Genomic DNA, 62,471 nt, shown 5'->3' on the forward strand with positions numbered 1-62,471 from the left:
ATAGATGAAGTTCTAGGTTTCAAGGCCTATGTTTTGTCATTGAATCATTGGCATTTGCAATTTAACTGTCATCAGTCATGCCTATCTTTTCATGAGTTAGGTTATCAAATTCTTGCCAAAGGTCATGGGGGAAAGCATGTTAAAAAAAAAAAAAAGAGGTCAGCATGCTAGATTAATGGATGTTTTGTGAACTTGCTAGAGAAATGCCAAAATGCACTTCCTGTCTAATTGAAATGTTATGTACCATATATGATATATATGTCATAAATACATGTGTCCCAGGCATTGCCCAGTATGATCCCACATGCTACACAGACCTGCTCCCCTGGACCAATATTAGGTCAGAGAAGGTAAGGTAGGGAAGACAGTAACCCGAATGGAGGGTGATGGAGGGTTCTCTTGGTTCTGCTCCCATTTCACATCATTTAGTGACCCATTCTGCCCCAAGACTGGGGAAATAACCAGGGCCTAATCTGCATATTTAATGGGCTCTTGACATCTGGTTCAATAATTCTGCTCTTTTCTTATTTGGTTTTCTGATAAGCAATTGCTTTACATCCTAAACCATGACTTCCCTATAGCTCAAATGCTAAAGAATCTGCCTGCAGTGCAGGAGACCAAGGTTGGATCCCTGGGTTGGGAAGATCCTCTGGAGAAGGGAATGGCAATCCACTCCAGTAAACTTGCCTGGAGAATCCCATGGACAGAGAAGCCTTGCAGCTATAGTCCTTGGGGTCGCAAAGAATCGGACATGGCTGAGCGACTAACACACACACTAAATCCTCTGCCTTAAGAGACAGAGGTCAGCCATACATCCGTTACTTTTCCAGGAATCCAGTTGCGCCCTGTGGTCAGGTTGCCACGCTGTTTCGACCCTTTCCGATGCTGCCTGCCTAGAGCTGGATCTCAGTATATTTCCGCATCTTTTACCCTCATCCATTCCAGACCATTCTGCCCTGATGCCTGCCCTGCCTCCCTGATCTGAATGACTCCTGGGGCCTCCCCAAGCCCTTCCCAGATACAGCACACCTTGACAATTCAAGTTCACTCGGGTTATGGGTTAGAAATCAATGTCCTTCAAATTCTAATTAAGTCTCTGACAACTTAGGGAAACACCCTCCTGCTGAAAAAATACCTTGTCTGTTTTTATTTTCAAACTTCCCAGTGAGTTTCTTAAAGAATATTTTCCTATGACATTCTGAGTATATTTTCAGTGTGAAGAAATTAATAACTTAGGTCTTAGAATTTACTTTGGAACCTTGGAGATGACTTTTAATTTATGAGCTAGCCCACAAAGCTTCTTTTTATTATCTTGGTTTTTGGAAAAATTTATAATGCTTAAAAGCTGTATATGGAACCACCAATTTTTCCTTTTCCTTTCTTCCACTCACAAATCAAATCCCTTCTCTTTTCTTTGTTGGATCTTAGTTTTAAAGACCTACAACTAACTGAATAATGATCAAGCAGGAAGAAACATTGGAGAACTTGTCAATTTATTTTATGAAGCTTTGGTGTTGCCATAAACACTAGGACTTTAAATCCCTATCTATAGTGCTGCCAGAAGTAACACTTAGTATAAGAGTTTCTGATTTTCTTGTTTTACTCTTACAACGACAAAAAAGGAATCAATGCAGAGAATGGTTAGATTGCTGTGAATATGTTCATCAGTAGCATTTTTCTTGAGTCCACATATATGCATTAATATATGATATTTGTTTTCTCTTTCTGACTTACTTCACTCTGTATAACAGGCTCTAGGTTCAGCTACCTCACTAAAACTAACTCAAACTCATTCTTTTTTATGACTGAGTAATATTCCATTGTAAATACTTACCACAACTTCTTAATCTGTTCATCTGTCAGTTGTCATCTAGGTTGCTTCCCTGTCCTGGCTTTGGTAAATAGTGATGCCTTGAACATTGGAGCACATGTGTTTTTTAGAATTATGGTTTTCTCAGGGTACATGCCCAGTAAGGGAACTATTGGATCATATGGTAGTTTTAATCTTAGTTTTTTAAGGAATCTATCTCCATACTGTTCTCCATACTGTTCTCCATAGTGGCTGTACAATTTACATTCCCACCAATAGGGCAAGAGTGTTCCCTGTCCTCCATACCCTCTTCAGAATTTATTGTTTGTAGATTTTTTGACAGTGGCCATCTTGACCAGTGTGAGGTGGTACCTCATTGTAATTTTGATTTGCATTTCTCTAATAATGAACTCTGTATATTTTATAAAACATGTTTGAATTCATGCCTTGATGGGAGCCTTTGATTGGTGATGAACTGATTTTTCATAAAAGAAAATTGAACTTTCCTTAACTAAACCAGCAGAATTTTACTCCCTAGTCTTTTGACTCCCCAAACCATTGCTCCTGTGAACCCCACACCACTTTCAGACCAGATATCATGAGGAGGGGATGGCTCTGTAAACATGAGGTCTGGCCAAAGGTTCGAAACTTTGGATTTGACTCGGAGTGATGGAGACACACTTTCTTGATCAACATGATGAAAAGTTAGTGGAATATGACATCCCTGGGACTTTGTCACCTCTCTGCTGTGTACTAGTTATAGTTATCTTGATCAAGTCACTGCTCTGGGCCTCAGTTTCCCCTTTGTAAAACGGGTATGGTAAAAAGTTGTGAAGATTCAGCGATTCTGCATGCAGTGTGCCTAGCATGGCATCTGGGATGTCAGACGTGCCAGTAAATGTTGGCTGTTGCTTTAATGTGCTCAGGCTGCCATGCTAGTATACTGTAGACCTGGTAACTTAAACAACAGAAATATGTTTTCCTGTGGTTCTGGAAGACAGAGATCCCAGATGAAGTCTGGCAGGGGCAGCTTCTGATGCGAATGCTCTTCTCGGCTCATAGAAGTGCATTTCTCAGTGCATCCTCAGAAGGCCTTTCCTCAGGGCAGAAAGAGAGAGAGAGCACGTGAGTGAGTGAGTGTGGCCCTCTCGTGTCTCTTCTTATAGGGACACTAATCCTATCAAATTAGGGCCACATCATTGCAGACTCGTTTCTTTCCTTATTCCAAATACTCCAGTATTCTGGCCTGGAGAATCCCATGGACAGAGGAGCCTGTAGGGCCACAGTCCATAGTATTGCAAAGAGTCAGACATGACTGAAGTGACTTCACATTCAGGCAGGTGGGCTTATAAGGTTTCCATATATGAATTTTGAGGAAGATACAAAGATCGAGCCCATAACAGCTAATATTATCAGTATTCTTTTCTTTATCAGTATTACTGAAATGTGGCTTCCCTGGTGGTCAGCGTTAAAGAACCCACTTGCCAATTCAGAAGATATGAGTTCAATCCCTGAATCAGAAACGCTGCAACCCACTCTAGTATTCATGCCTGGGAAATCCCGTGGACAGAAGGAACCTGGCAGGCTCCAGTCCATGGGGTTATGAAAGAGCTGGACACAACCGAGGGGCTAAAAACAACAACAAACATTGCTAAAGTGAGTGAGGTGGTAGTTGCACAGAAGGAGCAAGGTGTGAGAGATTCGGGTCAGGGCAAATGGCCATTGCAGAGAAGCAGGTAGGAAGGGAGAGGAGGGAGGAGTTCTAGAGGCAAGGGGCCCTTTAATTCCATTGACATGTATTGAGCACCCACGGGGTGCCAGCCGTTACTCTGGGGCCTAGGGATCCAAGATGTGCGTGCATGGAGTCAGACAAGCTAGAACTGTCTTAAACACTGTGATGAAAATCTGTGCAAGTCACGGTGGGCACCCAGGACATGTCTTAAAAGAGCAGCCACGTGAGTGACAGGAATTGTTTGGAGGGATAGCCAGTATGAAATGGAAGGAAACAGTCAACAGGGGTCACCATCTCCAGCTTTCGGTAGTCAAAACCACAAAGACCAAATTGGCAGACTAGTGGGACTTGGGAGTAGATTTGGGAAGGGAAGGGGGCTCTTTCAATAGCAAAAAGGAGTCGCAAAGTTCCTCCTCAGGGGGGAAATATCCCTGGTTGCGGCATCAAACTCTTAAGACCGGAAAAGAAATTAAGAATTGTGTTATTTCCTGCAATGAAATAATGCTCTAAGCCATATCGTCACATACCCTCCCGAGACTGGAAGTGAGAAGATGACTAACCCTTCTCAAGGCATTACTGGAACATGTTCTGTTCCTATGTTAGCTCAAGAAAATGATTGGATTTGTATGATAACATCACAAAGCCCGGGGCATTCCCCACCCTTTCAGAGAAGTTGGGCAGGAGGGGGAAGGAGCGGGGTGGGGAGGAGCCAAGGCTCCGGGAGGCGGGAACTCAGACTCAGCCCAACACCTGTGCCTAGAAAGGACTGGTTATATAAGGAGCTATCTCTGGCGGCTGAGTTCTATCTGCATTGGGATTAGAGCCTGTCCAGTTGCTTAAAGAAACAAGATCTTCTGTGCAGGTAAATTTCTGTGGCTTCAAAGGTGGGTCTAATTTAGCCTAGAGCTCCTCAGGTCCTCTGTGAGGTCTGGATTCAGAAAAGGAGAGGTAGTGGCTTTTCCTGATATGAACTTTGCAGGTCAGAGTGTCTATATAGGCAGAGCTCTGGCATCTGGAGATCTGAATTGTGTTCTCAGCTTTGCGTCTGCTCACCCATGTAACCAAGAACAGTAGACTTCAGCCCTTTGGGCTCTGTCTCCTCATTCAGATCAGGGGGTCTTTGGACCTGGGTGATTCCTGGGGTCCCTCCAGCTCTAATTTCCATCCATGGTGATTTGGTAGAGTTAGCAATGCTGCAAGTTGCTGTCCTTTCCCAGCGCTCAGGCCCTTCCAGGGATCTTCTGAACCTCCTCGATTTGAGGAGGGAGCTGGAAGGGGCCTCGGGCCTTGTGGGGTCTGATGTTCCGGAAGGCAGGCTGCTCTCTGGGTGCTAATAGGAAGCGAGGTTGGCTTGATATCCTTTGTGAAATCAGATGTGAAGAAACACTGATAATGATGCTCACCTTCTGCGAGAGTGAAATGGTCCCTCACGTGATAGGGGTCAGTGTGGTGCTAAAAGGTGGCCTTGGCTTAGACGAGAAATCTGGAAATTACAATGCTGAAGCATTTTGCTGGCCTCTAGGCATCGGAGGCTGGCGATGGCTGTGGAGGGAGGTGGTTAGCTCTCAGCTCAGCGTGTAAGTCTGTCCCGTGAAGGCAGAGGGAGATACTGCGAGACACAGACTGGATACTGGTTAAACATTTTTGTTCCAGACATGCCAGGTCCAGTCTATAGGAGCTCGGGGCTAGAACTGTGATTCTAACTTTGAGCTAGTGAAGTGGACCTAAGTGTCTCAGTCTGGGGTGATCGTCTGGATTGGCAGGGTGGGAGGGTATCTCTAACTTTTGAGAGTGAGGATTCTTGGGTGGACTGGGTACTGACCATTACATAGAGTGAGCTTCACAGGGAAGAGAAAACAGCCCTCTCTCTGGGCCTGTGATGTAGTTGAGAGCGGAAATTCTGATTCATCCTGCACCCCTGCCATCGAGGGCCCATGGAGAAGAGTCTAATAAAGACTTGGTTAACAAGTTGAATCTATCACTTTTTAATTTCCACTGTAAATCTCTCTACTGACCATCGCAACAATCAGTAGGAAGGAATAGAATTGGTATAACTATTAGCTGCACAACTGTTTGGGGGACAAATCTCTCCACCTTGAGGGTAACCGCCAAGCTGATTTCTGACATATAGATTGGTTTTGCCTTTTTTTTGAAGTTATGTAAATAGAATCATAGAGTTTCCGTGTCTGGTTGTTTTTGCTCTGTACTGAGTTTGTAACTTTCATCTGTAGGGTTGGGTGTAGTTCATGGCTGTTCACTCTCATGCTTTGTAGCATTCTATTGTGTGAATGTTCCCCAGTGTTATTTATCCATGTTCATGGCCTTGTGGGCAGTTCTCAGTTCAGGACTGTTTTGAATAATGCTGTTATGAATTTCCTTGTACATGTTTTGTGGTATACAAGTCCAAGAGTTTCTATTAGGTAATATCCAGGGATTGCTGTGTCAGAGGATGTATATATGTTTACTTTTAATACTGACTGCCAGATAGTTTTCCCCAAAAGATTTTTTTCCAAAAAGACTTTTTTCCAAAGGATTGTTATTTTAATTTTATTTTTGTTTGTTTATTTTTGGCTACACCGTGCAGCCTGTGGGATCTTAGTTCCCTAAACAGGGATTAAACTCGTGCCCCCTGCAATGGCAGTGCAGATTCTTAGCCGCTGGACAGCCAGGGAGTCCCCCCAAAGATGTTTTTGATTGGCTTCCTTTTTCCAAAGTATTGCCCGGGTGTCTTGACTGCATAGCTTGGTTTTCTGGAGTAGTGCTAATAATAGCCTGAGCCATCCATTTCTCGAGTCCAGGACCAAGGATTTTGGGGGCTGGAAGTGCTGTTACCCAGCACCATCCCCCCCCTCCCAGGTCATAACAGATTCAGGGTTCTTTCATGGCTGCTCCTTTTACGACAGTCTCCTTCTCATGCAGTCACACAAGCTCAGAGGCCCTGAGAGTACCTTTCCTGAGGTGTAAAAACTCTGTGCCTCTGTCAGGTAACTCAGCTGTGAGGAGAAGCAAAAATGTGCCCGAGGGCCAGAGAAGGCCTTTGTGGATGAGGGGAAATGAGCTGAGCTTTGAAGAATGGATGCAATTTGAACCAGAGAGGGCAAGACACATCTTGTGTTTGTGTGCGACTGAAAGGTGTGTTGGGATAGAGCAGAGGGTGTGTGCTGTGGGTTGTTTACCCAGAAAGAGGTCCAAACCCCTAGAGCCTCCGTGGGTTTGAGGCCACCCTCTGTATGGAGGAGGGGAAGGAAATCTATTTTTATTTAATCAAATAATGCAGTTCAAAGCCTGTGACTCTCTTCAGATGCAAATACTTCTGAAAATAAAAAGAACTCATTTACATCTGTTTTAAAACTCCTTCTTATTGAGATGTGTTTTGAAATGTCGAGAAGGGAGAAAGATCAAAAAAGTTGGTTCTTCAAAAGTATGGGAGATGGTGGAAGTGTGGGAGATGGTGGAGAAATCAGGCTCTAAGACCAGGGTGCTGCTGTTTCCTGGGGTGGGAACTCTAAGAGCAGAAGCAGGCGAGAGAGCAAGAGCGTGACCCAATGAGGCTCCAGTCTAAGAGCCTGTAAGAAAGTGAAAGAAGAAGATGTGTGAAAAAGATGCCCCAGGGCTCACCCTAGTGAGTCTGGGCAGCTACAGCCATTGGAACTGCTGCTCAGGACACCAAATTCCTTCTAGCCTGATGTTGAGTTCAGCTGCAAAGAGTGACTAATATCAGGGTCTGCCTTCTGCAGGGGCCAAGTGAAGATTCTTAAGCCCATGGAAAGTTACATGGAAACTTAGGGTGTACACTCCCTTTCTGGGGGTATCTGCACTTCTACAAAGATCTGCGGCAGTGTAGTGTCTCACGGAGTCAGATGGAAGACGAGGCAGCTGAGAGCGGGCAGGGAACTCCATCAGCCAAGTTCTTACATCTTCACATAGGCATGTAATCACCCCAGCATTACCAGTGAAGGCAGGGAGCATCCGGCCTTTTCTCCCCACCAACCCCAAACCCAGCATCCTCTCCAGGTGCCTGGTTGCTATGGAGACTCCTTTGCTTTTTGAAGCCGCTCTTGATTTTACTTTGTGCCTCAGGTCACTTTGCTTTAGATCCCACATACCACCCCCTACAGCCAACCTGTATGAGAAGGGGTGTTGTTCGGGAGGCCACTGAAACCAAGTCTCAGCCTAAACCAGTCCCAGGGATGTGATCAGAAAAACAAGAACAGTCACATGGTTGATGTCTCACAAAAAGTTTTCCTGTCCTTTTCTCCTTCAGCTTCATACTCAGAGGGGTGGGGAGGGCAGGTTTTATGATTCTTTACATTTTACAAATGAAACATTGATTCATTCATTCAGTCAGCTGGTCAGCAAACACATATCAGCCATTTCTTTGTTCATGACTGGGCTCTGCGAATCCAGGAAACAAATCTTATTCTTGCCTTCAAAATAGTTCATAGTTGGACTGTGTTCTTTATTGTTTCCTGAAAGACAAAGTCTTGGGATTTTCTATTAAAAATGCAATCTAAATTCAGACAGATGTCTAAAAAGGTAAAAACTTTCAAGATCCTTTTCAATCATTAATTTTGTAAAATCATTTCCTCTTTCATGAACCGATCATGATCTGTACATAGAGATATGGGTTTTCCTATTCGTCATCAGTACCCACAAAGCCACCTGAAATCTGCTCAGGAATGCCTGATGTCATCACCTGTAAAAAATGTATTAGAGACCAGACTTTAGCAGAGAGAAATGGCAAGCTATATCTTTAAGTCTTTTTGAGGCACAAATGTAACTCAAAATGTTAAGAGTCAGTTAAAAAAAAAAACCCAATGAATCAATTAGAGATAAAATTCTGTTGCGTTAAGATAAATTCTCAGTGATTAATTCAATTAACCACATTTTATTCTGTGAATTCCTCCTTGGAGCTTACCCCTGTGCCTAGAGCCATGTAGCAACAATCCATCTGGGTTAGACAGTGCTTTAAAGCAGACTTCTCTATAAAAGGCTGTGGTGGTTTATTCACTAAGTTGTGTCTGACTCTTGTGACCCCATGGACTGTAGCCTGGCAGGCTCCTCTGTCCATGGAATTCTCTAGGCAATAATACTGGAGTAGGTTGTCATTTCCTTCTCCAGGGGATCTTCCCGACCCAGGAATCAAACCCGGGTCTCCTGCATTGCAGGCAGATTATTTACCGACTGAACTACGAGGGAAAGGGCTAGGCCTTAAATATTTTTACTTGCAGGTCATATGATCTCTGTTCCAACTATTCAACTATGCTGTTGTATGTTGCAAAAGCAGCCATGAATACATAAATGGGTAAGCATGGCTGTGTTTCAATAAAGCTTTGTTTACAAAAACCAATGGTGGGCCAGATTTGACCCATGGATCACAGAATGCCATTCCCTGCTTTAGAGTTTTTTCAAGTTGCTTCACATCGTTGTCTCTTTGAGTCCTGAGAGTGGGCACAGGATATGTCATCTCCATTTTACAGGTAAGCCAGACAGCTGGGAGATGGTAAAGTGTCTGCCCATGGCCACACGGTAAGAGGTAGCAAACCCAGCCACCTCTGGGTTTTCTAATTCCAAATCTGGCACACCATGAACACTGTACAATGACCGTTACACAAAAGAAAGATAGCTTTGCCCAAGATAAATCAGGCAGGGCTGATTCTTAGTCTTGTTCTTTTGTTCCAACTGTCAAGAGAATGGAATTGATCATTTTTTCAATCCGACGCTTTTTATCATGTAGACAGGGCCATTGTGCAAGGAGCTTAGGTTTCTATTCCAGTTTTACTTCGGTAACTCAGCGGGCTGTGGCAAGATGCCAGAGTTCTCCGGGAATCAGTCATCCCATAGGAGGATTCTACAGGTCCACAGTGCCTGTGAGCAGGGATGTACTTATTTCATTTCCTTTCCAGAGCCCTGACTCTATCCTTACTGGTGGGTCAACAACCACATGTATGTATGTGACATGGTGCTGTGCCTGCACACAGTAGGTCCTCAGCAAACATCTGAATGAACATCAGGGCAGGGACCCGAGGCATGGAAGAAACCAGAGTCTCACTCAGTGCTGCTGCTCCAGTTACTGTTCTAAGCCCTCTTTGGGATCATGGGCACCAGGGATCCTCCTCCCCATCATAAAGCTCTCTCTTACCCCCAACATCTACTGAGAAGGCAGGTATAGCCAATAAGGCAAGGTGAAGGTTGAGGTTCTGACTATTGATTTGCTGAGTTCAAATGGATCCTGACCTGAAGAATGTGACAGAGAGGTCCAATTCCCTCTGGGGAGCCAAGGAAGCGCTCAGGCCAGACAGCATGTCTTTAGGTTTCGTTGGCTAATATCTGCACCCTGGTTAGCAAGCCTCTGTTCATCTGCATGATCTTGTTTAACTGGCCTGCTCCAACACTGCTCACTTACAGTGGTCAAAGTGCATTTCCAAATATGACCGAGACCCATTTGGCCCTTTGTGGAGAGCTGTGGCAATCTGGGAATAAGCCAGTTTCTTGAACAGCTTGTTATACATGGAAGACACACAAGAATTTCCAGCAAGCTGCATGTGGGTCTAGACTCTCCTGAAGGTGACTTAGGAATACTTCTTTAAAGATATATATGTATATTGCCTCATCCTGAAATTTAGAGCAGGAGTGTCTTGTGAAGGGCATGTTGTTCTCTGAGCCCTGCAAGACACCAAGGCTTGTGTTGAGATGCAGTGTTTTCAGGCCCAGAGAGGAAACTGAGTGTGAGGCAGCACTTGATGAGGAGGTCATGACCCTGGGCTGGGTTCTGAAGCCAAGGGACCCGCTACCATTTGTCATGTCACAATCAGTGAAGAATGGCTGTTTGTGCGTGAAGGACAAAAAAGTAAGAACTTGCCTTTAGGTGCCTGATGTTTACAAATGTAAATGGTGGAAGAAACTTGTTGGGAAGGAGGTGGGCTGGAGGAAGCTTTGCCTGATAGTCCATACCAGGAAGGAAAAAGCATGGGGGAACACAAAACCAGACTAACTGCTTTTGGATCCCTCTAACCCAGGTTCAGGAGAGGACTGAGTCTTCCCCCAGGAGGTGTGCCAGCAACTGTGACAAATGAGAATCTTCAGGAATCAGAGTGTCCTAACCTCAGAGGGAGGTGAGGGTGTGAGGCTAACAGAATTGCACCAGCATTAACCCCCTGGGGATAAAAGACTGGTATCAGGCAGGAGAGCTTTCAGTGCATGAATCACTCAGTACAGAGCCCATAGTGGGATCCAAGGACAAGGCCATTCTGCAAACAGGTCACTATTAACACATGATGAGCTAAGTGTAAAACAAAGGTCAGTGTTTAGAAACTTTTATAGCAATTGACCAAAAAAAAATTATTTCTTTTGAATCTGAATTTTCTTTTTAAAAGGAGGCCTTGCATTTTGTGTTATTCTTTAAAATTTTCTGTTTCTATTAATTTATTTTAATTAGATTTCTGTGACAAATTGGAAATAAAAGAATACAGGTCTTTCATGAATGATGATTTGAGAAGCACCAAGTAGAGGGCAGTAGGGGGTCAGAAGGTAGTCAGGATGAGGGAAGCTCAGTGATGGTTAGACATTCAAAGAAGGCTTCCTGGAGGAGGGATCAAGTTGGATTTTGGAGGATGGGTAAGATCTTGACAAATGAAGAGGGCCCTCAGGTCACTTCTATAGCTGTGAGGGAATACTCAAACTTCATTTGACTGTGTGTAGGTGGCTTTTACTGCAAATACATTCTGTCCCAAGGGCTATACTTCACACAAATGTGAGTTCCTGGCATCAAGGGCTGAGCACTGTAATGGGAATCAGAGTCCTGGGTCCTGAGTTCTGGGTTGGGCTTTGATTCAATTTCCTCATGCAACTGGAAAGGTCATTTAACCCCCGCTAGACTGTCAGAGCCATGAAGATGGGGACCATTTCTGGAGAATGGTGCCTGGCTCAAGCCTGGCAGATGACAAGTTTCCAACAAAATTTTTGATGAGTGAATGGGTGAACAGGTTTCAGTTTTAACACCTGGAAAATGAGGCAGACTAGAAAAGGCTGGTGATTTTCATGCCATACAATGAGAAACTTTGTAAATATGCACTGGGGTCCAAGCTGCAAACTCAAGTCTCCACCCTGGAGTTTCTGTGGGGTTTCTTTCATGTGAAGAAAGAACCCCACTGCTAACATAATTTTGGGAAATACTAGACAACATGTTTTCAAGGCATTTTATTCTGGTTTTGGCATTTTCTTTTTCTAAGTGGATAAGAGTGCAAATAATAGAGGCCATAAAATCACTGACTTAACCAATCACAACTGCACAAAAATAGATGCAGGAGATCCAAGGATATGCTAGAATATTTAGATGGGTAGGGCTATGGCTTGCAGAGCTCTTAATATGAAACTCATGGATTAGCTTCAAAGGAGGGACCCACTGATCCCCTAAAAATTACATGTAAAATTTAATATGCTATCGAGTACCAGTTGAGAATGCTATGGTTGAAGCATAGCATTCGAGCAAATGCATAGCAGGCATCTGGACAGTGGCTGACATAAAAAACCTTACAGAGTCTGGATACTACCATGGCTTAAGTAAGCCAAAGTTTTATCCTTCTCATGTAAGAGGACATCTAGAGGCAAACCACCCAAAGCTGGTGCTTTGTTCAAAGCAGTCACTGAGATCCAGACCCCTTCTAGTGTGCAGCTGTTCCCTAATAGTTTCAAGACAGCTGCTCCATCTCTAGGCATCACATCCAGTTTCCAGGAAAGGGGGTGGGAGGAAATAAAATTTAGCCCATTGAGGCTTAAATTTTTTTTTAAATTTATTTTTGGCTGCACTGGGTCTTAGTTGCAGCATGTGGAATCTTTCATTGTGGTGCCTGGGCTCCTCATTACCCATGGGCTCTAGAGATCCTGGGCTCAGTAGTTGCAGTGCATGAGTTCAGTAGTAGCATATGGGATCCTAGTTCCAGGACTAGAGATCAAACCCCGTATTGGAAGGCAGACTCTTAACCACTGGTCCATCAGGGAAGTCCCGAGACTATCTTTTTTCATTAGTGAAGTTACAGCTTTTTCAAAAGCTCCACCTAATAGACATCCACTGCCACCTTGTTCTCATTTGTTGCATTATTCATTATATGTTGACTCTTTTTTATTTCTTCTAGGTCCTTGTTAAATCTTTCTTGCATCTTCTCAATCCTTGTCTCCAGGCTATTTATCTATGATTCCATTTTGATTTCAGGATTTTGGATCATTTTCACTATCATTATTTGGAATTCTTTATCAGGTAGATTCCCTATCTCTTCCTCATTTGTCTGGTTTGGTGGGCATTTATCCTGTTCCTTTACCTGCTGGGTATTCTTCTGTCTCTTCATCTTGTTTATATTGCTGAGTTTGGGGTGTCCTTTCTGTATTCTGGCAGTTTGTGGAGTTCTCTTTATTGTGGAGTTTCCTCACTGTCGGTGGTGTTGTACAGGTGGCTTGTCAAGGTTACCTGGTTAGGGAAGCTTGTGTTGGTGTTCTGGTGGGTGGAGCTGGATTTCTTCTCTCTGGAGTGCAATGAAGTGTCCAGTAATGAGTTATGAGATGTCAATGGGTTTGGAGTAACTTCGAGCAGCCTGTTTGTTGGAGCTCAGGGCTGTGTTCCTGTGTTGCTGGAGAATTTGTGTGGTTTGTCTTGCTCTGGAACTTGTTGGCCCTTGGGTGGTGCTTGGTTTCAGTGTAGGTATGGAGGCGTTTGATGAGCTCCTGTCAATTAATGTTCCCTGGAGTCAGGAGTTCTCTGGTGTTCTCAGGGTTTGGACTTAAGCCTCCTGCTTCTGGTTTTCAGTCTTATTTTTACAGTAGTCTCAAGACTTCTCCTTCTATACAGCACCATTGATAAAACATCTAGGTTAAAGATGAAAAGTTTCTCCACAGTGAGGGACACCCAGAGAGGTTCACAGAGTTACACGGAGAAGAGAAGAGGGAGGAGGGAGTTAGAGGTGACCTGAATGAGATGAGGTGGAATCAATAGAGGAGAGAGCAAGCTAGCCGGTAATCACTTCCTTATGTGCACTCCACAACTGTACTGCTTAGAGATGTTCACGGAGTTATACAGAGAAGAGAAGAGGGAGCAAGGAGACAGAGGTGGCCAGGAGGATAAAGGGGGAGAATCAAAAGGAGAGAGACAGATCCTGCCAGTAATTGGTTCCCTAAGTATTCTCCACCATCTGGAACACACCGAAATTCACAGAGTTGGGTAGAGAAGAGAGGAGGTAGGGAGGAGACACAGGAGACCTGGTGGAGAAAAAGGAGAGTCCAAAGGGGGAGAGAGCAGTCAAGCCAGTAATCTCGCTCCCAAGTAAAAATGGGTACTGAAGATTGGGTTCTTAAAGGTACAAAATTGATAACAAATACCAAAAAGCAAAGATTAAAAATCTAGAGTAGAGTTTGAAATTTCAAAAATACAATATTAAAGGAAAGAAGAAAAAGAGAGAGAGAGAAAAAAAACAAAGTCACAACAATTACAAAAAATACATATATATATGAAGTTTGCTTTTAAAAAATAGGGTCTTTTTTTTTTGCAAAGTAATAGTAGGTTATAAAAGTGAAAATTAAAGGAGTAATAGAGGACTTAACAATTTTAAAAAATTAAAAAAATGAATGATCATAAAAATACTAAAAACATATCTAGGACTTCCTCTGGTGTTGTTCTGGGTATTGTGGGGTCAGTTCCTTCCTATGCAGTCAGTACTAACAACAGGGTTTTAATCTATTGCACCTGCCACTTCCAAGGCAGTTCCCTCTGTTTTAGCTTCTTCTGTTTGCTGGTCTCTTCAGTGTCTGATTTCCGCCCTGACACAAAGGGGGCGGTGGTGGACACTTTTTTTAGGCTTATTTGTTTAGTCGTGCTGTCGGGAGGGAGGGATGCTTCAACCAAATAACACTGGCGTGTGCTCGCAGTGTCTCAGCCACACTGGGCCTGCCCCCACTCACGGCGCGTGTGCCCTCCCTGCCCACACTGCTCAGGCTCTAGGTTGCTCCACCCGGAACCGTCCGAGGCCGGCCCTGGGCTGCAGGCACCTCCCAGGTCTAAGTGCTCAGGTTCAGGCACTCGGGTAGTCCTCAGAGGCGCAGACTCGGTTGGGCCTGAGTTTTGTGCCCTTCCCAGGTCCGAGCAGCTCAGATGATGAGGTGTCTGGCAAACGCGGTCGCTGCGACTTATCGCCTCCCCCGTCCCTGCCGCTTGGTTTTCTGGGTGTACAACCGGCGCACCTTCTCAGGCGGATATTGACTGTCCAGAACCCCAAGAAGTTTTAGTTAGCAAAGAAGCCTGCTTACAGTTTTGTAGATGATGTCTCTCTGGGGCTGCGATTGCCCCCTTCCAGCTCTGGCTGCCTGTCCCCGGAGGGATGGTCTGCAGCCGGCTATCTCTGTTCAGTCCTTTATTCTGTGCGCAGGCCTGGTGATGTCTTAGGTTAGGGCTGGCTTTTCGCATGGTAGTTATCCCACAATCTGGTTTGCTAGCCCAAGTTAGTTCGCTCAGATTGCCCTCGGGGCATTCAGGCCAGATCCTTACTCTAAGCACTGCAGCCCACGCCTCCCTGCCCAGCCCCAGCTTGCTAGTGGCGGGTGCAGGCGTCTGCGCTGCTTCTCCACGGGGGGAGTTACCGTTGGGCTCGTAATCTGTGGGTTTTGATTATTTATTTATTTTTCCTCCCTGTTATGTAGCCCTCTGTGCTTCCAAGGCTCGCCACAGACTCGGCAGTGAGAGTGTTTCCTGGTGTTTGGAAACTTCTCTCTTTTTAAGACTCCCTTCCCGGGACGGAGCTTGGTCCTTACCTCTTTGTCTCTTTTTTTGTCTTTTATATTTTTTCCTACCTCCTTTCGAAGACAATGGGCTGCTTTTCTGGGTGCCTGATGTCCTCTGCCAGCATTCAGAAGTTGTTTTGTGGAGTTTACTCAGCGTTTAAACATTCTTTTGATGAATTTGTGGGGGAGAAAGTGGTCTCCCCGTCCTACTCCTCCGCCATCTTGGGACCGCCTCCACTGCCACCTTGTGAACCAGGTGCCATGGTGGCCCCGTTGTCCGCCAAGAAGCTCAGGGAAATCAAATTTTGCAGCTGGGCAGCCCAAACTGGAATTCTACTGATAAGAAAACAGAGTGAAAAGCTAGGTTCAGGCAACTCTTGGTGCTTGCCCCTACATGTGTGACTTTTTTTTCACATTGCCAAAAATGTCTTCAAGGAAGTAGTTTTGAAGAGAGTATAAAGGGAGGAAAGCAAGAGATACGGTTTTTCAGGGAAGATGGAGGAGGACATGGGAGCAGGCAGAGGGCTGAGGGAGAGTCTCCGACTCCCTGGAGGGGCAGAGAAGGGGCAGCCACTGCCGCCTCCAGGTGTAGCACACGGACCCCCAAGTCCACGAGCGGACCTTCACTCCTGCTCCTCTCCTCCCTGTGTCCCCACTAAGCGGGAGTATCCCTGTGATGCCGGCACAGTCAGGGGCCCAGGACTTTGCCCTGAGACTGGGGAGGCCCTCCTTTCCCACAGGACTCCCTGTGGGAGCCTGGACCTCCCGCCAGGAGCCCCCACGCTTAAACAAGCAGTGCTCCAGGTCCCCCAGTACCTGGGATGAGGATAAACCAGGTGCTTCAGTCCTGTTCTCATAGCCTCCCCGCCTCCCCCCCCCTTGCCTGCACCACCAGCACATTCCCTCCATCTTCCTCTTCCTCCTGGGAAGCCTGGCAAAGCCTCAACAGAACGTGAGGACACTGGGCACCCTCTGCTCTCTGTTTCAGGTGCCGGAGACTGTTCAGAGGGCCCTGGGGTCTGTGTGGTCCCGGCCATGGCCATGTGGTTTCCTGTCTGCAGAAACTGGAAGCTGGGGTGCGAGGACTCAACGGGCGATTTTTCACAGCCCCCTAGACAGGACTATGAGGCCCTGAAGGAAAGGTGCCTGAGGGACGGCTGTCTCTTTGAAGACAAGAGCTTCCCGGCCACCCTGAGCTCCATCGGCAGCGGGCCCCTGCTGCGGAAGCTGCCAAGCCGCCTGCAGTGGAGGCGGCCTCCGGTAAGGGGCCTCTGGACCCCACGCGAGCAGTGTGAGCCCAGACCATCTTCCCAGGGCTCAGGGCTTACTTACTGTCATTGATCCCCATGTGAAGGGCTCCAGGGAAGTCCCCACATTCCCATTTTCCAGAGAAAATCCAGGGTGATCTTGAAAGGGGTCTAAGCACTCCCTTACCTCTGCCCTGAAGTACACAACAGTCACAGCCAGAAATATATCTCAATGTACTGCTTGGCTCTATCTGACTGACCAATACCATCTATCAGAGAGGAAGTTTAATACTACCCTCCCCAAATCTGGCTCATGAAACACTTAGGTGAAGAAGCTACTAATCACTTTACAAAAGTCTTCTCTGTGAAATGCATCAACAGTTCCTTTAAAAGGCAACTTCTTAATGTGTTGAAAGGCAACCCAGCTCCCCCAAACTTGGTTAACAATTTGAAGATGTGTGGTGAACAGAACGAAATCACTCCAGGCTACAAATCCTCCCCTTTTCTGTCCCCTATCAGCCAACCCCATCATAGCCTGCAACCCCAAGACTCACCAAGTCCCTCTGCGTGTAAATCCCCCAGTAAATCTCCTACACTAGATGATAGCCAAGACTCTCCTCCTCCTAGAGAATCTAGGGAACTGCTGAGGTAGCGAGTCTGTCATGCACCTGACCTTGTGGTGTGGTGCTCAGGTCTCCCGTTTGCTGGGAGACCTTGTGGAATGGTGCCCAGGAAAAGACAGAGGGATTTAGGGTATGCCATGGAGCACAGACTGTCTCCCCTTGAGATACTCTGCCCCACTCTCCCCTTGACCCCACCCCTGCCTGCATCTCAGCATGGAAGCCAAGGAGACCCCTTAGACTGGGGGTTGGGGGTGGGAAGGAAGAGTAGCAGGGAGAATAATGGGAATGAGAAGATTTCCAGGAAAAATGAGAACACCCCAGAAAACAGATGTTTCCATTTGTCACAGGTACTCCAAGAAAAGGCGTTTTAGGGACAAGTGCTACTTCTCACTGTCTACCCAGGGTTCTCTAGCACTCTCTCTTAACACAAGCAGCAAGAAGGAATGAGAAATACAGTGGGCAGAATCCTGGAATAGCCCTGATTTCACACATGTTCTGTATCTATGTGCCCAGAAGTCTAGCTCGGGGACATGGGAAACTATGGTCACTGGAGGGGCTTCTTTGTTCTCCATCAGAAGGACATTTCTGTCTGTTCCTGCAGGAGCTGCACAGCAACCCCCTTTTCTATTCTGCCAAGGCCAAACGGCTGTATCTGTGCCAGGGATTGGTAGGTAAGTCTGCACAGCCCTGAGACACACCTGGTATCTGCCAGCCCAGCCCAGCCAAGGCAGAGTGGGGTGGGGAGGAGGGGGTTTGAGGATCCCAAGAGAGGAAATGGCCACCCTGAGCTCCATCTTGACATGCTGTCATTTTATGGGAGAACAATCACAACTGGTCCTCTGAGGATGCATGGGAACATGGGAACGCTACACCTTGCCTAACGATCCTCCTCCCTAACCAGTCTCCAGGTCTGGGTTTCACCTTGGGACTCACTCTACCATAGTTCCTGTAATGAGTCCTTCTTGGCATACCAGTCACTAGATGCTTTAGGATCCGAGCAGACTTATCTTCAACCCAAGTTCCTTTATAGAGGAAGAGGAAAAACCCTTGGCCATGAGGGAAGGCACGTGTATAGTCATACCCATTTCACAGACAGAGAAATGGAGTCCAGAAGGGTTGAAGTTTTCTCAGAAGTGCATAAATCAGTTACAGAAGCAGGATTTAGAAAAGTTTGGTTGGGTTTGGGTCCCAGTTCCTGATGTTGGGGCATATGGGAAGCTAAAAACTAGTCTAGGAATATGGTTCAGTTCTTGGTGTCGAGTCTGATTTCCAGACAATTTTCCCTACCCCTTGCTCTGCTCACTCACCATCTTTCTCTCTGATACAGAATTCCTTTCTCTTAAACTAGGCCACAAGTCCAGAAAGGATAGCAACTGGGACCAGGCATTTCTTGCCTACAGTTAGTCCTCAGTAGATTCACGCGGACACTGGTAGCTTGTGCAGGCCTGTACAGTACATCCACGCAGACACTTGTGGTCTTCGCATGTGTGTCCAGCAGATTCAAGTGGGTTTCATGTGCTCTCTGGCTTAGGTGACTGCTGGTTCTTGGCAGCTTTGCAAGCTCTGAGTTTGCACCAGGACATCCTGAGTCGCGTTGTTCCCCTGAATCAGAGTTTCACGGAGAAGTATGCTGGCATCTTCCAGTTCTGGGTGAGTGTCCTCTGGGTGCCCCAGCCTGGAGGAGGCCATAGGAAAGAGGGTTCTGGAAGAGTCACATCTCTGCTCCCTGGGCTAACCATCCTCCATGGCCTTCTCTCCTTCCAGTTCTGGCACTTTGGAAAGTGGGTTTCGGTTGTGGTGGATGACCGACTGCCTGTGAATGAAGCTGGCCAGCTGGTCTTTGTCTCTTCCACCTACAAGAACTTGTTCTGGGGAGCTCTTCTGGAAAAGGCCTATGCTAAGTAAGATAACCGCACAAACCTTTCCCCTTTCCTTCCTGGCCCTTCCCTCCTCCTCTGTCTCTGTCTCTCTCTCATCAACATTGAGGGAGGGTAAGAGGAGGCAGGGAAGTTTATCAAGTGAGATACTGAGGCATAGCTCAACAAATATAGAAGTGACACAAAAGGGTCTCTTCTGTAAGGGTCACCCCATCGGAACAACCTTTCTGGAGTCTTACCTTTCCCTGATGGATGGACTTGTGTAGTAGGGATAGAAACTGAGTATGTATTTCTTTTTCTGCCCCTGGGATGGGAGGAAGGGATAGCAGACACATGCCCTGGGAATAACCAAGCAGGGGGTTCTTTAGACTTGTTTGGACTGTCCTGTGTACAGTAGAAACACTCTTCCTTCTCTCACGTCTGTTCCTTTCCTGGGCAGGCTCTCTGGCTCCTATGAAGACTTGCAGCGTGGACAGGTGTCTGAAGCCCTTGTGGACTTCACTGGAGGGGTGACAATGACCATCAACCTGGCAGAAGCCCCTGACAACCTCTGGGATGTCCTAACCCGAGCCATCTACAGCAGAACCCTGATTGGCTGCCAGACCCACTGCGGGGTGAGACTGGGCTGTGCCCTGGCAGGACAGCGTCCTCCCCCACTCCCCTTCCCTTCACCCACCAGCTGCTGCTCTTGCCTCAGTGTATGCCCTGGACTCCCCCAATTCCCGCACCCAGAGTCCTGATGTTCAAACTAAACGAGCAGAGCTGAGCCCCTGGGGCAGGCAAGAACCCCGTAGAATACACATGGTGTGCAGAGAAGGGAGCTAACATTTCTTGAGTGTCAACTACATGCAAGGCAGTTCACCAGCTCTGCTAGCTATCACTGTCTGATTTCATAACAAACAAGAGCCTGGAACTGGAGTAGGAAGTCCTCAGTTTAGCCCCGCCTCCACCATCGTGTCGCCCCACATGACTTAGCAGCTCTGAGCTGAGTTGCCCTTGGAAAGCAGGGTGCTAATCACTGAAGAATGGCACCCTGACTTCTTCAAAGGCTCAAATAAGACTGTGGGTGCTGAAGAGCTTTGGAAACTGTAGGGAAAGACCACATAGGTCTCTCCCAACCCTTCCCATAAATCTTTGCTCCAGCCAGCAGGCCCCCCCGACTTCCAGGTTGGCTGTACCCCACAGAGCACTGACAGGAGTTCCTTGTCTCTGCAGAATGAGCGGGTGCTGGAGAATGGGTTGGTGGACGGCCATGCCTACACACTCACAGGCATCAGGAAGGTGAGTGGGACCCGGCCCCTCCGTCTCCCTTCCGCCTCTCCCTTCTCTCCAGGGCTTCTTCCCAATGCCTTACATCATCTTGGTGAATGTTACTATCTGTGCCCAGTCTAGGGGTCAGTTCTCTGGTGGGCCTGCCGAAGCAGGCGGTGGGCTCCCCAGACCTCTGTGCCACTTTTCTCGGGTGAAATGGTGGGTTCAGGCTTTGCCGCCTCCCAGTATCATCCCAGCCTCTCTTGCCATGGGGCAGCCCTGGCCAGTCGGCCATCTAGCCCTGATGGCTCAGCGGGTAAAAGAATCTGCCTGCAATGCAGAAGACACAGGAGCTGTGGGTTCGATCCCTGGGTTGGGAAGATCCCCTGGAGAAGGAAATGACAACCCACTCCAGTACTCTTGTCTGGAAAATCCCATGGACAGAGGAGCCTCATGGGCTACAGTCCATGGGACTGCAAAGAGTCGGATATGAGTGAGTGCCCAAGCATACATATAGCCCTCTTGTGTCTTGTAACCATTTCTTGAGCTTCGCTTTGCCCTGGGCTGCTAAATGATAACTTTTCTGTCTGGGGTTTCCCTTCAAATTTCTGCTTCTTCTCCACATGCTCCTTTTCAACAATCTTCCAGTTTCCTTCCATGCTCTCTACCTTTTGAGCTTTATTAAACATTGAGAGGAAGACGGGACAGGGACAGGGACCCTACCTCCAAAGAGCTTACCATCAAGTATGGAGACAAATCATATTTGAAATCTATAGGGAAGCAAAGTAGAAGCTGAAAGAAGGAAGCAACGATGAAAGTCTTCTGGGGTTTAGAGGTAGGAGAGAACATTTATCTGGTTGGGTTGGAGGGAAATCAGAAAAGGCTTTGTAGGGTAGGTGGCCTTGAGTTGGCCCTAAAAGACAAGTAGATTTGTGTCAGGGGAAAAGGGCCTTCCTAGTGGAGGGAGCTGGGGTCGCGAAGAGTCGGGCACGACTGAGCAACTTCTCTTTCACTTTTCACTTTCATGCACTGGAGAAGGAAATGGCAACCCACTCCAGTGCTCTTGCCTGGAGAATCCCAGGGACGGGGGAGCCTGGTGGGTTGCCGTCTATGGGGTCGCACAGAGTCGGACACGACTGAAGCGACTTAGCAGCAGCAGCAGCAGTGGAGGGCGCAGCAGGAGCAGAGCATGGAGATAAGGAATCAGCAGATTGAACTTCGAGAACTCCTGCTATTCTGTAGAGGATGCGACTTCCCCAAAGTCCTCCAATTCCCTGTAACTCTGGTTCAGGTTTTTTCAGCTCCATTCACACCTGACTTCCATCTCCTAGATCTCCATCAATCATATTTGGTATGTTAAGAACTTTTTCATGTTTAGATAACAAAATTTATACTTTAAAATATTTATTTTTATGATTTGATATTTAATTAACAAAATTTAGCACTTAGTGTGTGATACTGTCTTAACTGCTTTATCAGTGTTAACTCAATGCTCACAACAGTCCTATGAGTTAGGTACTTTAGTAAGAAATTGGGAGATATAAAGCAAGAGAAATGCCTTTTTCACAGTGTTTTCTAAAGCCAGATGTCTGAAATCCACGTGTCCTTAGTACCATCTTCCCTCTGATGGCTGGGGGAGAATCCTTCTGTACCTGCTCCCACGCAGGGCGTCTCCAGCTTTCCCAGCTTCACACACATAGCTCGTTTTTGCCTCCGTCTTCACATGCCCTTCTCCTCTGTCTTTCCCTTTCTCTTCTGTAAGGACATTTGCCGCTGATTCAGGGTGATTTCGTCTCAAAATCCTTAACTTAATTATACCTGAAAAGACCCTGTTTACAGATTAGATCACATTGACAGATTCTCAGTAGACATATCTTTGAATGTTCAACTCATGCAATAGACGTGATCACTAACTTCTTTTCACAGATCAGGAAGCAGACACAGAGAGGTTAAGTAACTTGCCTTAGGTCTCACAATGAGTAAAACAGCAGAGCCATTTTCTCCTCTGCCAGCTCCTAGGGCCTTTGATGGTTCATTTCAAGGTCTCAGCTGCAGGCATGAATCTCAATCAGATATCTGCAGCATTTGCTCTTGGCCCTCAGCCCAGCCACCTGAACTGGTTCTCATTTTGTGCAGGTGACCACCAGACATGGACCTGAGTACCTCGTCAGGCTCCGGAACCCCTGGGGGAAGATAGAGTGGAGAGGAGACTGGAGTGACAGGTGAACATCTGAGGCTGGCTGGGAGGGGTGAGGATGGGGTAGGTGAAGGCTGCAAAGAGGTTTGTTGTTGGCACACAAATTCCAGCGCATGCTTTTGGTCTCAGGTTGAATCAGGAAAGCTTTTAGACTGTGTGGTTCAATCCCTCATGTTTATAATTATTATTATTTTAAATTGAATAATAGTTGATTTACAATGTTGTGTTAGCTTCAGGTGTACAGCAAAGCGATTTACACAGACACACACACATACATATACAATGCTTAAATATACAGACCAATCTGCTTGTAATGCAGGAGACCCAGGTTTGCTCTCTGGGTGGAGAAGATCCCCTGAAGAAGGGTATGGCTACCTGCTCCAGTATTCTTGCCTGGAGAATTCCATGGACAAAGGAGCCAGCGGGCTATAGTCCATAGGGTTGCCAAGAGTCAGATACAACTTAATGACTAACAATTTCACTTCATTCATTATAATAATTAAAGTTAATATTTATTGAGAGCTTGCCAGTATTGTGCTAACCTTTTGAATTTTGATCATTTCATTGAGTCCTCCAAACAACACTATTATAGGGTAGGTGATTTCATCTCCATTTACTTATGAAGAAACTGATGCTTCAGTTCAGTTCAGTCGCTCAGTTGTGTCTGACTCTTTGTGACCCCATGGGCTGCAGCACGCCAGGCTTCCCTGTCCATCACCAACTCTTGGAGCTTGCTCAAACTCATGTCCATCTAGCTGGTGATGCCATCCAACCATCTCATCCTCTGTTGTCCCCTTCTCCTCCTGCCTTCAATCTTTCCCAGCATCGAGGTCTTTTCCAATGAGTCAGTTCTTCGCATCAGGTGGCCAAAGTATTGGAGCTACAGCTTCAGCATCAGTCCTTCCAATGAATATTCAGGACTGATTTCCTTTAGGATGGACTGGTTTGACTAAGTGAATTATTTAGGGTCTCGCAGCATGACTAGTCTGGTGCTCTTTCTAGTCAATGTACACTTGGACTTGTCGAGTCAGGGTCAGACAGATCAGGATTGGCCCCTATACTCTAATTACACTTAATGACCTCTGGGCATTCTGATTAGATGCCTACTTTTTTATTGTTTCTGCCTAAAATCAACCCTGTGGGCTTTACAGGCTACAGGCTGGCATAGGATATAGGCAGAAAGGCAGACCAAGTGTTATAGTCCTTCCCATCTGGCAATGAAGATTTATAATACTTAACTCTACATATCACTTGGGGGCTTTCTTGATAGCTCAGTTGGTAAAGAATCTGCCTGCAGGAGACCCTGGTTCAATTCCTGGGTCGGGAAGATTCACTTGAGAAGGGATAGGCTACCCACTCCAGTATTCTTGGGCTTTTGTTGTGGCTCAGCTGGTTAAGAATCTGCCTGCAATGCAGGAGACCTGGGTTGGATCCCTGGGTTGGGAAGATCCCCTGGAGAAGGGAAAGGCTACCCACTACAGTATTCTGGCCTGGAGAATTCCATGGACTGTATAGTCCATGGGGTAGCAAAGAGTCAGACACAACTGAGTGCCTTTCACTTTCACATATCACTTAAGAGTACAGAAACATTTTCACATGTGCATTATCACTGAATCATTTTTATGGGTGAAAAATTGAAGGCTCAGAAAAGTACGTGGAATTTTACTCCTGATAGGTTGTACTGCACTCTATTTATTATATTTTAATAAAGAGAATTGCCAGAGGGACTGGGTCTATGTGGAAAAATGGCATCCAAAGATATATATAAATTTTAAAGTGTTACAGAAATATAGCATCATAATGTTGTTGCTAGTAGTTTGTTTAGGAAAACAAGTGCTTGTTTTGAGAAAAAATGATGAGTTAAATTAACTTTGTTAGCTGTGTGATCTTAAGCAATCTTCTTTGAGCCAGAAGTGTGATAAGGATTAAATAAAATGATGGGCTTTATTCCATAATGTCTAATCTGCAGTTAGTCTCATCCAGAGTAGTTTTCATTTTAAATAAATATTTTTAAAATCTAGAGATACCATTTGAGAATATCTTTCACTTAGCTTTTCATCTTTGGGAACATGGAGCATATTTATAATAGGTGTTTTAATGTCCTTATTGACTAGTTCAATCATATTTCTCCTATTTCTAAGTCAGTTTTTATTCCTGGTCATGGATCACATTTTCTGCTTCTTCATACACCTAGTAATTTTTTATTAGATGCTGGACATTGTAAATTTAGTTGCTTAGGGATTAAAATGATACTTTGAAGTTTTCTTTTAGGACAGATCTAGGAAAAACTATATTGAGGGGATAATTTGACCTCACTACTAAGGTGTAGAATCTTTGGGTTCTTTACTGAAGACCCCATGTATTCTGTAAGGTCTTTTAACCCTGGCTGGTGGGAATTCAAATGATTTCCAACCTAGTGTCAACTCTGGGAATTGTGCTCAGTATAATCCAGTCTTGTGGGGTTTCATTTCATGTATGCACAGATTTTATTTTAGCCAAAGACTCAAGGGACCCCCTATGAAGTTCTCTGGAGCTCTTTCCTTAAGTAGCCCTCTTCTCTTGGGCACTGTTTCCAGCAAATTCTAGCTGCCTTGTCCTCCCTGAACTTCAGACTCTGTCTCCTCCACTTAGCAAGACTGCCAGGCTCTTTCAGGGTCCATGCCCCTGCATCACTGTCTGGGGAATTAGTTTCAGGCAGGAGTCTAGCCAGTGTTAGGGCTCGCTTCATTTGTCTCCCTCCTCTTGAGGTCACAGGTCTGTGCTGCCTGCTGTCTGTGTCCAAAACATGCTGTCTGTTATTTCATGTATTTGTCCCATTTTTAGCTGTTTATAGTGGGGAAGTGATACATGAAAGCCTTACTCTTTTATGGCCAGAAATAAAGTCCAAAATGACGGGTTGTGAAAAAAAGAAATAGCAATATAGATTCGGTGGTAGTTCTGACATTTAATAAGTTTGTGGCTTCAAGCAAGTGACCTGATCTCTTTTAACCTCAATTTCCTTACCTCTAAAAATGACAGTGGGGCTTCTCAGGTGGTGCTAGTGGTAACGAACCCATTGGCCAGTGCAGGAGACACAAGAAACATGGGTTTGATTCTGGGTCGGGAAAATCCCCTGGAGGAGGGCATGGCAACCCACTCCAGTATTCTTGCCTGGAGAATCCCATGGACAGAGGAGCCTGGAGGGGTACAGTTCATAGAGACACAAGAGTGGGTCACAACTGAAGCGACTTAGCACGCACACAAAAATGACAATAAAAATCCCTAGTTTGTAAAGTTGTTGTTATCCTTAAATAAAATAAAACATGTCAAGAGCCTAGTCCAGAGCTTGGCTCAAGTGATGTGCCTAGACTGAGTGACTAAGCGCATTATAGAGCATTTACTGAAGAATTTCTTGCATGTCCTTTGTAATCCATCCTCCCCCATGAAAACATTTCTTTTCTGTTTTCAGCTCGAGTATGTGGGATCTACTGAGCCCCAAGGAGAAGATTCTGCTGCTGAGAAAAGATAATGATGGAGAATTCTGGTATATGATGCAGGGACTCAGGACACATGTGGCTTACATTAGGACATCCATTCGGCAGACATTTATGGGGTGCCTCATATATGCCAGGCAGAGAAGGCAATGGCACCCCACTCCAGTACTCTTGCCTGGAAAATCCCATGGACGGGGGAGCCTGGTAGGCTGCAGTCCATGGGGTCGCGAATAGTCAGATACGACTGAGCGACTTCACTGTCACTTTTCACTTTCATGTGTTGGAGAAGGAAATGGCAAACCACTCCAGTGTTCTTGCCTGGAGAATCCCAGGGACGGGGGAGCCTGGTGGGCTGCCATCTCTGGGGTCACACAGAGTTGGACACGACTGAAGTGACTTAGCAGCAGCATATATGTCAGGCGCTTCTTTTAGGAGATCAAGAAGATCCTTTAGGGGCTCACAGCCTAGCCGGGCAATCCAATATCCACAGTCTCTGTGATAAGAGCAGAGACCTGTGGCATGGAGCTCACTGGGTGCTCAGAGCAGAGCGTGCGGGTGGCCACCACCTCCTCTCTGACTGCTGTTTCTTGCCAAACTATAAGCTACTGCACCTGTGCCCTCCAGAGCAAAGCAGTACTACCCTACCCACCCCAAAGCCTCTCACCTGTTTTTATGAATGGCTGCCAGATGCCCTGAGCTGATGCTGCTTCTGGGTGTCTGACATGAGACCCACTTGTTCCTTGTTTCCTCCGCATTTCACCCTTCCTATTAATTTCCAACCTGTCCCACAGGCCCCTCTTCTCCCCTTACCAATCCTTTTCAGACTTATTCTTAAAGAGGTCATTGAACTCAAGAGCCCTGGAAATACTATTACTTCCTGTTACAGAGAGTAAACTATTCACTGGTTCAGGTGGCATGCCTCGGGCCATAACATTAGCCTGTAGGGACAGAGATTTTTTTAATCAACAGCTGACTAGGAACAGATCTGTGTGATTCTCACTGAACACATCTAAATCAATGGACAGCTGTGAATACCCCAGTTCTGCTGTATCACCGCCATCAGTGGCACAGGATCATTGCCCTCAGGCAGCCATTGTTGGAGGCTGCTTTCAGCCACAGAGTAGGGTTTCTCTGTAGCACCTCTTGCTGCTGATGGATCCTCACGCTGCTCCAGCCAGCCCCACTCGCCTGGGTCTGCATGAGGGCAGGAGGATGGGGCCCTGGGACTGGAGAGGGCTGGGCGCCCGGTCCTTGGCTGCAGCTTCCCACTGGTCCTGATGACTGGATGGCATCTCCACGGGCTTCCCTGGTGGTTCAGAGGGTAAAGCACCTGCCTGTGATGCAGGAGCCCCAGGTTTGAACCCTGGGTCGGGAAGATCCCCTGGAGAAGGAAATGGCAACCCACTCCAGTATTCTAGCCTGGAGAATCCCATGGACCAGAGGAGACTGGTGGGCTATAGTCCACAGGGTTGCAAAGAGTAGGACGCAACTGAGCAACTACACTTTCTTGTCTTTCTTTCATCCTCTGCACAGGATGTCACTGCGGGACTTTAAAGCACATTTCATGCTTCTGGTCATCTGTAAACTGAGCCCAGGCCTGCTGACTCAGGAGGTGGGCCAGAAGTGGTCGTACACCATGCTGGAGGGGAGATGGGAGAATGGGAGCACTGCCGGTGGCCAGATGAAGTCGCCCCGAGGTGAGTCTGTATATGGAAGCCAGAGGCTTTCGAGGCTAGGTAAAGGCGGGGCTGTGGGCAGAGCTGTTGCCCGGGGCACCTGGCTGAGGAGGTAGGGGGCTTTGCTGGCCGAGCTCTGTGTGCTGGCCCTGGGCTGTGTCCAGTGGGAAGATGGGACACCTTTGTCCTAATTTGCACAGAGGCATAGAACTCTGTCAAGCGGCCCATCTGTTGGGGTTGCAGCTTTCTAGAGGGTGGGTTCTCTTTCCCAACAAGCACCAGGAGGCCACAGGTGCACATGCATAATAGAAAAGTTACATCTTTCTGTGGTTTTCAGACAAGGCCTTTGATATGCTGAAGTAACAACCCCGTAACAGGCAGGATTGAAATTAGTATTTATATTGTATGTATCAGGCCCTCCTTACTTGGAGTGTGATAGAAAAACAAAGTCAAGGATTCCCAGGTCATCAAGTACAAGAGATGAACATATATACATTCTCCAAGTGGAGTGGTTTGGGGACTGCATCCCTTTCTCCACAGTGGAGGTACTGAGCCATCTCCATGGCAGGAAAGATTAGAAGGGTGGGATTTCAGCAAGGTCACAGCAGTCTTAGCTCTAACTTTCTCTCCCTCTCAGCTCTGACTTTTTCTCCCCTTGAGTGTCCCCCCAAAGGCTGAAGCTGCCCATAAGCTAAGGCTTGGTCTCCATTAAAATGCAGCTGCCCTGGCACCACGAGCATCTTCTCTCCAGTTAGTTAACACAGTCACCAACCCAGGCAGTGAACATACAGGACACAAAGTCTGTGCCAGGCAGTGTGCTGGGCCAAAGCTATTAATACAGGGAGAGTAAACTTTGGTCTCAGAGAAGGCAATGGCACCCCACTCCAGTACTCTGGAAAATCCCATGGACGGAGGAGCCTGGTGGGCTGTAGTCCATGGGGTTGCTAAGAGTCGGACTCGACTGAGCGACTTCACTTTCACTTTGCACTTTCATGCATTGGAGAAGGAAATGGCAACCCACTCCAGTGTTCTTGCCTGGAGAATCCCAGGGACAGGGGAGCCTGGTGGGCTGCCGTCTATGGGGTTGCAGAGTCAGACACAATTGAAGTGACTTAGCAGCAGCAGCAGCAGCAGCAGCAGCAGCAACCTTTGGTCTGTGTGTCCACAAAAGAACCCGAGGTGGAGAAGGTGGGTGGGAGAGGGACAGAGCTATGGTGGGAGAGGCCCCAGCTCTGTCCAGGTGGCCCTGGAGTGGGAATCCCAGGCAGGTGCCCTGGATCTGTGCCCCTCCCTGTGGTTTGGCGAGCAGGATACTAAGGAAACCTGTCTCACCTTGCTGTGTTTTGCCCCAGACACATTTTGGAAGAACCCGCAGTTCGTGCTGTCCATCTGGAGGCCCCAGGAGGGCAGGAGGTCCCGGTCGCTCTGCAGTGTGCTGGTGTCCCTGCTCCAGAAGCCCAGACACAGGCACCGTAACCGGAAGCCTCACCTCGCCATTGGCTTCTACCTCTTCAGGGTCAGTAGGCCTCTCGTGGGGTCTTATCCTTTCTTCCTGGTCCCTGTCCCCTTTACCATCTGTCTCTCTGTCTGCCCACATCCTTTGTCCACCATGGGTACAAATCCTGTCTCTGTCCCTTGGGAATACATGATCTAGAACAAGCCCCCTCCTTGCATTTGAACATCAGTTTCTCCATCTGTAAAATGGGGACAGTGATAATTATGCAAAGGGTGGAGCAAAAGAAAATCCTTTGGCTAGTGCTTAGCACTGTACCTGGCACACAGCTGATACAGTTAATTCTGGTTCCCTTTGCCTCTTCCCAAGCCAAGCTTACCTTGCCTCACCCTTTTCCAGAATTTCTAATGATGGATTAAAATGTCACTGACTAGAACAGCAGGTCTTCTGGGAGGGGTAGTAGCCTCTAGGTAGAGCCTTCTTGTAAGTCAGCCTCTACTAGAATTTGTGCTTGTGAAAGAGCTGGATTCAGCACCTCATGAGGCCTCTTTTTTTGTTGTTTTTCAGATGAGCCAGGTGAGCCGCACACTGGCCCGCTGGCCCTGGTTGGGAGTGATGTCCCCCGTGGCCGGGGTCACTGTGACTGCAGGAGCCATATGTAAGGAGCTCTGGAAAGGGCGGGCAATAATGCCAACTGCCTGTGTGTGCAAGTGCTGAACATCTGCTGTTCTTTTTTATCCAAGGACCCCCCTAAAGTCCCTATGCCTCCACAGAGAGGTCTGAGCCTGATGCAGAACCAATAAATTTTAGAATTTATTAAATCTCTACATAAATACCTAGGGCAAATATTTCAGACTGTCACAGCGAGGAAGAATGATAAATCACAATCTTGCCTGAGTTATGAAGCCCATCATAAAATAGATCTGTAACAGGGGGGACAACAGGAGAGCATGCAACCCACCGCCTAGGAATCAGGGATGAAGGCTTGGGAAACCAAACAGAAAACGCAGGCAGAGGTCAAGGATAGCTCTGTGTTTCAGCTGCAGTGGCAGCTTAGAGGGATCAGTTAAGAAGGCCTGGGCTCTCCTGGCCTCTGAAGGGTGGCAGCTATTATTTTGTTTCCCAAAGAAAACAGGAGTGAAAAACTTAATTTTCTCAGATTAGACTGATTAGAGTAAAAGGATTTTTATAAAGAAACCATTTTGTGTCGGGTGTCTTAGTTAGGTTTGGGCTTTTTTTTTTTCCCTTCTTCTCTCCCAAGGGAATACTGTGTGCTCCCAAAGTTACCTATTAATTTAAAAAGAAAAATTTATTTATATCAAGCCTATTCCTAAATAGAATTTAGGTCAACCTAGAATAAAAAGTGTAAACAGAGCAAAACCATGAACCAGTTATAGAATTCAACTGGTGAGAAAAAAGTTATAAATGGACAAGGGAGAAGGAAGCAATTGATTCTACCAGGAACACTATACATAGGATAGCTACTACAACTGATTGTAAAAGTGAGTTCTGAGATTCCTGGAAACCAGGGCAAAGAGAGCAATGGACTGATTCTCTAGTTCTCATTGTCTCAATAAGAAAGCAAGCATGACCAGGAGATACATTTTGTTTCCCCAGCCCTGAGTGGAATCTAGGAAATGTCTTTATGTGGTAGGCAGCGTCTTTATCAGCAAATGTATGCATCCCCACGTGGACCACCCCTCCCTCCATAGCCCTGCGTGAGAGCCAAGGGAAGAGGAAGTGAGAGAGACAAACAGGGCCAGAGGGAGAAATAAAAGAGGGAGGGAGAGAGAGAAAAAAATTAATGTTGTAAAAACAAAACACAAACCAGACCTCTGATTGGGTCTTCTGGATTTTGGCCAGTCCTCTTTCCCTTTTATGAGGCTATTTTCCCTGAGATGGTATGGAATGGCCAGGTGACCAGTATGGAGGCAGATGGCTGGTGGTATGTGTGTACCTGTGACCATAATCAGGTCATAATCAACCTTGAAACTATAGCGCATACCTAGAGACAGCATCAGGAAGGATCTAGAACATGGGCACTGGGGCCTAGCTGCCCTGAATTCCTGTCCTGGCAGAGACTCTTACCTGCTGGGTAACTCTGTGCAGATGACCTAACTTATCTGAGCCTCAGCCCCTCAACTGTAAGGTGGACGTGTAGACATAGTGACCTTCCTCACCTCATTCAATGCATAATGTTATAACATAAAGTTAAATCAAATGACCTATGTATTCAGCCTCATGTAAGGTTCCAGCAGAGGTGCCTACTCAGGACATGTCCTGGTGTTTTCTCTCCACTCCTCACCCCTCCACTGGGGGAGGTGGCATTTGGCAAATCAGAGGCCACTTTAGTCCTGGCTCCTGGACAAGGTGTCCAGGCCTGACCACGAGACATGGGTGATCACCTCATCTGTTGCCCTCTGTCCTCCATTTATAGAGCTTCGATGCCCAGAAGAAACTGCCCTCTGAGTTCTTCTGGAAAAGTGCTTCCCTGAGTCGCCCTGCGACGTTTCTCCCAGAGAAGGAAGTGAGCCAGGAACTGTGGCTGGAGCCAGGGACGTACGCGATCGTGCCCTGCACATCTAAGGCCCGTCAGGAGTCTGAGTTCGTCCTCAGAGTCTTCTCCAGGAAGCACGTGTTTTAGTAAGGGCCAGGCCTCTCCTGGACATTGGGGTCCACTTGGGCCAAGGGAGGGAGAGTAAGGGGAAAATGGTGGAGGATGGGGTCTCTGTGACCACACAGAAGAGAGACAGGGCAAGCCCGAGAGCGGGACAGCTCTCTGCATGGAGACACCTTCACTTTTTCCTCCCTATTCTCCTAACAAATGAACACTCTGCTAGAGAAAAAGCTAGAACAGGCCTGGGCCCTGCCCTCCAGGAGCTCAGTCTGGAAAGGACATAGATATGTGAGCAGTTATTTATGGTACACTTTGTCTGGGGCAAGTGTTTATTTGCCCAAGGTGTTAGGAGAACATCAAGGAGGAGCATCTGAGCCAACTTCCCATGGTCCTAGGGGAAGGAGGGGTGGCTTCATGGAGGTGGTGATTCCTACAGGAGGCACTGGGATTGTTCAGATGAGGGAGGCTGCCATCAACTATCAGGCTCAGACAATTCAATATACACACACCCCAGCCAAACTTATAACAGGCCTATCTTATGTTTAGTTCCAGACCACTGCAATAAGGCAAATACTTCATTAAAAAGAGTCACAGGGGTTTTTGGTTTTCCAGTGCATATAAAAATTATGTTTATACTGTATTATAGTATTATGCAATAGCATTGTGTCAAAAAAAAAAAAAACCAATGTGCATACATTAAGTAAAAAATACTTGATTGCTTAAAAATGGCAACTATTGTCTGAGCATTTAAGGAGTTAGAATCCTTTTGCAATAATAACAACACGGATCACAGATCAACATAACAAATAAAACAATAATGAAAAGTTTGAAATATTGTGAGAATTACCAAAATGTGACAGAGAGACGCAGTGAGCAAATACTGTTGGAAAAATGGCTCCCATAGCCTTACTTGACACAGGGTTGCCACCAACCTTTAATCTGTGAAAAATACAATCAAGAGAAGCACAGTGAAATGAGGTAGCCCTGTATTTTGCCAAGGATTGTTTTGACATGACTGCCCTTCAGTCCTTAGGACCCAGTTCTTTTTCCTTCATGTTTTGGGCGTAGGTAGTTTAACTTGGTCCTGGGTCTCACTGCCTTGTGAGACTTCTGAGTCTTAATGTGTGAGTAGAAGTAGTTAGATGAGGGCGGGGCTGGGGGGGAAGGAAAGGGCACATGGGGTCGGGGTAGAGGACTCATCCTGAGCAAATGCAGGTGGTAAGAGTGCAGGGCAGGTGAAGAAGTACAGCCAAGTGCTGAGCTGTGTGCCAAACTGCACACTTCAAGGGCAGGTGGGGCATGAGGTGGAGCTGGGCAAGGCCTGCATGGTGCATTAGCTAAGGAGCTGGGAAGATGAGGGAGGGTATTGGCCAAAAGGCTCCCAGGCTATCCCCAAGAAGTAAGTCTGTCTTTTCTCCCCTCTCAGTGAAATTGGCAGGAATTCCAGTGTCATCTTCTCTAAGGTGAGTTTTCAGGTGGATTTGCATGTGACCGGATCTGTTCACAAAGCCAAGGGGGGTAGGCTTCTCCCCTCACATTTAGGGTTTGGGGGACGAGGTCGTAGGTCCTGCAGGCCCTACTCTATGGCGCACGTGTGCATGCTCAGTCGCTTCAGTTGTGTCCGACTCTTTGCGACCCTATGGACGCAGCCTCTGTCCATGGAATTCTCCAGGCAGGAATACTGTAGCGGGTTGCCATTTCCTCCTCCAGGGGATCTTCCCAACCCAGGGATCAAACTGGAGTCTCCTTGTCTCCTGCACTGCAGGCAGATTCTTTACCGCTGAGCCGCTGGGGAAGCCTCTATGGCACGTACATTGTGTTATCTATCATGCCCCCAAAGTCCCCCGATTCTGCTGGTTTGTACCAGGAGACCTGCCCTTCTGATCAGGTCCTTGGTCTTGAAGGCCCAGAGCCCTTGTGCATGAGTTACACATCCATGCTCTTATTTCTCTCTACCTGGTGTTTCTTCGCCTCTTTCATGGTTTGCTACTTCCCCCAAGCCACTGAGGGTTAGAGAAACAAGAGATGTATGTGAAGGCTACGGCAGAAAATTTAAAGCGGTGCTCAAGGTCAAGTTTGTAGATTTTAGAGGCCTGGAGGCCATGACTCATTAGTGTATGCATGAGAGTCCATTTGTCCAGGGACTGACCTTGTCCTTCTGTATGTCTGTTTCTATAGGAAATTGTAGACCAAAGTGAAGGGAAGGATGAATTCTTCACCAAACTCTTTGAAAAGGTAAGTTGACCAGGGGAGGTAGTGAGGAGCAGGGGACACTGCGAAGCCAAACCCAGTTAGGAACAGGGCAAGAAATCTGGGTCTGACATCTGAGAGATGTCATTAAAACTGCAAGAACATGAACTTCCTGCATTAGTAACACTCCTGATTTAATTCACAAGTTGCCTGCCTTCCCATCCTTTCTCACTTTCACACTGGCATTTGCTTAGTATAGTCAGAGAGGCTACATCAAAATCTTCTGTGTATTGTTTTTAAGAATTTTCCTCCATGCCAGGCGTTTCTAAACATTTTCTGCTGCAGTCCTTCTATCAAATGGAATCTCATAGAGAATCCTAAGATATATAAAAATCCAGATACATATAAAGGTATCATATCCATTTTATAAGTTCAAATTTATGGTACTTACATTTCATTAACATGTTTTAAAGTCAAATGTCCATGTTAAGAGTGGCTTCTGATGAAGTCTAGAATGGAAATCTGGACTCTTGGCTAAGGATAGTTAAATAAGAATAAAATTGAAACTCAATTGCTAAACTTTTGCAGCATCTCTATAGAACCCAGCTTGAGAAACATCTCTATTAGTCTACCTCTGAAGAGTCCTGCCCTGGTGGGGCACTCTGAATTTGACACCCAGTTAACTGTTGTTGAAGTTCTTTTGAAATTTTGGATTTAATTTTATGTCTAGTCACGTCCTTATGTGTAAGAAAACGGTGTCACTTATTCTGCCCAGAAATGGCAGATGTGCTGTTCTAAGCAGATGTGGGAGAGGCCTTTCCCAGCCCTGTTTATCTGTGGGTTCTACATCTAATGAGCCTTCAGGAATGATGATTTTCTCCTGACCCTCTGCTTCCACTTTAGTATCCGGAAATAAATGCGATCCAACTGCAGAATATCCTGAACCACATGCCCTGGTCAGGTGAGTATTTCAGTCATTCCTGTTGGACTCAGGGGACACGACTTTCCTGAACTCTAGGTCTGCTTCTCTTTCTCCTAGTGGGCCACGTGAATGCCCACTGGTCTCCCCAGCAGCTGTGTCCTACACCAGGGTGGGTCGTGTGGTCTGACAGAGGTAGAGGAATTTATGCAGCTTGGGAAAATAGCTCTTTTTCTTTTTTGCTTAGTGGTATGTAGAGATACATGGTAGAGAAAATAAAGATTTCTGCTAGTTTGCAAAGAATAGCTGAGTATTCCTTTTTTGGCTTAGAAAGTCCTTGTGGACGAATAGCACTCATTTCTTCAACTCAGCAAATAAATAATTAAGTATTGAGTAGCTTACCAGGGAGATCTCTGATGAGCTCATATTTAAATTGATTAACCTACAAAAATCTGATAGAAGGGAGTACATCATAGAGGAGAACTTTGATGTGGATGCCTTTGTGTGAAGCCTGGCATAAATCATCAGGAAAGCTTAAAGCCCATCTAAAAGTATTTTATATGTAGATTTTGAATGAGAAGAACATAATTTCTCCAGGCAAGAGAATGAACCTCAAAATGAAAAAAGTAAACCAAACAATTGAAGGGTATTTGATTGCTTCTCTTTTATACGAAGCCAAGATTTCAAACCCTAACAAACTCAGAAATTGCATAATTTCCAGATGGTTTCTCAAAACCACACTAGAATATCATAAAAGAGCCAGAAGGCGAGGCTCTAGAAATGATAGAATATAAGATGCGCCCCTCCCTACCCCTCATCAAAAAAAAAAAAAATTCTATGGAAATTATCTAAAAGAGATGGCTTCTGCACATTTAAATTTTTAAAAGAATGGATGGACACATTGCTTTCATTTATTCCTATGAGAGGATTTCTGGTGGACAGATCAAAGAGCTACTATAGATTTTGGCAAAATAGTTGGTAAAGTCTCTCATAACAAGTGATGAAGTGGGGGTTGGAAAGTAGCAATATGATTCAAAATTTTAGCATCAATCCCAAGAGTTATATAAATATGAAACCAGAGGAATAATTCTATGTTATGGATCAGAGTCTACATGTTTAGATACTTAGATGAATCTCTGTATTCTGCCCTTGGTCCCCCTACACGTCCTCAGCTTTTATCAATGGCTTGGAGGAAGACAAGACACGAAGACTTATCAGATCTGCAGATGGCACAGAGCTGGGAGGAATCATTAATAGACAACAGAATTGAAATTCAGAATGTTCACCACAAGCTGTGCCCAAGCCAAAAAGATGAAATGCAGTCAGGGTGATAATTAAAAACTGCCATTTTGTAATTTTTAAAAAATTGGTTGCGCAAGTTCATAACAGAAGAGACCTCATCTTTGTGGCAGTTTATTTGAAAGATATCCGGTTAATTTAGTTGACCTTGAGCTTAACATGTGCTAATAGTTTTAAGTTGCCGCTAAATAAGCTAATCGAAATTCAGGCAGTATTTAATGGAAGCTTTAGATGTGTGTTTTTGAAATCGTGTTCCAAGAAATGTTAGAAACCAAAAGGTTTTAGTGAGTGTTCCATGAAATAAAAAGGGTTAGGTTCTGTAGTCAATTGTGCTTAGGAAATTAGGTTTTAGTGAGTGTTCTGTGAAATATAAGGGGTTACATTCTACGGTCAACTGAACTTAGGTAATTCTGCGTTAAACAAAATTTCAATGTTGACTCCTCTATACCAATCACGTGCTAAGGTACATGATAATGGAAAAAGGCTTGTAGATACAAAATATTTCAAATGTATTTGAACTCAAAACCCTTTTTCTGCAAAACATCTCCCTTGGAACCTAATTTGGGAAATGCAGACTGAAAATGTTAGAAGTGATGATCCACTGTACTCTGCTTAATCCAATTGTAGCTGCAGGCCTGTGTTCCAGTCTTGGTATCACATTTTAGGGAGATGCTGGCAAAGCATAGATCATGGAAGAGGGAGGTGAGGGTTTGGAAACCATGTCATCTGGGGAAGCACTGGAGAAATGTTTAGATATTTAGAATGGAGGGGAGATGCCGAGGAGGGGACAGATAGTTATTTATGCTTTTCTGGAGGTAAAACTAGGACTAGTGAATGAATGAGAAAAGAGGTTCCTTTGGAATTAAATAAGAAATTTCTCCTGACTTGGAGCTATGGATTCACTTGAAAAAGAGAGGTCCCATCGCTGACGGGAGCACTGTCAAGATGTCTAAGGCTGTCTCCCAGTTTGGGTGGGAGCTTGAACAAGTTGCTCTTTCAGGCTGGGTAGTCTGTGACTAGCTGGCTACCTGCCTCTGCCATTCCCCCAATTACAAACTGTCACCTTTCTGCCACTCCACCAGGTGCAAAGGGCCATGTTCATTTGTCCCACTGTGTAAGCCAGAATGTTTTCTGCAGGGTTTTACTGTTTTCCTTGGGGGTAGGAATCACCCCCTGTGCCCCAACCTGTCTAGCCTTCTCTCTCTGTCTCCACTGCTGTTAGTCTCCCCACCCTCAACATAAATGATGCTCCTTGGAACCTCCGGAGGGTCTAGACAGCACTGCCTCTCCCTGCAGTCCCAGGGCCACTCCCATGCAGACTCTTTCTGTTCTTCACAGGTCTAGGAAGCAAACAGCCTGTCTTCAGCCTTGAGGCCTGTCAGGGTATCCTGGCCCTGCTGGATGTATCCTTCCAGGTTTGTGGGTAGATGCATTCTGCTGTTGGAGAGCTTTGCCCTGGAGCCAGACTGCCTGGGGTTGAAATCCAGCCCTAGCACTTAACTAGGGCTCTGAGGAGTGACAGTCCTCATGTGTAGCCTGGGGGTAGTGTTAAAGCCTATTCTGTAGGACTAGTATGCAAATAAGATGAAATGCTAAGGACAGAACTGTCACTGAGTCATTGAATAAGTGATCAATATCCTAGTGGCTCAGACATAAAGAATCTGCCTGTAATGCAGGACACCCAGGTTTGATCCCTGGGTCAGGAAGATCCCCTGGAGAGGGCATGGCAACACAATCTGGATTCTTTCCTGGAGAATCCCATGGACAGAGGAGCCTGGCAGGCTATAGGCCATAGCGTCTCACAGAGTTGGACATGACTGAAATGACTTTGTTATTAATAACAATAAGTTTATTTCTGAAGAGTGAGGATGAGGCAGCTGCAGGGTAGTGGATAGTAACACTTCTCTGGGTGACAAGAAGCTTTTAAAGGAGCCTCAAGGTTCTGAGTTTTCCTTTTGCTGATGGGGCAGTAGCTGCCCCCATTTATAGATCAGGAAACCAGAGCTTGGAGTTCAGTGACCTGCCGAGAACTCAGTTTTCCTCATTCTCAACCCTGTGGTTTTTCTAGCAAATCTTCTGATTTTCTAAGTGGACAAGTTAAGTGAAAGTGAAGTCGCTCAGTCGAGTCCGACTCTTTGCGACCCCATGGACTGTAGCCTACCAGGCTCCTCCGTCCGTGGGATTCTCCTGGGTTGCCGTTTCCTTCTCCAGGAGATCTTCCCAACACAGGGATCAAACCCAGGTCTCCCGCATTGCAGGCAGACGCTTTACCATCTGAGCCACCAGGGAAGTGGACAAGTTAACTGGAGTTTAATTACCCACACTACAGAGAGGCACATAGAACGGATAGTGTGAAGAGGGTTGCAAATACAAAGACTCTTGTTAGCAACTTTGCAGAGGCCAGGGGCAATGGGGGATGGTGGTCAGGTGTGCAGGCTTTGGGGCAGGTCCCAGCCTTGTCACCAGATGTATGGGCTTGGACGAAATCATACTTGCTGAGCTCTCATTTCATCATTCAGAGCAGGGGGCAGTTAGTACTTACCCCAGCTGCTAGGTGAAAATGAAGTTCCATAGGTCAAGTGTGTAGCTCAGCGCTAGGCCCACCGTAGGGCTCCAATAGAGCTGGTGTGTGGTGGTATTTCTGACCCAGTGTCTCTGAGGTAGGGGGGACTTGGACATGGTCTACAGAGCCAACCATTCAGCTGTTAACTTGTCACAAAATGACTAAATATAAAAATCCTCATCCACCCTTGTGCCTGAATCCATCCATAAGTTAGTTTTAACAATAGTGATAAAATATTTACTATGTTTTATTTAAACTGTATCAAATCGGCCACATCAGAACACCCTGTTTCACTAAATGGAAACTCTTATCACCACCATCATCCCCACCTCTCCTCCCAGCATTGCTGTGTTCCAGCTCATTCTGTCTTTTCCTAGCAAGGGCTAGGGAGCCCTGGGCTGGACAGACCAGTCAGGGGAGGCCAACTAGGGATGTCCAACATTGACTGTGGTGTCCCAAGTTGCCCGTGGCTCTATGAAGGGCCCATCACTGCCTCCAGAGGTGGGCATGAAACTCTTGTGGTGGCTTTGACCTTAACCCCGCTCTCAGCTTAACGCATCCGGCACTGTGAGTATCCAGGAATTCAGGGACCTGTGGAAGCAGCTGATGTTCTACCAGGTGAGAACAAGTGTTTAGCCTGCCTCCCGCAGGACGGTGCAGAAAGGGCAATCCTGCAAAACTTGTACGAGACCTCTCCCTTTCAGCCCTTTCTACTGTTAAGTAGTTAGAATAGGAAACAAGAGTCCAGAATGGTGGTGGCTAAAGGACAATGACGGGAAAAGCCTGCGAAAATAGAAAAAGAAAGGTCTGAGGGCTGGAGTGAGGGCTTCAGGTAGAACAAACAGCACTCCTGGCTGGCCCGATTTACAGAGGGCAGGCCCGGGGGAGGAAAAGCATATAAAAGAGGAGCCGAAGGGTCGGGGCACCCCCCTTTCCCTTTGCGTCTTTGGGTCGGCATGCCCTCACACCTCAAGGATGTATTTTCCTGCTATTTTCTTAAACAAAATTGAGCTGTAACACAGAGCTGTAACATTGATCTGTCTAAAAGGTATAACACAGTCTGTTCAAGACCTGAGAGCTACAACATGGTCTTTCCCAGACCCGAGAGCTATAGCACGGTCTGTCCGAGAGCAATGACATGCTGAGGGCTCTAATGTCCGTTGCTTCCAATTTTTGTTGAGATGAGACAGAACCGAGGAAAATACCCTTGCCTGACACTACCCAACCACTCACTCAGTCTTCCAAGTGTCCTTCTAGCGTTTCTTCCTTTCTCTTCCAAACCCAGGGAGCCTGTTGCAATAGTCGTCTGGATTTTGAAGGTGACATCCGATCATGTTGCCTCCCTCCTTCCTAACTAAAAGGAAGAGACTCCCTGTGGCCTTCAGATCAAGTTCACACCCCTTAGCATGGCATTTAGAGTCCTTCATAAATTGGCTCCCGCCTACTTTTCCAGTTGTTGCTCACCACCCTCCTCCTGTCTCCTGAGTCATCAGGTTGGAAGCCCTTCAAAATTTGGATGATTTGCTTAGATTAAGCATGTTTACCTGTATCCTGACTCTCCATCCCTCATGACAGGAAAACTGCCCCCTCTTATAGCCTAAAGGACAACTGGGACAGGGGGTGGGATCCCGGCCAGGAGACCCCAGCCTGTTCTTGTCTGGGCAGCTAGGCCCGAAGATGGAGCCTCACGCCCACTAGCAGTCCTGCAGGCTTGACACTGGGGTGCAAGGGGCTCTCAGAGGGTGCTTGGAGATGGCTGGCTTCCTCAGCCTTTGCTTTGTGTTCTTCCCAGGAGGTTTTCCACAAGCAAGACACTAACCAGTCAGGATCCCTGAATTGGGCCCAACTACGGGCTGCCATGAGGGAGGCAGGTAGGCACACAGCAGGCCCGGAGGGGGGCTGGGGGTGGGGCAGGGGTGGGGCTGGGGTGCATGACATCCTGCTGGTGGTTTAGTCACAAAGTCGTGTCTGACTCTTGTGACCTCATGGACTGCAGCCTGCCAGGCTCCTCTGTCCATGGGATTTTCCAGATAAGCGTACTGGAGTAGGTTACCGTTTCCTTCCCCAGGGGATCTTCCTGACCCAGGAATCAAACCCGGGCCTACCTGCATTGCAGGCAGATTCTTTACCGACTGAACCACTAGGGAAGCCTAACAGTCATTCTAAAGAGCAGAGTTACTCCCTGAGTTCAGAGGCCCAAAGATGCGGATCTGTGATTAACTAAAACATGGATTATCAGTATGTCCACAGCTAACATTTACTGAGGGCTGGCACACACCCACACTTTAGTCTTTGCCAACACCCTGTCATAATCCCCACTTTACAGAGGAAGAAATAGCAGCTCAGATAAGTTAAGTCACCTGGGGCTTACCTCCGGGACTCCCAGACTCCAAAACAGATTGTCTTGACCACTAAGCAGACGGCCTCCTGCCTGGAAGGCCAGTAACCCGCTTGATCAAGAAACCCTCCTGGTTGCCTAGGGGACAGGGACAGAGAATGGAGAGAAGATAAGATTAGTAAAATAAGTAATTAATTCACAATGAACCCTGTCAAAGAAGACCCCGGGCTATTAGAATTCAGGTCCCGGAGGTGGAGGGACAATTTAGGGGCGTCAGGTAGCAGGGGAGCTAGGTGTGAGGTCCCAGCACCCACGGCGGGAGCCTGTGTTCCACGCAGGAATCGTGCTCAGTGACGGCGTCTGCCAGCTGATGCTTATCCGCTACGGCGGCCCCGACCTCCAGATGAACTTCGTCAGCTTTGTCCACTTGATGCTGCGTGTGGAGAACATGGAGGGTGAGCTGGGGAAGGAGGGTGGACCCGGGCTTCCTCTGCTCTCCCCGTGGATTGCCCACCCATCCCCAGTTCACGCAAAAAGAGGATGCTGCCAGGGCAGGGAACTCTGGGGAACGCTGGCTCTGTTTCTGTGAAACCTGGCTGCATCTCCCCAAACTCACGGATGCCTTGCCTGTTCCAGGACAGAGGTGTGGGTGGCTTGCTTAGAACAAGTGTGGCACGTGTGGTTGCACCAAGGCCAAAATTGGGTTCCTGGGTGAGGGGATGTATGGGAGGAGCTAGTCCCTTATGTTTCCAACACACACACACACACACACACAACTGTGTTCCTTTCTGCTGCGTTTTCACAGATGTCTTCCAAAACTTGACCCAAGACGGCAAAGGGATATACCTCCAGAAGCCAGAGGTAAGACCTTCTCCACGGGATTGAGTCTCATCATCTTAGGGAGTGGTGGCCAGTGCGGGTCCAGGGTCTTGTGAAGGAGAAGGGTGCTGGGGACCCTTCATTCTGCTGAGTTCAGGAGGCAGCACTACACTCATTCATTCAGGCATTGTTTTGATGGGGCACCTGCTGTGTGTCAGGGAAGGTACAAGTACTTGTTGAGTGACGGAAGTGATATGCTGAGGGGAAAACAACACTGTGTCTGACACTGATTATCTTCCCCGGCGACTCGGGTTGCATGGATTTACTGAGCACCTTCTATGGCCCAGATGTGGTGTTAGACGGTGTTTGCTGCATAGACATTGGAGTCTGGAGTTGAATCATCTGCCCTTTCTTTCTCAAACATTCTCTGGGACTTCCCTGGCAGGCCAGTGGTTAAGACTCCGTGCTTCCACTACAGGGGGCTCAGGTTCAATCCCTGGTCGGAAAACTAAGATACCACATGCAGGGTGGCCAAAAAAAATAAAACACATTCTCTGTCTGAGCTGCTTAGGAAGGGACTGACAAAAGCTGGGGTTTCTCTCTTGACCCCAGATGTCCATTTTATGGAATAACCTTCTAAGATATAGAAGGTTCTCTGGTGGGCTTCCCTGGTGGCTCAGCTGGTAAAGAATCTGCCTGCAAGGTGGGAGATCTGGGTTTGATCTCTGGGTTGGGAAGATCCCCTGGAGAAGGAAAAGGTTACTCCCCACTCCAGTGTTCTGGCCTGGAGAGTTCCATGGACTGTATAGTCCATGGGGTCGCAAAGAGTTGAACACGATTGAGTGACTTTCACTTTCTAAGATATAGGGACCCACAGTGTGTCTACCCTCAATCACTCACATGTTTGAATGTGAAGGTGGGATGGTGCTAGAGACGCAATGGTTTTAGAACTCCTGAGCCCATCCCCAAGCAAAGGTCCCCAAGACCACCTCCTGATCTCAAGCAGTCCGTCCATAGCAGCAGACTCAGCACTGAGAGAGCAGGACGATGTCAGTGTGGCAATCGACACGGGATAGCCCACAGCTTGAGGAGGCTTCTAAAAAGCAATGTGCTATCACAACAAAAGAATGGACTGTTATAAGCCACAGCACCCCTTGTAACCATCTGTGGGCAAATCATGTTACACCTCTGGGCCTCAACTTCCCAATATGTGAGATGAGCTGGCTGGGCAAGGTGGTCTCTAAGAGCCTCTACAGCCCTGACCATCTCTGGTTCCTTAAGGAGATCCTCAAGGTCATTCAAGGAGGTTTGAAGGGAGTAGCAGCCAACTTGTTGGGATTTCACTCTGGGGTTTTCTCTGATCCCTTTGGCAGCGTCACCTTTATCACCTTCATCATCACCAGCATCAGCATCACCCTTTTAATGTAATTGGTCTGGGGTGTGGCCTCTCCAGAGATCCCCACTGTGTGAGTTAGAGGGACCATTCATTACACACACATAAAGCTGTCAGACCAATGGGCTCATAAATGTAAACATGTAGAATATGCTCTAATGGATCTCTGCTGCCCATTCGGTCCACACACCTGCGCACTGCTATCAAGAGCGTGCCAAATTGAATTCGTGGGGGAAAATTGCATTGCGAATTGAATATAGAATCAACCAGCATCTCTGGCTATCATCATTCACAGGCACCAGGAGAAGTCAAGGTTGATTATATTTCAGGTTGATTTATACTTACACCAGATGGTATGGTCCCTCTGGCTAACCCATCCATTAATGTCCTGTCTCCATGGCTTCCCAGGAGTGAGAGGGAGGAGGCCCCAAGTCCAGTCACCAGGTGACTGAGAGATGAAGCATCCTTAACTGAATGTCAGAGATGGCTCTGAATGGACTGTAACTTGCTTCCCCATTATTCCAGTGGCTAATGATGGCTCTGTACTGCTGAGAAGGCTGGAAGCTCACTGATCCTCACTGAGGACTCTGCATATGGACCAAGGGTGGCCTTTAGCTGGGACCAACCCATGTTCAACCCACCTACATTTCTTCAGGACCGTGTCTCCAGCTATCACCGTCTCATCTGGGAGGATGGGCAGCATACAAAAAGAGAAGTGAGGGAGTAAAGATTGCCTTGGGGTTGTCAAGACCAGCTCTTTTCCCCAGTGACCACAACCACAAGCAGAGACATGGCCTGAGCTGACTGTGGGTTGGTGCGCTTATCTTTGTATGATACGGCCTCCATGGGAGTCTAACTTAAATGACCTTAGATGTGCTATGTCATCATATTTGGGGTAAGCGTCTAGGTCTCAAGATCTGAAGAGGGAATGATATGTCTACAGACATATGTAAATTGGCATCTATAAACTGGTAGCAGCATAGGCTAAGTTTTAACTGTCTAGGGGTGGAGTAGACCCATATTGCACTTTCAAGAGTGCAGAAAATAATAGAATTGGCAAGGTTTGGGGGCATGGGCTGGCCCTGGCCTCTGAGGTCACTGAGTGATCTTCTGCTAACAATATCTCCAGATAGTTGGATTTGGTGTGTACCGGTAGATTTGAAACATCCAGCTTCTTAAAGGGCTTTCTGCATATGATGGGTGTTAGTCTGTTTACCTGACCTATGGGCTATCAGATCTACTTCAAAGAAAAATAACAAATCCATGCTACATCATAGAGTTAATCAGTAAATGGTCAGTATATCTGTTTTGTGTTTTTTTAACTATGTTCATACCTCATTTTCATGGGATCCCTACCAATCCAGAACCCAGATGGAAAACCAGAGCACTGGCCATTTTCCAAGGCCATACATTCTATTTATAAGTTAGCAACCTAGAGCCATTCTTAAAATTCTATTTATTATTCATTTACAAACTGTTCTAACCATTGAGACTGCCTGGTTTCCAGGCCCATAGCAGATTAAAGGAGGAGGCTGAAAGGGGGAGATCAAAGGGTGTCTTTTGGAAGAACTAAAGGAAATTTGACAGCCTGGTAGATGGGCAGTATGGAAGAAAGAGGGAGCTCTTTCAAAGAATGGCTCAGGGAGTAGAAAAGCATTTTATTTAGAAAAACCTTTATTTATTCCAAGTGATGAAAAATACAACAGTTTGTCATAAAGTGCCATGTATACTACTACTTGAGTATTACTGATTTTATAAATAGTGATCCTGTATTTATATTTTTTAAAGAGTTATATGTTTGTTTATTTATCAATATCTCTATCTTTAGATTCTGCCATTGTAAATATTTGGTTTAATTAAATTGTTATTGCTTTGTACCATGAAGGCAGTTTTTCAGATTTTTGGGGAAGGTTTCATGACATGTGGGTTGCAGAGTGATGGTTTTGCTGGTGCAGATGGAATCAACGCTGAAATGAATTCTGACAGAGTCCCTCTTTCAGCTGCTTGGTGATGATCTGAGACGGCCTCCTGTCACTCATGTATAACCTCCACTCCCCTGAATTTATGTATCGTTGTGTTCTGTGCTGACTCATGGATGCCCTGGGCCCTGCTGACCTCCATCCCCAATGATTCCCTCTGTGCCTCCCAAAGCTGAGAGCTGGAAATGAGGGGCAAAGCCACGTCCCTACCCACATAACCCCTTCCCCTCTGGTGTCACCCAGGGCATGGGAACAAGTAAAGCTCTAGGGCAGGATAGACTGTTGAAGGTCAGGATGAAGTCACGCTGAAGATCTGAGTGCTGGACGTCACCGATTTCCAGAAGTCAAAAGCCCAAGCTTGTCATAACAGGTGGAAAGCGTGCAATCCAGAAGTCCAGCAACGAAGGAGCAAGGAGCCAGTCCTCAGGTGTTAGGTGAGGGCAGGAGTCCAAAGGGTTGGGTTGTCCAGAAGACCAGCCCAAGTAGGCAGAGCATGCCAAGAGAGCCTGTCCTAAGCTTTCATATCTCAGGGGGAAAAAAAAGGATTCTTATTGATAAAAGAAAAGGGACTAAAGTAGCTACCCTGTTTATTTCTTTATTCTGGTTTTTCTTTTCTCCCTTTTCTCATGGTTTGTATAACAGTTCAGTCGCTGACTGGGAGCTCAACCCAATGCTCTGTGACAGCCTAGAGGGATGGGATGGGGTGGGAGATGGGAGGGAGGTCCAAGAGGGAGGAGATATATATATACTTGTGGCTGATTCATGTTGATGCATGGCAGAAATCAGCATAATATTATAAAGCAATTATCCTCTAATGAAAATTCAGTCACCACAGAGAACCTTCCAGATGCCAGCTAAGGCCCAGGGCAGGTGGTCAGTTGCCAACTGTACAGAGCACTGCTTTCCTACTCTTGTTACTCTGGATTAGAGAAATGATTTTAGCCTCTAGGATTTCCAAGCTGATGTTTTCCCAATGGAATATAAGTTTTCATATTTAGGAAAAAAAGGCAAAAATGAGTTCCGTGGGCCCTAGGTAGGTAAGAGGAGGCCCGCTCTGCCTGGCTTGTGGATGAGCAAGCTGTGTGTCCAGCTCTCGGGGGGTTCTGGTAAGACAGCCCTTTGGGGTCATGTTGCTGGCCATAGTGCGCGAGTTACCCTCTCACCCAGGGTTCTGAAGATAGAAGGGGTACAAAGTCCAACAGTAATGAAAATGGGGAGGGGTTGGGCAGGAAGAGTCTAGCTGTATGACCTTGGACCTCAGGTTACCATTTGTAAAATGGAGCCCAAAATGTCTACATTGCTGGGTGATTATGAAGACGAAATAATGCCGGTACGCTATAGGCACTCAGTAAATGAAGCTCCTCTTTTTTGCTTAGGCAGAGCAGATTTTTTCTTACAAATATTATTTATTTTTTAAAATAAATAATGTATTTATTAAATATAAAAAATATATAAAACATAAAAAAACATGTCTTATGTTTTTAAGACATGGTCACTTATAACAACCACTCTCCTGGAATGCCCAAGGTTTCACACCCCATTCTTACTCTCCTCTTCCTCTGCATCTCCTCTCTGAATGTGTTGATTGTGATGATGATTTTGACTGTTAGTCACTCAGTAGTGTCTGACTTTTTGCGATCCCATGGACTGTTTGTAGCCCACCAGGCTCCTCTGTTCATGGAATTCTCCAGGCAAGAATACTGGAGTGGGTTGCCATTCCCTTCTCCAGGGAACTTCTCAACCCAGAGATCGAACCTGCGTCTCCTGAATGTGTTACTCCTTCCTTGAAGGGTGGTCCCAGGAGGTCCAGCCCAGTCTCCAACGCCAGGGGTCCAACTCTAGGCACCTCTGAGAAAGGGGCCCTCTTGTAATGAAAGCTCCTCTCAAGTCAAACACACACAGGCGATGCCTTCTGCTCCCCTTGAACTTCGGAAGCAGGAGAAGGTTTACTCATCAGAACCCCAGGTTGTCAGCGAGGGGTTTTCTGGACCACAGACCAAGCAATTTCTGGAGACCAGGCTGACCAGCAGTTGTTCCAGCACTTGAAAAGTACAAGCTCACAGACTTAGGGAACGGACTTATGGTTGCCAAGGGCTTATGGTTGCGAAGGATGAGGGGGAAGGGATAGGCAGGCAGTTTGGAATGGAAGTGTGCACACTGCTATATTTAAAACAGATGACCAACAAAGACCTACTGTACAGCACATGAAACTGCTCAATGCTATGTGCCAGCCTAGATGAGAGGGGAGTCTGGGGGAGAATGGATACATGTATATGTATGGCTGGCTTCCCAGGTGGCTCAGGGTTAAAGAATTCACCCGCCCATGCAGGAGATGCAGGTTTGATCCCTGGGTCAGGAAAATCCCCTGGAAGTGGAAATGGCAACTCACCCCAATATTTTTGCCTTGAAAAAATCCTGTGGACCGAGGAGACTGGCAGGGGCTACAGTCCTTGGGGTCACAAAGAGTCAGGTATGACAGCAACTGAACACACCACCGCCCCCCCCCCCCCCCCCCGCAACACGTATGGCTGGGCCCCTTCGCTGTTCACCTGAAACTATGACAACATTGTTAACTGTCTGTATCTCAATACAAAATAAAAAAATTTTTTAAAAAGATGTGAGCTCAACCTGATTTCTCAGATAGGGGTGGGGGCGGTGGTGGTGGTGGGGGGGCTCAGCCATCTGTGGCATGTACTGAGGCTGTATAGACACTAGATGGCGCCCTGTTTCCATGCTCGGGCTCCTTCCTGGGAGCTGGACTGCCACTAACATCTTCAGCCCCTAGCCCGGGACACCCTGGCTGATTTAGAGTCCTGATACCTGACTCAGCTCAAAAAGCCACTTTCAGCCCCACGTGGGTTCACTCCCTTTTTCTTGCCTCCTTTTTCTGCTTAGGTTCTAATTGTTGCACTGTACTTCATTTTACAGTGAAGTACATTTTACAGCTTATTCGTTTCTGGGGGAAAAAAAAAAAAAAAGAGCAGGCTGTGCTTCTAAGCCCTTGTTTCAAATGCATCGCTGATGATGCACCCAGTTCTCTCACCCTTGGACCCCAGCGCCTGCCTTATTGCCTAACTCACGTTTGGTTTTTATTGAATGAATGGATGATTTTTGAAACAATTCAGGTGAATCCTGTCATTTAAAAAGCCAGCATCTATTCAAGTTTCTAGCTGAAAATATTAGTACATAAAGTTTGCCTAGGGACAAACGACTTTCCTCTGAAAGGTCCCTCAGATGTTGCATAAGGGTTAGTTGCATGCTGATGCCGACCAAGGGGACAATTCGGACCGCCTGTGAAAAGCGTTATCAAGCTCTATCTGAAAACACTTTCCACATCTTGACATTCCGGGGACTCTGGCATCAATTTCTCTTACACATTTAGAATTCAGTGGTATTAACCAGTTGGGGAAAGTTCCAGAGACTTTTGCTTTCAGGGTCGCAGTGGCCGCTCTGTGGGCAGTGGGAGGGGGCGGGTCCTGGTTGTTGAGACATCTCCAGCCTAAGCCTCAACAGCTCCCCCTGTTGGCAGAAGTATATGAGGCCAGCAGTCGCGCAGCCCAACACGGGCAGGGAGGGGAGGTGGAAGGAGCAAGGCTCACCTGGGAGGGGAGTCTGGGTGTTTTTTGTTCTCCTGGAAAGCTTTCCAAGGGGCCTTAGATGCATTTCCTAATTTCTCAATTCAACTATTTACAAAAGTTATGTGTGCAGTTGGAGGAGGCTGGACTGTGTAACTTCTAAATCTGCCTCTGGCTGGAGATAAATTTGCCAAGAGCACAGGCTGGGCTTGAAAAAAAAAAAAAAGGCTGCCTGAGTCTGGCTCCATTTACTAGCGTAAGTTACCTTTGGCGAGTCGCCAGTGTTTCTGTGGTCCACAGGATGGTGTGGATCACATGTCATGTGCGGTTACGATGGTGAACTGCTTAGCACCAAGCCAGGCCTCTGCTATGGTTTACCGTGGACCCACAGGAGGGGCCGTCTCCACTCTGCAGTGACCCCAGGATTCCCCCAGGCATGAAGCCAAGTGGTTTCTGAACCAGGGCAAACCAGAGGCCTCAGGGCTCTGATGCCTGAAACCCAAGCTTCAGTTCTGCTTGGAAAATATGGCTTTCAGAGCTTTCATACAAAGAATGTTTCCCAGATTCATTTTCCTTTTGGCCGAATGAAAGGATCAAAATGATCTTTGTCTTTGTTTTGACTTCCCATTGACTTCACATCAAGTCACCCCCAAGAGGGACTGTCATCGAGCTTGACTGTCCACTCACTCAGTTAATGGCCAAATTGCTCTTGAGCAGTAACAGGAGAGGCAGCCCAGCCAAGGCCGCACAGCGGCCGCAGCAGCCTTGCTCAGGCAGAGCGGGCAGACCAGCCTGCAGCCCTGGGCCAGCCCCTCTGCTCTCTCACCCTTGGTTTCGCACACACCCAGAGAAGTGGACTTGTTCAGGCCCCACAGCAGGGCTGACTCCCATTTTGCATGGTTTGGGGTTCTCTGGGTACAGCTTGGATGGTTGATGGACATAGAACATTCTTTTCCTGGTCTTTGGCCAGGAATCAGAGCAGTCAGAGATTGTTAGAGGGCCTTGGCCAGGACTTTCATGCTAGAAGGACCATGGTGTTCTGGGTGTGGGCAGGGCGTCTAGAGGAGGGAGCTACAGGGAGCCCTCCTGGGGACTCTGGAGGTCGTGTGTTTGCAGTTTGGTTTGTAGGTGATACCTGGAAAGGGGACTGAGAGACTGTCGCTCAGGGCTGTTCATTGCTGCCCAGGTGCATGTGTGTCTGACACCCAGGCTCCCAGATTCAGTGGTTTCTTCAGATCAGGCTATGTGGGGCTGGAGGCTCAGGAACTGAAAGGAATTCTGAATCCTTCATGTTCTGCTGTGAAAGTTGGGTCCTTAGGGATTAAGAATGACTCAGGAGTGGGCTAGTAAAAGGGCAACACGCCTGACCAGAAGCCAGATTATGTGAGCTTACGTCCCTTCTGCCAGAAACTGGAGGTGAGGTTGGGTAGCCTTAGGAAAGTATTTGACCTCTCTGAGAATCGGTATAGTCATCTTCTGATTTGGGATGGTGACTTCCGCCTCCCTGGATGGTGGCAAAGATTACGTAAGATTGTGAGTGTAAGAGAGAATTGCAAATTGTAAAGTGGGGGCTACTATTCCAGTGCATAGACCTGGAGTCATGTGTGTTTGCTGGATTATTTGAGAATAATTGATTCTACTCTAGAAAGTAAGGGAACCAAACAAATAGGGAGGATAGATAAAAATTAGTATAGAAGCACATGGCTTGAAAGACCAATTAGAAGGAGATAAAGAGAGTGAACCACAGTGTGAGCGCAGATAGGAAGGGATGGAGAAGAGTGGGCTCTGAATATTCATGATTCGCACTAAATATCCATGAGGCATGTGAAGCATCAAATATCCAGGCTGCGCCAAAGGTATACGAGACCCACGAGACACTCGACCTTCAATCAGCTGCCCGTTGGCGACGCCCATCTGGTCCCATTCTAACCCCTGGAAACGCAGATAAGCACCTCTGCTTTCAGCTGACTAAGCTGATGATCTGCAGCTGTGCCCCGCTGTCCCTGCCTGAGGCTCACTGATAGAGCACCTGTGTGGCTGGGCCCAGACCCTTCTGTCTTTCACTCAAAGCCTCCGCTCTGTCGCTTGTGACCACACCAACAGCAGGAAGGGCTGATATGGCAGACAGACAGGACACCCAGGGTTCGGTGGTGTGGTCCTTTCACAATATCCTGAGCGTCTCTCCCCAGCTTGCGTTCGCTGTGTTTTAAATCGATCCAGTCACCCACATGAGCTGCGGCTCTTGCTTTGTTCTGAGAGCCCTTCGGCTTGGTGATCTGTGGGCAGTGGAGTTGGACGCTATCCTTGCAGCAAGGTATTCCCCGCACGACACCTGGGGCCAGAAGCGGGGACTGGGCGCTGGGGGTGGGAGGACTGCGTGCTTCCAACTCTCTAGCCCAGCTGCTGAGATGCGGGTGCTGTGTCTGCATGTGTGGTGGGTGGAGGGGTCCCTCGGGGCTCCCCCGCACCCCCGGTCCAGGTGGGTCAGCTCGCACGCAGAGTGCTGAATGATGCCCAAGAATACACGGTGGGCAGCATCCCAGGGATCCAGCCACCCTTCTCCCCTTGTCCTAAAAGGACAGAAAGTCAAGTGACTTCAGCAACCACCTGACAGGATTTCCTGCTGTCCTCATCGGGCTGACCAGTGTTTCAACTTTCTTACCATCACCTTCCCACAGACTCTTGTGGACGTCATCCTGAAGAGGCTACGTGTCAGACAGCAAAGAAACCTGGGTCAGTGTCCCGCCTCCATCATGTACTCGCTGTGAGATGTACTGAGTCACCTAAACCCTGGGCCTCAGTTTCCTCATTAGTAAAATGATGCCTGACCATGCACTTATAACAGCTGATGTTTATTCAATAACCCCAAGTACAAACAAGGTAGGTATTTATTTACTTTATTTTACTTTCTGTGCTGCTGCTGCTGCTGAGTTGCTTCGGTCGTGTCCATCTCTGGGCTACACTCTGGACTGTAGCCTGCCAGGCTCCTCTGTCCGTGGGATTCTCCAGGCAATAATACTGGAGTGGGTTGCCATGCCCTCCTCCTGGGGATCTTTTCAACCCACGGATTGAACCCAGGTCTCCCGCATTGCAGGGGGATTCTTTACCATCTGAGTCACCAGGGAAGCCCCTTACTCACTCTACTTGATTTATTTTCTTATTTAGGTTTTTTTTTTTTAGTAGACATACAGGCACTGGCCTAGATCCTAACATATGAAGATGAAAATTTAGCTCCTTTCCTTAAGGAGGTTGCAATCTGCTTGGAGGAAAATACTAGAAAGTAGCTCAGTGTTGTGGGGTAAGAACACACCTGCGGAGCTCAGGTTCACTCAGGGAGTGTTGGAAGAGTTCCTGGAGGATGTGGTAGAGGTTGAGCTGGGTCAAAGGAATGGCATGGGAAAGGTCCGAAGATTAGAAAGTGGATTCATCAGAAGAGGGACAAGTGTTATTATGATAAGTGGTGTAGAGGATAGAGGGTGATTTGGAGAGATTGTTCTAGCGCTTAGCAGAGGACAGGTTGGCAGGGGTAGAAATGGGAAGAGTTTAGAGATTGTAAGTGACCTGCTCAAGGTCCACAGGAAGTGCCAGGTCCCCGTGACTCAACTCTCTCTGGGCCTTCTCCTCAGGTTTCTTAGACTCCCAGAAGGGCCTGACCCCAGGTTGGTGCCTTTCCAGACAAGTCGCTGTCAACCCCATCCTGGCAGCTGCAGATCAAGCTGTTCTGGAGAGAAAGCAGCAAGGAGGCTGCCCTGTCCCACATCATGTCATCAGACACACAGACAAAGGCCACGCTGAGGGTGTGACAGGGACAGTGTGGCTCTGGGACAGGCAAGGGTGGAGCGGCAGCCTCCCCAGAACCTGTGCCCTGCCCAGCCATCCCTCCTCAGGGGTTTCCTACAGGACGTAGAGGAGGAGAAGGAAGAGGAGGTGACTTCAAGCTGCCCCTCACTCCTCAGTGTTGCTCCCTCAACCAGAAGGCATTTGGTTTCAGGAGCAAATGGGGGCATTCGGTGAACAAGCGAGGTCCCTACCCCACTGCCAACCTCTCTGACTCACACTACACCAGACCAGCCCTCTGAGCATGCTAAGTAGCATCAGTCCTGTCCTGCGACCCCATGGGCTGTAGCCTGCTAGCCTCCTCTGTCCATGGGATTCTCCAGGCAAGAATACTGGAGTGGGTTGCCATTTCCATCTCCAAGGGAATCTTCCTAACCCAGAGATCAAACCTGTGTCTCTTGCATGGCAGGAAGTTTCTTTACTGTGTGAGCCATGACTGAAGTCCCTTTATTAAGAAGTAGTGGGAGGCTGAGGAAGAGAAGAGATCAGCTCCTGTCTGGGCCTCCGAGGGGCTGTACGGTAGTGTGACTTTCACAGCTCAAGATGCTTCAGGTCAGAAACCCCGGGTCACCCGGAAGTGACCAGTCTCTGGACAACTGGGTCCCTAGTGCCTGCTCATGTCCTTGTAATGCATTCTGGAAATGCATCCACCCAGAGGAGGCTCCTTTAGGGTGACCAAATGCTCATGTCCACCCTCCAAGAAGCACCACCTCTGGGAACCTGGAAAAGCAAACAGGTCATTAAATGGCTAAACAGACTTAAAGCCCAGGGAGTGAGACAAGCCTGTGCCCCTGCTGCACAGGCCTTCTGAGTGATTAAATATTTGCACTGCCAGATGCGCACTCCCATCGTCTCCCTGGACAGCGCTCCACTACCGCGGCGGGCTCTGCCTTCCCGCTGCGCCCCCATCAGCTGTCAGTTACTTCCATCCATCTGCTGGCGCTTGTATGACATCATCTCCATCTGAACACATGGAGCGTCTGTCGCAGGCTGCGCTAAGTTTACAGATCATTATACGTTGATTGCGTTTTTGAGTGGCTGCTTCCCTGAGCCTGTGGGGAGGGCCTGTAATTCACCAGGGCAAACTCTCAGTCACTGCCCCAGCCTGACTTACTCCAGGAAATATTTCCTTTTAGACAGTTAATCCCCATCAGGAGTGTAGATTCCCATTAGTTTTGATCAAAGAGATTCTCTGTGATCTGTCCTACCCTTAAAGCACCATGTGTGTTGGTTTATTTCACTAATAACTGCTGCCTTTAATGTTGCTGGCAGCCCATGGGAGCTTACATAAATATCCTTTAAGCCAAAAACAATAGAAAGTGTGCAGGGGCCTTAAGGAAGGCCAGCCTTTGAGTTAAGTTTGGGATTTTGAAACAGAAAGCTTTTCCACTCCTCAAAAATAATTCTTTTTTTTATAAGTCAAGCAATTAAATGTGAATCAGTTCAGTCGCTCAGTCATGTCTGACTCTTTGCAACCCCATGAATCGCAGCACGCCAGGCCTCCCTGTCCATCACCAGCTCCCAGAGTTCACTCAGACTCATGTCCATCGAGTCAGTGATGCCATCCAGCCATCTCATCCTCTGTCATCCCCTTCTCCTCCTGCCCCCAATCCCTCCCAGCATCAGAGTCTTTTCCAATGAGTCAACTCTTTGCATGAGGTGGCCAAAGTACTGGAGTTTCAGCTTTAGCATTATTCCTTCCAAAGAAATCCCAGGGCTGATCTCCTTCAGAATGGACTGGTTGGATCTCCTTGCAGTCCAAGGGACTCTCAAGAGTCTTCTCCAACACCACAGTTCAAAAGCATCTGTTCTTCAGCGCTCAGTGAATAGGCATTTAGAAATTAATTTTCTAGAAGAAATGAAGACCTTAAAGGTCAACCCCAGGTCTTTATCTTCAAGTGTGAATTTCTCCCTCAGACTCCCACATTTTTGAAGTTCCATTTGGGGAGTACCTGCTGTCCCCTGCAGCTTAGTTTCCTAATGGTTTGTAAGAGCTCTCACTATTCACTCCCATTCATAAGGGAAGTGGTCTTTAAAGGAGCTCAGTTTTGCTTCAGAACTGAGGTTCTTGATTGCTTACTTGGTTTAGACAAGTGGACTCTGGGATTTGGGTAATTGACATGCTGTGGAGAAGGAAATGGCAACCCACTCCAGTATTCTTGCCTGGAAAATTCAACGGACAGAGGAGCCTGGCAGGCTATATATAGTCCATGGGGTCCCAAAGAGTTGGACGTGACTGGGCAACTTTCCCTTTCATTTTCAGAGGACCTGGTCACCTCCTCAGTGTGTGCGACCAGTGTGCCCTTATATCAGATTGCCTGGGGCTTTTAGCTGCACAGCTTTCAGGGGCCCATAGATCACCCTCTTCATTTTAATATGTGGCGCTTTTAGGGCATGGCATGTTCTCCTAGCTTATAGACGATTTTCTGTGGGTTGAACTTCAGAATGGCTGATTCTCAGGGAATGCAGGGAGGCGCCTTCATTCACCACGTAAATCTGAAATTCTGGGGCCAAGACATGAAAGTCCAAGTTTTCACACACACAAAAAAATCACTAAAATGATTCTGATGTATGCAAAGTTCTGATGTTGTTAAGAACCGACTTTGCTTTGCCAGATTTCATTTGTTCCCTGCTTCGTTCCAAGATGCACTCCAGAGATAGGTTTCCAGAACACACCAGAGTCATATAAGGTACCCATTAGTTGGGCACTGGTAGCCCTCACCTCTTGGCATAAAGGAGAATGCTGGTCAGTGTACATTTCTGCATCTATCCTCTTCTCCCTCTTAGATCTGCACTTTCTCCAGAGCTCCCCAATGTAAAGAGATCTGAAGATGCCTAATGTGACCTGTTGGCAGCTTGTGGGTACCGTTCTGAGAAGAGGATGAAGTGAGCATTTAGCTTCTTGGTGCTGGCATATACACATTCATTTTAGGGTCTTCATCTGCTTTGGTAGATAAATCACAAACATTTCCATGAATAACTGTGTCTGTTATGCAAATTGGTTTCCGTCTGCTGGTCTGTTGAGAATAATGTTCCATAATTACAACAGTTATTTACTTATGGGCAAATCAGCTTTCCTACCACCCTCTCCATTTGGGGGAGGCCTCCAGCTGCCGCGGGAGCCTGTGTATCTGGAAGGGCTGGGGGGCTCTGCCTTTGTGGGCCTGTGGTCTGAGTTTGCAGGTCCTGAGACAGAGAAGGATCCAAATGCCATACATTACTTATTTGTGCATTTATCCTAGGAGTGTTTATTGAGAACCTACTTCATGCCAAGAGCTGTGCCAGGCTAGGTATTCAGAGATGAACAGACCCAGTCTTGCTCTCCATCATTCAGTCTGGTTAAAGAGAAGTCAGCATGGTATTCTGGTAAGGGGACAGTACAAGCGGTCATGTCAGTCCAGGGGGGATCCATAGTCCAGGATCAGGAAATGCTTCCAGGCAGAGGTGACGTTTTCTCACTATGCTGGTCTGTCCTGCTGTTACAGATTTCTCCCAACATCAGGGAATTTTCATTCTCTGTTCCCTCAAAATTAAATGCTGCCCCCCCCCCTCTTTTTGGCTATCTCCTCCCATACATCTTCAGGTCTTCGCATAAACACTGTTTTCTCAGGGAGGCTTCCCCTGTCCTTACTCCCCACAAATCTAAATGATGACTCCTCTGCCGCTTTTCTTTCCTACCTTCCCATTCCTTTACAAAACAATATATCTGTATCTATGAGCCTGCATGTGTGTTAAGCTGCTTCAGTTGTGTCTGACTCTTTGCAACCCTATGGACTGAAGCCCGCCAGGCTCCTCTGTCCCTGGGATTCTCCAGGCAAGAATACTGGGGTGGGTTGCCATGCCCTCCTCCAGGAGATCTTCCCGACCCAGGGATCGAACCCATGTCTTCGCCACCTCCTGCATTGGCAGGCAGCTTCTTTACCACTAGTGCCACCTAGGAAGTCCATTTGTATCTATGTGAGTCTTTAAATAACTGTTTATTGTTCCTACCAGCTCCTCAAGGTAGGTTTTCCTCTGCTGTGTATATAACCACCTGCCACACAGAAGACACTCAGTAAATGTTGGTGGGACACGTGAATGAACTTACCCAACAAAGGCGAGTCAAGAAGCCTTCTGGATCTCAGTTTGTTCCTCTGCAAAATGGGATTTAGGTGTGCCTGCTTCATAGGATTTTTAGAGTGTGGTTACCTGAGCAAGAGGTTACCCCTCTTCCCCAAGATTTTCACACCCTTGGAACCTGTAACTGTGTGACCATATATGGCAAAGGGGACTTTGCAGATGTAATTAAATTTTATAATTTGAATTAAATTAAACCTTGAGATGGGGAGATTATCTTGGATTATGCAGATGGGTCTGGTGTAATTGCAGGGATCTTTGTAAGGAAGAGGCAGGGGATCAGAGGGACAGAAGACGATGTGGTCACAGAAGCAGGGAGAGACCAGGAGATGTTGTGTGACTGGCCTTGAAGGTACAAGAAGGGGCCACAGACCAAGGACTACAAGTTGGAAGAGGGAAGAAACAGAATATCCCAGAGCTTTCATAAGGAAAACCCTCCCTAACCCCTCTGACACTTTGAGGTAGCCCTGCAAGATTCATTTTGAATTTCTGACTTTCAGAGTTTAAGAGAAAAAAAGGTTATTTTAAGCCTCTCTATGTGTAGTAATTTGTTACAGCAGCAATAGAAAACTAATACATGTAGGGATCCAATAAGATCTTGTGTGGGAAGACTCTCAGAAAAACACAAAGCCAGGAGTCATTATTAGTTTATGACAACTCACCCCTTGTTTATTCCGTTTCTGTGCAGGGCTATGTAAGTTTCAGCGACGATAATGAGGCGAGATGCTTGAATAATAGCCTTACACCCCAAGGAAGGGTATTTTTTCATAGTTTATAATTGCCATAGAGCTTGAAAATCTTCCAGGTCTTATAGTTCTTAATTATGCTCTCATGCATATGTATCAATTACCCACATGCTCCTACCTAGCTTGTTACTGCAAAGATATTTTAAAATATATATATTTGGAACAGTTTCCTCTGCATGCATCTCCGTCTGAAAATATCCTATGAAATATTTCACCTCCACTGCAATAATCCGTGCCTGTTGGGACATGCTTGCCAGTCTTCCCCTGCACGATGAAATTAAACCTCTGTTGTTGTCTACGGCAGTCTCAAGCCTGCTCATTCTACCTGGCAATTCTCTTCTTATAACTCTCAGTGGCTTCATTGCAGATTTGGTTCTCTGGGTTTGTGTCTGCTTTGGTGGATATGGTCTGCAATCCAGGAAGGATCAGGGATTGCCCGACCCAGGAAGTTATATTGAAATGGCAGTGGAGGGGAAAGAAAGGGGTTGATAGTTTTGCTTACTGTTCCTCCCTATTAGAAGTGACTCTGCAGGGTCTGTACTTCTGGGCCAGTGAATTCTCACAGAGTCTCAGTGCTAGGGAGGCAGTTTGTGATAGCACGTGAAGTCCTCCAGTGGCCCTTTCGTGGTGATCTTCGGATTTACCTGACTCAGTTTTCCAATTTGCAGTCGATGTTCTTCTTTCCTGATTCTCCCTTTTCCTTCCTGACTATGTCCCCTGTCCTGGAGCTGCCCATAGGAGCTATGCCTGCTTGTCTCTGTTGGGAAAGTCATCTGTAAATCTTCATCTGGCATTTTCATCAAAACGACTGATGGCATTCTGTGGGTGAGCTAAAACATGGTGGTCCGCCTCAATGTTTTAACTGTTATACTGAACTTAAAATATTTTCTTGGAACCTCTATTTTCTAACCTACACGTTTTATCATTAGCTAAAACATTTAACCTCTCTCCATCTATAAAATGGAGGTAGTAATATAAACACTGTAGTGTCACTGGGAGGATTACAGGAATTACTACGTAAAATGCTTGCCACGCCTGGTGTACAGTCACTTGTAAAATACTTATTTTCTCCTCTGCACCCTCACTCCATTCTAGTGCTTGAGATGCATACACATTCTCTGGTGGATTTGCTTTAAAGGAGGATTCTGGGGTTCTAGTTCAGAGAGTCGATTTGGTTTGTCCCAGGAGAAGCCTGGGAATCTGTGTTTGGATTCCCAAAGCTGACCAGGTGACACTGACCAGGTGTTCTTCAGACTCTGCTTTTGGAGACTGTTCCGCGGGCTGTAAAGATGGTGAGCTTGCACCCTAAGCACCCTCAGGGCAGTGCCTGTGCGCTGTGGGTTTGTGGTGAATCACGGTGCCTGTCACAGAAGAGACACCTGACACACATTGGTCGAAGTTAAATGAGTACCTCCACGCACTTTCCATATTACCTGATTTATTTTTTCAAGTTTGACTCCTCGCTGGGCAATCAGAAGGCTATGTATAAAGTACACTAGTGTGACAACTCATCCTCCAGCCTGAAACATACTCCAGGCAACATTTGAGTCCCTGTTCCCCTCCATTCCTGCAGGTCTACATCTATCCACCTTCCAATAAGCCCCAGTTCCAAGCCATGTTCTCTGTGACTCCCTCTCTGCATAGAGTTAACATTGCCCTTCTCTCCAACCAGCTTCTGCATATCATGTAAAATAAGTTAACTCATAACTTAAGTTAAATAAGTTATGTACATTCATTGTCTCTCTCGGCAAACCGCACGCTCTCCGTGGTTTCCAAACCCACCCCCTTTTCCCATCTGGAGCACAGTTGGCTCAGCCCCAGCTCCATCATCCTGCTGGTGTTTATGACATTAGCTGCTTCTTTGCCTGAGTCGGGTGGCTGTGAGTTCTATATCTTTTCAATAAACTCTCCTTTAAGTAGGCCAGCTTGAGTGGGTCTCATTCATTCTTTATCTTCAAAAAGAAGTGTGAGAAGCAACTGGGCATGTCATGGAGTAAACAGTTTACATTTGAATTTGAGATGAACCTGGGTATACTCACCTTTCTTAAAGATGGGAGCCACAAACACAGCTTCAGAAGAAGCAGGCTGGAAATATCATGCTTGTTTAGCTAAGCTGAAAGCCAGTTCCTGTCTTTATGTATAAAGTCAGCATTCTCTGTTACTCACAGTTGGGTGAGGGAGACTTTCCTGACTGGATATCTGACCCAGCACGACTTGGGCTCATAGCCTGCAATGGGGGAACTGCTGAGGCTGAGGTTCAATGTGGAAAGTCTTTGCTGCTGCCTTGGGAGATGGTCGTGGCATTGACAGGCACAGAAGGAATCAACCTAGCTCTTGCCTCTTCCAGTCCAAGGGCAGCCTGGCCTGGCAAAGGGCTTATACAGAATTTCCCCTGTTTTTCTAGGTTATTTCTAAGGTGTTAGCACCACGCTGATGCTCTTGTAAAATCACACTGGCTGCTAGTCCCCTTGGATGGTGTCTCAGCCACCAGCTCTAAACGCCTTCAGATGTTTGAGCCAGCAGACCCTGCACTGTCCTTGTTGGCTAAGGCACCGTCACCATTGGCCAAGGCACTGTCACCTAGTCAGCAGGTGCTTATGGAGAGTCCCTGGGTGCCCATCTCTGTACTAGGCGCTCTTGCATTTGGCTTATATGTGTGAAGAAAACTGTTAATTGCCTGCTGGACGTGCTGTTCTGGAAGGGTTCTGACACTTCGGCAAGCATTGCCAGGGCAACCAGACCAAGAGTCTGTTAGTTAATTAACATTGCAGTGATTGCACCCTATTCTAGCTTCTGGAGAAGAGGAAGCTGGCTGGGGTGTTTTCTTCCTCTGTGAAGGGTGGGAGAGAGAGAAACAAGGAGTTTCACAGTAGAGGCTTTGTCTCAGTTTAAGGCCAACTGGGACCAGACACGGAGAGAACTGATGATGCGGGGAGTTGCAGACGAAAGGAGTTCAGCTCATAATCAAGTGGATGTTCAGCAGAGAAATGGTTGAGGGTTTCTTAGGACAGAAGGAAACCACAGCACGAAGGGTCTGTCAAGGGAAAAGCTTAATTGCTTCGGGGTTGAGTTGGGGTCCAGGTTTCATGCAAAGTTTAGCCTTCCAATCAGGGCTCCTGAAAAGATCACTTAGAACGGCTTTTGTAGAAACAGTTGGGAATTCATGAGGAAAGACACAACTATGTGGATTTTGTTTAATTTTGTGTGTATGCATGTCATCACAGAAAACAAGGAGTGACTGTTCAAGTTCCTCATGAATTATTTGGGGCAATCACTCTTTGGTTTTTGTGATTACACACACACACACACGCGCGTGCACACACACACACACGCGCGTGCACACACACACACACAATTAAACAAAGACTGTGCCTATAATGGGCTTCCCAGGTGGTGCTAGTGGTAAAGAACCTGCCTGCAATGCAGGAGACATAAGAGATGGGGGTTCTATCCCTGAGTCAGGAAGATCCCCGGGGAGGAGGGCATGGTATCCCACTCCAGTATTCTTGCCTGGAGAATCCCACAGACAGAGGAGCCTGGCAGGCTACAGCCCATGGGGTCACAAAGAGTTGGACACAACTTAGCACATGCCCATAATGGTTTTTAACATAGGAATACAAATCATTTCTGCCCATAGTCCTGGCTGCCTTTTGGTGCTCTGAACCCCATTATGCAACTCAAGGTCTTTGGAATTAGGGTGGACTCCTAAGAAACTCATTTACAGGTTGGGCACAGCCAATCAGACTCTATCTTCAAGAACTGCACTAAAAAGCTGAATTAGTTGCTAGTCAGGAGCCTGAGTGGGGAGGGCAGGACATGGACACCTGTGCTAGGCAGCCATGTCTGCACGAGCACCCAGACACAGAGAACAGCACTCGGGCAGCAGGGGAGGCAAGGGTTATTCACTCATTCTTTCGCCCACCCACCCACTCAGAGCTATTCACTGAGTTACTTCTATGCACTGCACCCTCCTCAGGCCACAGGTGATGCAGCAATAAGTAAACCACAGTCCATTTCCTCGTAGAGTCTACATTCTGGTGGGGCAAAAGGGAAACATAACATGAATAAACATGCACTCTATGCTCTGGCAGTAGTGAACACTATGAAGAAAAAGAAAGGTCACCAGGACCAGAGAGATAGATGGAATCGAGAGGCTGCTATTTTAGGTAAAGAGGACAGAAGAGGTGAAACGAGGGAACAATAAAGGTAGCGAGCTAGGAGGAAAGAGTGAAGGGGGTGGCTGGGAGGATTAGGGACAAGGTTCCTCTGGCCACAGAAAAGGAGAGAGGGATTCTTCTGAGATCTGGCTGTCCTTACTGTCCTTGGGTTCTATGAGATACCCTGCTGTACACCCTGCTGAATCACCGCTTTCTGCTTAAGCCAGTTTGAGTGGCTTTCATTTTCTTGCAGTTATCGGATTTCAAAGTCATCTACAAATCCACAAGGTGAGTCTAAAGCAGTTACAAGTCACACCCTAGAATTTCTGTCAAGGCGCCTTAGTCAGAACACACGGCTCTCTATCTCCACCTGGTGCCGGTTCCCTTGAGGTGCAGGCGCCTTAACAAAGGGACAGAAACCAGTCTGTGAGCATAAGAGATAATAAATGTAACTGTTTCTTATCCCAATTTTAGAAAATTTTGAAAATGGAAGAAATTAAAATCTTGAAAGCATTAAAAGGGTATTTATTCATGCTGGGATCCACCCGTTTCATCTGAAGGATTCCAGGGAACTTAGAGATATTAGTTGTGATTTCTTTGAACTAAGGGCAATAGCTAGTCCTGTCGTGGAGTCTGGTCCCATCACTCTGGATGGCTCTGAGTGATTCTACATGTAAACCTGGGGTACAGTTCATTCCTGGCCTTTTGATCTCAGTCTAGCCAGAGAATCAACCAACAAGATGGGACCTCTCTAGAACTCTGTGGATCCCCAAGATACCACAGATACCCTAGTGTCAAAAAGGAACATAAAAAACAGTGTA

The 62,471-nt window shown here is 46.9% G+C and overlaps 1 protein-coding gene across 1 annotated transcript; it reads left to right on the forward strand.

Annotated features, from left to right (window-relative positions):
• Positions 4,326-44,668, forward strand: CAPN14 (calpain 14). Its single transcript, XM_005686847.3, has 21 exons — positions 4,326-4,404; positions 16,294-16,565; positions 17,777-17,846; positions 18,707-18,825; positions 18,940-19,076; positions 19,492-19,666; positions 20,268-20,333; positions 22,440-22,525; positions 25,949-26,023; positions 27,507-27,670; positions 29,002-29,180; positions 31,540-31,745; positions 33,146-33,182; positions 33,898-33,954; positions 34,813-34,870; positions 37,466-37,530; positions 39,240-39,308; positions 40,483-40,561; positions 41,367-41,483; positions 41,834-41,889; positions 43,766-44,668. The coding sequence occupies exons 2-21, from the start codon at positions 16,341-16,343 to the stop codon at positions 43,790-43,792; spliced, it is 2,067 nt and encodes a 688-aa protein (XP_005686904.2). The 5' UTR covers positions 4,326-4,404; positions 16,294-16,340; the 3' UTR covers positions 43,793-44,668.

This window comes from Capra hircus, chromosome 11, assembly GCF_001704415.2.
Source record: "Capra hircus breed San Clemente chromosome 11, ASM170441v1, whole genome shotgun sequence".
In the NCBI taxonomy this organism is placed as follows: domain Eukaryota; kingdom Metazoa; phylum Chordata; class Mammalia; order Artiodactyla; family Bovidae; genus Capra; species Capra hircus.

What these genes read in the sequence shown, in the direction of transcription:
- CAPN14 (XM_005686847.3), top strand. Translation starts at nt 16,341, where the DNA reads ATGGCCATGTGGTTTCCTGTCTGCAGAAACTGGAAGCTGGGGTGCGAG. An exon ending in GCTGCCAGACCCACTGCGGG is followed by an intron (nt 19,667 to 20,267) that starts GTGAGACTGGGC and finishes TTGTCTCTGCAG; the next exon opens with AATGAGCGGGTGCTGGAGAA. An exon ending in CCAGATGAAGTCGCCCCGAG is followed by an intron (nt 27,671 to 29,001) that starts GTGAGTCTGTAT and finishes GTTTTGCCCCAG; the next exon opens with ACACATTTTGGAAGAACCCG.